General features: G+C 42.0%; 1 protein-coding gene across 1 annotated transcript; it reads left to right on the forward strand.

Annotated features, from left to right (window-relative positions):
* The first annotated feature begins 3,115 nt into the window (after positions 1-3,115).
* On the forward strand, positions 3,116-52,138 carry LOC141020357 (rho GTPase-activating protein 6-like). The gene is made up of 14 exons (XM_073495405.1): positions 3,116-3,363; positions 31,006-31,165; positions 35,354-35,425; positions 38,877-39,025; positions 39,279-39,407; positions 39,498-39,693; positions 39,818-39,873; positions 42,221-42,371; positions 42,492-42,640; positions 45,014-45,193; positions 46,862-46,953; positions 47,040-47,290; positions 47,773-47,856; positions 48,781-52,138. The coding sequence occupies exons 1-14, from the start codon at positions 3,322-3,324 to the stop codon at positions 49,359-49,361; spliced, it is 2,292 nt and encodes a 763-aa protein (XP_073351506.1). The 5' UTR covers positions 3,116-3,321; the 3' UTR covers positions 49,362-52,138.
* The last annotated feature ends 19,951 nt before the right edge of the window (positions 52,139-72,089 follow it).

Raw genomic sequence — 72,089 nt, forward strand, 5'->3', positions numbered from 1 at the left:
TGTTGAAGTAAATGAAGTTGTTGTGTTGTTCAGTTTTGTTTTAAATCTTCAGATAATGACTCAACGATGTGTCGTTTGCACCTCCTGTTTTCATCTTCTTCCCCATTCCAAACATACTCTAATTCAGGTGATTTGCCTGGAGATATGAGTGAGTGTCTACCTGTGGCTTTATCAACTGGGATATAAGCCAGCAAATACAATGAATAAACGCTCAAAAATAAAGCGAAGCACGACTCCACCTTCTGCCCCGATTTCGCTCGATTGACATACAACACCTCAGACGTTTGAGCAAACCTCATTTAGACGCGATCTGATAAGCAGCCAGCCTATCAAAGAGCTATTCTCTGCAAGAACAGGTTTGCTTCCAGCCGTAACTTTATAACACCGCAGGGTTTTGACGATACCTGTGTGAGACACACACCGCAGTCCAGAGCTGAGTCAGTCCTCAGTCTTACCGCAGTCCAGAGCTGAGTCAGTCCTCAGTCTTATCTCCAGATTTCAGAGTGTTCCTCTTAACTTCTCGGCATTCTTTGAATGGCTACGGCACCATCTGATAAGCAGGGAGGAATTCAGAGTCTCTCACTCATTAACTCACTCACTAATTCACACCTACTGGATATAAAATTAGAGAGAAGAATGTGGCTAGTTTGCGTCTTTCGCAATAAAACCACCCCTGCAGGAAAGCAAATGGTTTTCATTAACTCACACACTCTTTGACCACCATGTCCTTGATAAAACCGGGTTGTGCTCTGTTTGTTCTGCATGCTTCTGATTTCTTTTTATGGAGCTGGATACAAGTGGAGTCTTTTGACACAGATTGCCCAATGCTGGTTCCATCAAATATTGCGCAAACCCAGACAAGCCTCCTTTTCCTGTTTCTTCCAGTGGTGGACATGGTTGCCCCTTAAGAGCATACTTGCGAAGGGGGAACGCTCATAAATAAAAGTCCCCACCGATTTTTACAATGCAATAGCGATCACAGTTATCGTCCAGATCGTCCAAATTCCCTCTGCTGTGATTTATATGTGACCGGAATTGGGGCCTACAGCAGCTATTTGTCACAGCTGGAAGAAAAGTTGTATCTCCGAAATATATCAACTTTCCAGCGGCTAAGATAAATGGTTTTGTTTTGAGCTTGACCACGACGCATTTCTGCATATTTCAAGGAAGGATGGACGCAATGAATCTGCTCACAGGAGATCCAGATGAAAAAAACGTTTAACACTTTAAATCCCCCAAATATATCAGATTTTCTTGTCTTGATAGATACGACATACAACGTGAATCAGCCCAGAATGAAAAGGAATCTCTCTTTAGTTTATTTTGTCATTAATTTGTCTTTTTGAAATGATGACCAACGATGACTCCTCACTACTCTTAAAACAGCTCTAGTTCTTTTCTATAAACTATCCAAAAACTTCAATCTCCCTATATGGAGCTTCCCGAGTCAAACCTTATCTCCCGATGCTCCGTTTGTGGGTCACTCACATGAAAACATTTCGAACAGGCCTGGCTGCCGATAATCAAAAGCTTCTTCCTCCAAATACCATATGCTGATCTATGTAGTCAAAATGCACCAAATGCATTATACATGCACAAAAGTAGGGCTGAGGTGAACTAATGGGTTTGCTGCGTGTGAAGGAACATTGATGTGTCATGGCTTGTTGGCCACATTTCATGGTGCCTGAGAGGAGAAAATAAAATGCATTTGGATGATTATGAGGCACGTTAGGGTGGGGATTGTGAGTGTTTATCTAGCGTTCCATCTGAAGAGCTGAAATGATTAGCAGATAAATCAATGAATAGATTGATATTGAACCAGAAACTGTTCTGATAATGGATTAAGTGTTTAAGTGTATATTTTGAAAACAGATAATGCCAGGAACTACTGGTTTAAAGCCAGGAATGGAGGTTTTCTTAGTCTTCTGTTCTTGTAAATGAAAAAAGTCTGAAGCAATAGCCTACTTTTTCAATCACTAGTCAAAACCCAGAGATAATTAGTTTGTTATTATAGAAAACTATAAGAAAACCAGCCAATATTCATATTTTGGTACCAATTTAACCGAGTTAAAACTGAGTTTCCCCACGATAACGAGTTAAATTTCATTTGTTTTTCGAGGTCACCAGTAATTTATGTCACTACCATGGAACAAATGTTTTTTTCCCAGAGAACGCAGATCATTTTGTTGAAATCTTGAGAAAAATAACTTTGCTTATGTCATCATCAAGAGATAAGAAATGTTGTTTTTTCCAAGATAATGAGACAAAGAGAAAATGATTCCACGAGATTCACAAGAGTTGACCATGACACACACACACACACACACACACACACACACACACACACACACACACACTGCTCTGTGGGGTCGGGTTTTGGTAGTTTTAAAGCAAACCACATGAAGGTTTTATGAATTTAGCCATTAATAATGGGTACTCCTTGATGCACATACAGCATGGCACTGCTGTGCTCTTAAACATTATAAGCTTTAAGTAATAAGAGGGAACAATCTTTTCTTTTCTTGTGATAATGGATTAATCGGGATAGCAACACTTGTTATTCCGTGATAATGACATAAATAACTTGTGATCTTGAGAAAATGTAAATCAGATCTAAATAATCTTTATTTTTATTGTTGTAAATTTGTCAAATTAACAGATCAGCTCAGATTCAATCAGGATATGATGTATATGGGATAAAAAAACATTTTTAAAAGAAGAAGACACTGACTCAGACAGTCTCATCTCCTCGGGTCATTTGAAAAATGAAACTGAATATAATTTGTTCAAATTATAAATAAAAACACGTCCGTCTCAAGATAACTATCAGACTCGCAGTTACTGTCTTACTTTCTAATTGTTTAGAAATACGAAATAAAGCCGATATTATTTTGAAAATCTCAACCGGAAGCCTCGCACTCCAGCTCACTTGACAGTCCCCCCTCTCTGCTTCTACGCGCTCGGTTCAGCATCTGTCTTCAGCAGAGAGTCCGCGGAGCGCGCAGTATGGATCCGTTACGCATTACGCACTGTGGTGTCCTGTCTGGCACAGATGCTTCTCTGACACGCGCTTCTGACTCGCGTAAAGCCATGAACTGTTAAAAGCAGGCGACATAAAGTAGTCCAAGGTCTCTGTTTGTCTTTTATGTAGATAGAGGAGAGGAGGGAGACACAAGTGATTCGTGGAGACTTTTTTTTTTCTTCCTACGCTCCGCTCCGACGCACACACACACTTCTTCTGGACTTATTGTTTTCTGAACGGGATATCATCTGTTGCATCTGCATTTTGGGGTGTTTATATGTGGATACTCATTCGGGACCATGGGAGACTCCGTGTTCCTCGACAGGCAAAATTCCTATCTTGTAAGTACTGGGTTTACTGGCCCATAAATTAATTATAATGACTCGGAGGTTCACTGATAAGGCTTTGAGGGTTTACATCTTCTGTGGTCTGTTGAGCGTACGCGCGTGCAAGTATAGTGTGTGTGTGAGTGTGTGCATGTGTGTGCTTGTGTGGTGAACAGAGAGAGATGTTTATTTCCTGCATGACGATGACTTTAAGACAGTTTTGCATATAGAATCTGAAACTTCTGTCTCCCTGTAAATCTCACAGCATGCATTTAAAGTGCTTTTGCAGAATTTCTATTAATTTCATGCAGTCACAAGCTTTTTTTTACACTTCAATCTTGCATGAATTTTAAGATATGCAAGAAATAAATGGATATGACTTTAAGATTTTAGCAAAATCAAAGTATTTCCCTGTAAAAAGTCAGTGACTGAAACAGAAACCCGAGCTCAAAGGGGCCTCAACATGCAAAAAACTTCCTGTGATGGAACATTTTAAGTGACATGTGGCATATAGAGCACCGACGCATGCAGGCACACAAGACCACACATGTTTCCTGGTTTCAAGGGGAGACTTCAGCTCGGTATAGGCGCACAGAGCCGCAGCAGACTTCTCAGCCACAGGTGTTTTGTTTGACACTCTACACCTCGAAGCTCGCTGGCCAGATGAGGGCAAAACACACAGCTATGGGTCAAGGCCGCGAGGAACGATGACGGAATGAGAACCTCACCTTCAAAAACCAAACCCCTCAGCATTTTGGAGCTCACGTTTTACCCGTCTGACGATGATTAGAAAGCTTTTCCGGAGAAGCGACAGGTTGCCTGCAGAACAGGTTCATTCAAATGTGGGAACCGAGTAGTAGTAGTACTTTATCATCTCTCCTCCATCTGTCCCCTCTTCTCCTCCTCCCCAGTGGTGAGGAATCCTCAGCTCACTGCTCCAGCGGTCTGTCTCCTCTTTATGACTAATGTTTCTGTGGCTGAGAGCACTCGTAAAGCTACAAGCAATTGATTTGGAAAACAAAGGAATTTTCTTTGGCTCGGCCGATGGCGCGTTGCGGTCTGGGTTTGTGCTTTGGAGTGTGGCTGTGTGGTGTGAAAGCCGTCGCCACATGACCCACAGCGATGGCGTTTAAAATTCATCCAACGCAGGCTGATGAGGCGTCAGTGCTCGGGCCAAATTGTTCTTGATGTGGCACTCAACGTCAGTGCTTGTCATCTTTGGAGAGGAATGAAATTTGATGCATCTGGGCGCCTATTTGTTTATTCAGATTCTGGTCTACTAGATATAGCAGAGTGTAAATACTTAGAGCCTTTGGAATGGGTGAGTTGATTGGACTCAATCCCAAAACTGATAGGGCACCTTTCCAGCACAATGCTAAAAACCACAGTATGTCTGAAGACAATGGTGGTGAAAAATGCAGCAGATTCATGCTCACCTCTGTTATTGAACTTTTTTTGGTGGTGTCCCAAAGAATGAGATTGCGAATACAAGCATCTGAAATCCTTTGCTTGAACGCCTGGGCTCACCCTCAGGGTCAGGATGAAGAGCTCAGACATACAGAATGAGCAGAGTCAGCTGAGGTAGTGGAATCCGGCAGGTTGTGGTTCACGCTGGATGCCACCATGTGGAGGTATTCCAGTTGAGGGAGGATACCTGGGGCTAACCAAGAAAACAATAGAGGGATTATATGTCCTACATGGTTTGGGAATACCCCCAAGATCCCCCAAGAAGAGCTGGGGGAAGTGAGGAGGTACAAAGCCATGTGGGCTACTTTGCTTATAAGCAGCAGAAAATATCTGGCTGGAAAAAAATTATCGCAATTAATGCTTTCTTTTTGAAATCAATCAATCAATTGAGGGCGTTTTTCACTATTTTCCAGTGACAAGAAAGCTACTTGGATAGGTTTAGGCAAGAAAATGTCTTGGTCAGGTTTAGGCTAGAAATCTGCTAGGTTAGGTTGAGGCTAAAAGACTACTTGGTTAGGTTTAGGCTGGAAGTTTACTTGGTTGGTTTCAGGCTAGACATCTACTTGGTTAGGTTTAGGTTAGAAATCTACTTGGTTAGGTTTAGGTTAGAAATATACTTGGTTAGGTTTAGGTTAGAAATCTACTTGGTTAGGTTTAGTTTTAGCAAGTTTTGTTTAATTTTGGAGCTGTTTAATTTTTGCAATTTTTGCATAAAAAGATTACTTACCCAATCAACCAGTTATCCATATAGTTGCTGATTCTTTTTCTTTGATTGATTAATCAGCTAAACTTTCAGTTCTGTTTCAGATACCCAAGTTAGTGTTATGGCTAGTCAGCATTCTGGTGATTGTGGTAGGACAGCTCAAAGTGTTTCATTGGATCAAATGATTAAGCCTGGAATCAAAAATCTTGGTCTGTCAGTCTAAACAATGAAAACAAAAGACCTAGTCTGATGACATCATGAAGTAGCATAGGATCATGTGAGTTGTTGTCTTCACAGTTAAACAACTACCATTGCTGATGAAAATCTATCTGATCTGACTGATCTGAGGTAGAAATGCTCTCTCTTCCTCTTTCTCTGACATGTCATCTGATGCTTTAATTTTTTGTTATTTTAATGCAGAAATCTTACATATTATATCTTTTACTTGGAAGGGTAGGTGAGGATTTAATGCCATTTGCGTTGTCCCTGTCCTTTGATTCGGTATCTGATAAAACCATCATGCCTTTTCTCCATTTTGAACATATTTTCCTCTTTGGCCTTGAGACAGTGTCACATCTCTTTGATTTATCTGATTGTTTCTTATTTTCCCAGCCTGCCCTGTGCTTGAGGCCACACTGGAGTATGTGGGTGTGCTGGAGGCATACAAGCACGTCAAGCAAAGTCTCTGTTGATACTCTACATTTCATGAGCAAGCAGTAAAAATCTAGTAATCGCGTCTCGAGTGCGTACCGTGACTGTGCCAAGCTGTAAAATAAACTATAGTTTGCATTGGAAAATGTGTCTAAACAAAAGTCACGGATGGTAATCTACTTTGTGGAGGCTTTATATGGTAAGAAATTCATTCAGACAGCATCTATTAACTGTAAATATAAGAAAACTTTCCTCAGGAAACCTTAAACCACATCTTTATTGCAAAAAAGCAGCAGGTAAAGGCACAAGAGTTATGTCCTGACTGTGCATCATAATCAAACACTAGTGGACTTGCAGCCAGGCTTGCTCATTGCTGTCTCATAAATCCTCAACACTTAGTTGAGCTTGATGCAAGAATGCAGTTAAAATATGACAAAGAAGCGGTTCCAAAGCAAAATGCATTTGTGTTAATGGACGATTACGCCTCTTCAAGCCGCTCTCCTTCTGTAGATGATAAACAAACGCAGGCTTTTGTCATTCCTGCCAGGGCAGATAAATATTTCAGATTCTAGGTTACCAGGCTGGAGACACACAGGGATGGAGAAGATGGAGAGGGAGCCAGAACGCAAGTGGGATTGTTGTGTAACAGCACCTTGCGGTCGCCAGTGCGTAAACGTTTAATCCCCTCTCATTCCCAGCCTCGCACTCGTTCCAGTTGCAGTGACGTGTGATGTGTTCTACTCATGGCGTCAAGGCTTTGTACTAATGGAATACCATCAGGGATAACATGTAACAGTATGGACTGATCACTCAGCTCCTGTCTTTCAAGTCATATGTTTTCCAGCATTGCAGTCTGCAGGTTCACATGGTGTTGCGAGGATTACGAGAATGACACACATGCAGGATGATAAAAATGTCAAGAAGAACAAATCATTCCTTTTAAAATGGTTTATCAGGAACAAAGAAAACAAGGCAAATTCATGTTTTTTGGCTTTTGAACACAGACAGGCTCTTCTTTTTCATCTGCAACATGTCCACCAATCACTAGTGCTGACTTGCAGTCCTGCCCGTGCAGTTGTCTGTAAAGGAACGAGCATCTGCGGACGCAGAAATGCCAAACTTGTGGCTTAACAGATGTCAGTCTAAGACTATACTGAGGGTTTCTGTGGATGATTGGAACAGGCTACAAGAGAATGCACATATATTTATTAACTGGTTTTACAACACTGAGAATATCTTTGTTATTCAATGAAAGTATATAACTTTGACCTGATGATGGTGCAACCTCATGGTCATGCTTTGGGATCGCCAAAGTCATCATGATACATCATCTGGGAACCATGAATGTCTACTAAAGATTTTGTGCCAAACCACACCAGTTGTATTTTTTAAACACCAAAAAGCACAATAGACAACTCCAAGCTGGCAAAAGTCATCCGGATTCATCCTCTGGAGACCAGGACTTTCTGCAAAAAAATGGATGGCAACGTATTTTATAGTTGCTCGACCAGCAACGCCACACAGAGCGATGTTGGCGTGTGATATGAGCTGTGAATCTCTGAACCGAAGTTAGCCTAACTATTTGAATCAACCTCCTAATTCCCAATTGTTTGCTCAGCACAGAAGATTTATTTGGCTTTCGCAGACAAGCTTGTTAACTTGTTTATTCAGCGGCTTAACAAATCATGAATCCTCCATTGATTCTGCCAGGAAACGTACGTCCGCTACACAGGGAGATTGTCATCTGATACAAAAAGACACTAATCACACTTGACACTTTGCACAAGGTGGATTATATAACCTGCTCCTGTAAGGATTTGTCCTGTACAACTGAATATTCAGTGTCTCTATGGTATTATGTGCTGTGCTCATTCTGGAGGGCCTACTCTTAAATTTGCACCGAAAACATTGTCACTCCTGACCTGCATTGGTAAGAACAACTGTCTCACCATTACATCGTTGTTTTGTACCCGCTGATTAGTGTTCTCGCCTGGAGTTGAGTCGTGGGTCATGTGCACCGTGAAGTAATATGTCACGTAATGACAACAGAGACATGAATGAACAAGGACCTTTCAGAATACATGGGTTTGATGCGAGTGAGCTAATCCTGGTGACGAGCCAGCCGGCACAGAGGCCAATATTCAAATAAGGACCGTCTTTGTCTTGAAATCTTGTTCAACGTGGTCAACGTGCACATTTTAAAGTAGGTTATCAGTCAAATGCAGGGTTTATTTGAGAAGCCGGTGCTTCGTCCTTCTGCAGTTCAGTTTGGAGTATGACAAGAGCTTGATAATGATTTGCAATTGACTTTTTAATCAGCTCAGGCTACACTGGATTGATAGATGAGCCCGTGCTGTGGCTGACACTGAGTAGTAGTAATGCGGACAGAGAGCAACACAAAGGGAGTGTTGATGAAATGATTGATTACCCTCCACTATCATTTGTCTCATCTTTGACTGTGTCTCTGTTTGAGTCCGACCAAACAGAAAACGCTCTGTCTTCCAGGGACCCTTGTCAGGGTGCAGCTACCTGTTAAGACAAGCACCAAATTCCCCCACTTTTGTCTCCTATTGTCCTCCTCTTTGCTCTTGACATTTGACTTCGCTGTGCTCCGCTGTTTATTCGCAACTTCGAATGACCTCTTTTTCCCTCCTCCTCTAACTCCGTAGCTCCGAGAGCAAACATTTTATAACACACTGTCGCCTCCTCACCTGCTGATGTGTGACCTTGTTCTATTGCGGTAAGTGTGTTTGCTCTGCTCCCGTGCCACTCCCAGTACAAACAGCTCTGGCAGAAAAAGCCATGAAGGCTCCAGTCATGAGACAAATTGAAAAATGTGTTTTGCAGGCTTTGCAGGATAATTGGATGGATATACGTAACACTCGATCCCATTTCGAATTTTTACCCCTACCCCACATTTTTGAGTTCCCCGTTGCCCCTCAGAGCAGAGTTACCTCATGGCGCCCCTTTCTCACGAATGCCACATTTCAAGAACACATACAAATGTCCACTTAGAATGGAGGATGAACTGATTGCAATTTGGTGGTCAAAGGTCAGAGGTTAAGGTAACTGTGACCTCACAAAAAACAATTTTGGCCATAACTCAAGAATTCAAACAACAATTATGATTGTAATTTTACACAGATGTCTGTTAAATAAATAGAAAGGCAGTCACGTTCTGCCCATTATTCAATGCCATAGCTCAGGGACAGCAACTTGATTGGTGCACGGAGGCACACAACTGCAAGGCGGTGACTCCAGTTTTATGCTCGTTATAAAGACGAGGACCATAATACACTGAAACAACACAGAGTTTAAAGACTCCATTTGTAGGGCCATGTAAAGCCCTAACACTTCACCCTACCCATCTATCCCAACAAGAATTGGGATCCCCCCCATCCCCCTAGGTGTGAACGCAAAAAACAGAGGGGTAGGACTAAGTGTTAGGAGCAAGGGATGTATTGGGATTGGGCCTAAATCTTTATTGATTTTAAGTGTTATCCAAAAGAGAATGCCCATTGTTGGTGCTTGAGTGACTGAAATGAACAGCTGTGCTCATGCCTGTCTCTCTCTCTCTCTCTCTCTCTCTCTCTCTCTCTCTCTCTCTCTCTCTGTGTGTGTGTGTGTGTGTGTGTGGGAGGGTGGATGGCATCAACCATCCATGCGGCCTCTTAGTCATCAGCGGTTTATTTACATTGATCACAAGTTTTCCTAAGCACACTCTGACCCAGAGGGGGAACTACGCAGGAGTGGACATTTTGTTCGCAGGAGTGCAGCTACTAGGAATGCGCACAGATACTGAATTATTTCAGACATTTCTGCTTTCATTACCCGAGCCTTTCAGTCCAGTTTCGGGGGAAAATGCTCCTCTTTCCCTGCTGTCTTATGACCGCCCTGCTCGGGGCTTGATGACCTCTTCTCATGTATGTCATGTGTTATGACATTCCTCTGCATTCATTAACCTCACACTTGAAAGGATCCCCGCTCTGGTGTTGCATGTGTTGCACGGCAGGAAAAGAGAAAACCGCATCTTGGCGTTCCACAGCCGTCACTTCTGGCTCGTCATGACAACACCGTCCGTCCCTCGTTTTTCTTTCTAGACCCTGTCAGGGAAAGGCACTTGTTTTATTATCAACAGCGAAAGAGAAGTCCGCCCTCCCCAAGACTTGTCTTTTTATGGAGATGGTCGAAGGCTGAGGGGGGAAAACACAGCAGAGGAAGTGCAGAAGAGAAAGTTCTGGCGAGATCTGATCTACTGTTTGCCGGGGTAGATGCGCTACTAGGAGTCTTTCTGCAGGCCTGAACAAAAATATGTGCTGTAGGTGTTTTAAAAGGAGCTTGATTTACAGCTTTGCCCTGGTTTGGTCATTACTTCATCCAGAGGTGTTTCTTTTCTTGAGGGAAAGTTAAGAGAGTTGGTAAGTCGGTTCATGAAAAGGTTAGACATGCTTCTTGGCTGTTCGTGTAAAAGCCATGAGGGCATGATGTCAATCACCGTGTCGCTGTGTGAAGTGCAGAAGTATTACATCACGGTTTGAGAATCTTAAAGAACCATTACAGCACGTTCGCCCTGATTTGCAAGTGCTGCAGAATGGTGCAATGCACTGGATGCTGGACAGGACTAATCAAGTTTACCATCCCGGGTAATCTTCACACGCTGATGTTTGCACTCAGCCACACATGAGCGCACACATACACATGAGTCATGCACACAAAGCAGAGCTGGATGCTTAATAACGAGAACGGGTCGTGCTGTCCGGCAGAGACGTCTCTGCTCATGTTTTCAACACCTCAGACAGCTGCTGCTCTCTCGTCGACCTTAAAAACACAGCCGTGCCAAAACCAGCCAAAGCTGTTGAATCTCGTATACACTTCACGGCCTCGAGCGCTTTTGTATTTGCATCTCGCAGCAGTCTTAAGAGCGCTGCTCACGGATTTAAAGCTGCGGCGAAAACAATTACCCATACTCTTTACTGGAGGTCAGAAATTTCCAGGAAAGCTTTCGCAGAAGGTCAGCGAGTCAGGAACATCGGGTTTGCATCAGTGATCGTGTCTTTGGTGTGTCTCCGAAGGTCAAAGAGCATTGGGGGAAAGTGTGTCTGCGAGCGCTTTTCCTCTAACAAGGTGCATGTGTTTTTGTGCGCTCACGTATAAGTCCGTGCCACAAGCTGGAAGACCTTGAGTGGATGTCTGCGTATGAAATCAGGAAGAATTAATGAGACAGACGTGCAGTAGAGTGACCGAATTGTTATTCTTATGATAGAGATCCAGTTCAGGAGTACATTTGCTGATAAGAGCGAAAGTCCTTGGATCACATCTGAGTTTGCTGCTGTTCTACTAACTTCAGTAACTCAGTGCAGCTTTGTATTTAGGGATGCAAGAAGACATCGGTGCGTCCTCAGTATCAGGCTTGTAAAATGAGTGCCAGCATTGTCCTGAAATGAAGATTTCTGCAGACATGACAGGCTGAGAGGATGATGCTTTTCTTATGAGCATGTGACACAAACTGTCAACTAAGTAGATTCCTTATTTTGCAATATCAGCATGTGCAATTGACCAAAATTACTTATATAATATATACAATATCGTGCATCTGTAGTGACTTTCATTTGTTTTGCTTTCTTTGTATTGCAAAAGCAGCAGCTTCCATGAAGTTCTTCCAGTACAGCAGTGTGTGTAATCCATTTCTCGCCTATTTTTATCATATCCGCTACCCTCTGTTCCAACTCCACCTTTCCAACTTTTTAGCTTTAATCTCTGCTGTCTTCATTCACCGTGTCCTGATTCCCTTTGTCAGCATCGGGCGCACCGACTGGCCAAAGATCTGCAAAGCTGGCGATGCTAAAAACAAAAGCGTTAAACAAGTACAGTATTGCATATTTGAGCCACACAATCTGTTGAACAAGCTAATATAGATACTCAGATTGACAATGAGGTTGTCTTACTCCAAGAAAAACGAAACATGCTTATCCTTTGATATTGGATGACAGTAACTCTTAATGCACATCTTATCCTGCATTGCATTTTTGTCAATTCAGCCCTCGCTGCTGGAAGAACATTGCAGAACTCTCTGGACCAAACTGCCGAAGCAACACGGATCGTGCTATCATGACCGAAATGTGCGGCTTGGTGTGGGTAGTTTAGTTCATGAATAATGAAATGGCTCAGCAGTGGTGAATGTCAAGTATTTGTATGATTCATGACTACCCCCTGATGATCATCATTTCTGGATGGAAGTACATCTCAATCATTATTAGCATGACACATAGCAATCACAAGAAACTTTTATAGGAAAATAAGGGAAAATTGTCTCCCTTTGTCTCGGTGAAGCCAGTGTTTACTTCCTGGTTGTGTTGTATTGCTTCAGCATCTGATCTGATGGCACCGCCCGCCATTCACCTCCCTCTGCAATGAATGACGTGCGGTCTCTCTCAATGTGACAATGCGCAAAGCTGTGCACGAGGCGTGACCGTCTCGAGGCATGACCGTCTACTACGAGTGAGTGTGAGCAAGGAAGCCACAAGGTGAACAGCGGCGTGCCCGGCTTTAAATAAACCGCATCATTCTCAGTCAGCGTCACGATGGTAATGGCTGCCTGTCAGAGATTAGCTGATACGGTCGCCGGTGGCTCGTGCGTACGTGACCCGCCCGAAGGTGCTCGCTCTGATCATCATTAGCGAGCAGAAAGCAGTCGGACACGTGGAGACAGGTGGACTGATAGAATCAAGGCCAGAAAGATAGAGACAGATGATGACAGGCATGAAGCTGGAAGTCAAGTTTCCAGTCTGGTGACATCTCGAGAGGCTCGATGAAGGAAATATTCCGACTAAGAAGAGGAATAACACAGACGGTGCCAGGAATAACAGATTTCCGTGACACACTCTGCAGATACACAGTGTATGGTGCGTTGACGCGCCTGGTACGCACATGTTTGCACACAGGACGTTTTAAAAGTGTGCGCCCATGCGTTTAACCCGCAACTTGTGAGCCATGTGTGCAGAAGTGTGACCCCCAGAGTTCAAGGGGGCCTTCGAGTAAGACTGGATTAGCTGCTCTCAAGGCTGCCGCTGGAATGTGAGGATCAACGTGTCTGTTGTGGCGGTGCACGCGCGAACACACACATGCCCATTTCAACGTGGCACACACACTGTTTACCTTCCAGTCTATTAGAGTCTATTAATATTCCTCCTCTCCCCTCCGTTCTGTCTACTTTCTCTCTCGGCGTGTAATTGAATTTCATGAAACCAGCGCCGTTAGCAGAGGAAATAAGTGGCTATTTTTATCATTTACATCAGTGTACGTGTGCTTGGTGTGGATGTAAACGCAGATTTATAGGTGTTTGGGTCATTTATTCATTCTGCGAAGCTGCGGAGAGCAACGTTTTCATTAAAAGTGTGCTTTTTCTATCAATATTCGCAAAAAAAATGCATTTTGCTTCTTATAGCACCAAAATATGACGGAAAAAGAACAGAAATAAGCAAAAAAATGATCAAGGCTTAAATGATGGGAAATCCTCAGGGTGCATAATCACCGTGTGTGCTGGTAGACACTTGTTTATAGTCAAATGATGAGAGTATGTGAACAGGAAGTGGCTCTGCATGTGTGTATGCCGACTGATGGATGTGTGGATGAATAATTCCATCCATCAAGCAGTATTTGTGTTCACAGTTTTAGAATTATTATGATAATTTTTATTTTTATTTTACATATTTTATGATAATTTTAGAGTAGAGATACTGGAACACAGGTGATGCAATTGTCTTTGAATATAAGCTATGAAAGACAGCCATTGTGTGCACCCAGTCTCTCCCTGAAGGTATTGTGGTGATATTCTAGACAAACCAAAATCTCATTCTTGTGGTCAAGAAAGAACCGAACAAACAGGCTCGTAAAGGTAAAGAAGGGTTTTCAATTTCTTCCTAATCTCCCGACGATCTCTTGTGAAGGTCAGAGTTACGCTGGGTGACGAAACTCGACGGCGTAAATTTCCGGGAAACCAGTGTTCCACCCCCGTGTCAAAATCTTCACAAAGCTTCCTTTTATTTTGAAAATGTGTTTTCGGTTTTACGATCACGGCAGGCTCTATCTGTTTATCTATTATGTGAAACAGGTGGAGGAGAGAGAGCGGGAAATCGGCTGTGTCCTTTGTAAATAGTTCAGTGTTCCACGGTAACTCATAAACACTGCGTTGACTGATAGTTGGCATGTACGAGCAGCATTGTTCAAAGTAAGACTCCTGAGTGAAAACACTGACAGTCCCTGGAAAGGTGGTTTGTGTAAATTTCACTTTCTCCGTGCCAGGTTTTTTTAAAATTCGTGTAAGTGCAGCACCTAAAGAGAAAACGTCATATACACGTCCTCCTTTGCAGCTGTAATAATTCCTACAGCCACTAGAGGTTGCTGCCTTACATGAAACTGTAATATACTGTAGTTCAAATTAAGCTGCTTAAATAGGGCTGTGCAGAGCCTTAAAGTTAGGGAGTGTACTCAAATTATTAGGGGGAAAAGGTGAGGTAGGAAAATAGGTGATGTATTTTTTATTTTTTGCTAATGGGATGTTAGTCTGGTTGTTTTAATTAGTAGCTACAGCCTTTGTGTGTGAACTACATTTAAATGTTTAACCTATTATATAATGCATGTTCAGCACAACCCAGCCTGTTGCACCGATGGGTGAAGCAGCAGCCACAAACCTGCAAGCTAATGCATGCTAAGTCTAAGTTAGCTCATTCAGTAACAATGCTAACAACTGTTTATTTATTCACTCTTGGTTCATCAGAGAGAGCAGCTGCAATACAGAATACGAAAGGTTTTTTTAAAATAATTTTTTGTAATTGCTAATTTTCACTCCTAATGTGCTAACGTGGTTGTTCCGCTAACTATATTAGCTTAAAATGGGGGCTGAGTTGAGATATCAGTGTTGAGGGTGTTGCGGTTTTTCTAAGAGGAGGGTTAATGGACGAATGTTAATAATCCTGGGGTGAGTTTTGCTTCAAACCCTGCGTATGGTTTTCATACGGTCCCTAAAACATTCTCACATTCTCAGTTTTTGGCTGTAGCTGTCACTAAAGCGTCAGCAAAAGACTGTGAAAGACATTTTGGATAATTTTGTCGTCATCATGTTTCAGCGCTGGACTGTTTTTAAACCACTTTGTTTGGTTTAGTTTCCAGCTCTCACCGGTAATCCAACCGACAGCTCACAGTGAGAAACAGACTTTGTTTGACTTCTGATTGCTCTCGCGGAGCAGTGCCAGCGGAATGGTGATAAGTAGTTTACCATGCTAATTAAACACCCCATTAGCACCTATCAGCCTGTGTATAAATTGTTCTACACCTAGTCGTTATTGTTAACGCTCCAGCATTCAGCACTGGCATCCATTCATACGCGCACATGTTTCGGTCAGTTGAAGGTTGGTCGGTGTGTTTGGCAGGACGGCAGCAGCGGAGCGCTGTGTTCACTCTCTTTTCCGCTAGGAAATCAATAATAGAGCAGCTGACCCGACGCTGACCTGTGCTACACGTGCACAAATACATGCACACGAACACACACACACATGCAGTGTCACATCCACTGTCCAGGGAGAACAAAGCATCGCTTGGGCAGTGACGGGTGTGGCGTCGGTCTCCAGGAAGTTACACTTGGCTAAAACTTCCTGGACTGAAACGAGGCTGATGGTTTGAAACAGTAATTGAATTACTTTTGGAGTGTTTTCTCTTGTGTGCAGCGGTTTTATTGTTTTTGACTGGTTTGCATCACATTGTTATAGATTAAGTTCAGCTGAAAATAGTCAATTTATGGTGGTACAGTTTTATTTAAAGCTGGTTGTTTCTTTAGTTTTCACCACTTTTCATTGAAAAATCCCTGGATTTCCTAATGTCCTAGTGCTCTAAAACGCTAGGTTTCTTGTTGGAAGTTGAAAATAGCGAGCAAAATGTTATTTCTTACGATTGAAGATGCAAATTACGCAAAGTCCCTTTAAATATATGACGAAAATAAATGAAAGGCTTGCTCTACAAAGTGTATTTCTTTTGGTATTCTTCAAATTTTATATGATTTGTGTTTTTTAAATGTGATTGTTTTTTATATTTAAAAGAAACAGATAAAAAAAAGGCAGATACAGAAATTACTGATCATTTAAAGGTGCACTATGTAGTTTTGGTGAGGAAGTTTTAATCACAAAAGAAATATCTTCATTGGCTGATTTTGTATTCCGAAACAAACTAAATAAACAAACTCTCTTTGTTTTCGTGACTGAATAAACAAACTGACCTTAAAGCACAACACAATTTCATACTGTGTTACTTTGTTTATATGTGGTGGACCCTGCCACCTTTGTAGCTTCAAACTGTTTTCTGGGGACCTAATTTTCCTCTGAGAACAGCTTGCTCATTCAGATATGGAAAAAAATAATATTTCTGAGTTTATATTATTACCTCATTAATATTGCAAATATTAAAAGTTTAGCTTTCATTGAATTCTATTCAGTCTGATAGAAATGTTACGTTCCCTGTATCCAACAATGTCTCGTTCTGTGTGTAACATATATTTACACACGTTACACACTGTAATCAATATGCTACAGAGAAAACATTAACCAATGTTGAATTTTCTGCTTTAACAAGCATAATCTCTGATATTTTATTTGATTCTAACTTTACAGTGGAGATTGAGTAGAAACATGGAGGAACAGAAACACAGAGAGCTGTAAGATACATGACAAAAGTCTTTGGCAATGGTCGTGATGTGTATTTATAAGTATCAAGCATGAAGAAAGAGCTCTCTAGCTGTCCAGCCATCAGTAAGAGCCCCGGGGGCTGAAATCTGCAGCGTCTCAGCCTCGGTCATACATTCCAGTCCAGTCATGGAAGACTCTCAATCTCCATCGGAAGCTGCCGAGTCAGTCCAGACTCCACCTCCTCCTGCAGGACGAGCCCTGGGGCATGAAAAGGGGCCCTTTATGTTGTTTGGAGTCAAACGTAAAGTGGAACACATTGATCACATTGTCATGTGAAAACACAGGGACGAGGATTGAAAAACAGCAACAAGGAAGAGACAGTGAAGGCATCGTTGTCAAAACTCACAAGACAGAACTATTTTCACATCTTTCATGGTGGCTGTTCTGAGTAAAGTATCACATGTAAGGACTTTTAAAGTGTTCAAAACACAAACAATATTTTTTGTTTGCAATCTCCTCAACATATGTGCGACTGCATGCGTGGCTCATGCGCACACGTTGCATTCAAGTCGCCCCGTAATACGCTGCCATGTGTCTCGCAAAGTGACCACAGCTCTGCCTTAAACTCTGTCATCTTCACCATCAGCGTCGTCCGGATTCAGCAAAGTTATAATCCCTGCTCTTTAACTACCTCGCAGGATTAACTGGGAGGGGGGGACCCGGCACCCACGTGGAAAATAAAGAGTCTTATGGAGACTTTACTCTGATCCCGCTGTGTTAAATGGATACGGTGGAAGAAGCACAGAGAGGGGGGAAAAACAAGAGAATGTGCCGTACCTTTTCTTGGCTCGTGTTCTCGCCATTTGTGCGGAAAATAAACTATCCCCTAATAGGATCAACGTATAATCTTGCACACGTTTGCATCAATGGAACATAAAGACAGAGGTGTTAAGTAAATACACTTTGCGCTCTGATCTGCTGTAATGGAAGGTGTTTGGGATAAATGCAGAAAATGTGAGAAGACGATGAAAGTCCAATCCATCCAGTTTAAGAATGTGCTGATGAAATGGTTCAGGAGCCGCTCTTATCTTAAATGACAGTTGTAACCCCACTTCCTCAAACGATGCAAACACAACCCGCATGTGAAGTCTATTCCCTTTGGCCGTTTTCTGTGAGGAAATCTTCTTGAGCAAGGAGGAGGAGGCCCAGTCCACGGTTACAAAACCGTCCTTTAACTGAAATGCTCGCAGCCAGACTGTAAAATCAGGTTTGTTGTGGGATTTGACAGGCGGGGAAAAATGTCGAACGCTTGAGGGTCTTAAAAAGTCTTTAGAAGACAGCAGCTGTTACACAAGTAAAATAATAAATAAATAAATTCTTGTGTTTATTACAATCTTTGGGACGTCTCCTAAGAACACCAGGAACACTAATGCTAGTTGTTTGGTTGTGAAGCCGCACTACTTTAAGAAAAAAATCGCTTCCTGTCTTTTTTTTCAGGCGTCACATCTGTCATGTGTCGGTCTGGACAACAGGAAGTAACTGTTGTGTGTGTGCCCATGTACTTTTTAAATTGTTGCGTAAATGTTTAAAGGTGCAATATGTGAATTTTTAGTTTAAAATATTCAAAAATGAACTCAAAGTATCAACAGAATGTAAAGAAATAATAGTTGACATTATGTCAAAGACGACCATGTGCTGACTTGTAGAGATACTGTATCTACTGAAGATAGCATGCTAACCAGCTAGCCCCAGGCCTGAAAAATCGCTTCCTCCTAGCGGGCCAGCAGAGGTAGCACCAACACTCAACCGAAGTGAAGTCCAATTAGCTGCATGGCTAACTGAGCTAACAGTAGACAGTAGATACAGTCATGGATGTAGAAGCAGAATACAGTTAGCAGCAGTTAGCAGTTATTAGCAGTGATATGCTGCCCCTATTTGTTTGGAGTGTGAATTCAACAGGTGGCCAATTCTTACATACTGCACCTTTAAACTTTTGATTATCAAAAAGTTGGGGGCCACTAGAAAGGTGTTTGGCATGAGGAGGAAAGTTAAGCAGCCATGATAGTATGTTGGATTTTGTTCTTCACAGTAAGAGAAGGCGATCCTGGGCCGCATGAGTCGCATTCCCACTTTACATGTGAGGCCTGACGTGTTACAGCTTTTTGGCACAGATGCCAATTTTAATCTCTGGATCTATCTATTAAACATTCCAGGATTGATGGAGTGGTACAATATTTCCCTGGGAGTTGTTCCTGTGAAACGTGCATGTGTGTGCGTAAGATCCCGTTCTCACGGTGCCGACATAGTCGAGTGCTCAGACAGCGAAAACGTCCGATGGGAAAGTAATGCCCGCGGGGCTACTTACACAACCGTTTTGACTGATTGACAGATAAAGCGCGCACACACACACACACACAGATGTACTGTATATGTATTGAAGGTCTGCGTTAATGCAGGCATGCTGACTTCGACTGTTCGATTCCACATACTTATTTATATCCAGGTCAGTCTATTCTGCAGCTGCACATTTGTTGAGTCACTGTGAGCAGATGCAACTATTTTCACATCAGACATGTTTTGCTATTCTTTGGGGAAAACGGCAAATTGGATGAGAAAATACATGATTCAGCAAACTAACCACCGAGTCACAATCAGAGATGTGCCCACAAACTGAGATAAAGTGATGTGATTTGAGCTATAAATGAGGAAGCTGGAACTGACTGGTTTTGTCCAGGGAAAGAAGATAGATACGAACTCATTAATTCTTAAAGGTCACATGATGTTATGTTTCTTATAACACGATTATCTTTTGATTTCATATATAAATACCGTGATACTCTCAAAACCACGCCGCCCCAGCACTGCCATTGTTCTAAAAAAACACTGTCAGAGTGCGGAAAAAACGGTGGTCGGTGCCTGCTCAGGCCTGCGAGAGCTGACCAATCAGAGCAGACAGAGGAGGAGGGCCTTAAAGAGACAGGCACTGAAATGGAGTAAATAGAGGTGCTGAAGCAGTTAAAAGTATGATTTTTTTAACATCAAGGCATGTTTATTGATTAATAAACACCCTAAATAAAAATATGAACCTGTAAATGAGCATATGGACCTTTATATATTTATTTTGATTTAGTAAACGATTCCTTCGAGCCCTTTTTAAAGCAAAAATTGGCCATAATTCACTTTCCAGCTTCTCAAATGTCAATATTTCCTGTTTTTTTCCTGTGGTCTATTACAGTTAACTGAATTTACTCAGGTTTCCGAACTTTAAGTCAGACAAAAGAAGCGATTTCAATATGTTAAACCTGGCTCTGGAACAATAATGAAAATAAGGACAGTTGTGAGAGTCAATGGAGACTTTTATTGTTACAGATTTAAGTCATTTTCATCTGTCTCTTACTATTCAGTCCTGGCACTGAAGATCTTTTGGTACTTCGGGCCAGCTTTGTAGAAAATCAATGGCTTCCATCGGAGCACTGGGAACTGTTATGATTGTTCTAATGTTTTTTTACGCTAAATGTTACTGATGTGCCGCAAACCACACCTAAGGAGAGTAATTACACACAGCTGGGAAGCCACTGAGGGATCGTATTTTTGTCAGGGTGGGGTGGCATGAGTCTCTCCATCCAGACTCGGAAATTTGATATCGCATGAGTGAAATTGATGCATGAGCCACAGTCGTTACATCACTCTATAACGAGCTGCAGTTTCATTCTGGGGATGTTATTTCCTGATTGTCTGAAGCTGCTGCCAAGAAGCCTGAAATGCGGAATACCAGATACGTCTGCAATTTGTTAAAGTGAGATCAGCCTCTGAATTAAACACCCGCTGATGAAAAAGATGAATAAACCGATCTATAGCCATCATCACTCCGAGCGAGGCACTTTTTCCTGGCGAGTCATCCTTCCATTTCTTCAGCCGTAAAGTGTCTGTTGACTAAGATTGGTGCCCACCTCTGGTCGCTGAAAGACTGCGATTGTCATCTGCTCGGGTCTGCTTGGCAAGTGGTTGGGCTTACCGCTGAGTTGTGACCTTAATTTGAGCTTCAAATCACTCCGTAACACACATACTGTACTGTGTAGGCCTGGAGGAACTCACATAGACACACACACACACACACACACGCATGCTGGTCAAGGACTGAGCGGCGATTGCCTAGGCCGTCTCCACTGCTGCCATCAGGTCACAATCAGTTTGTCTCAGCTCGAGTGGAGCGCATTTTTTCCACTTATTTATGTTAAAACGCACATGATCCAACACACCAACTTGCACGCTCACACACACGACAATCACTATAAGAGCTCTACTCTCCATACAGGATTAGTAATGATTAACCAGCTTCATTAGCTCAGTTGGCGAGCGTGGTCAGCGAGAGAGGAGGAGAATTTATAGAGCTTGGTTTGTGTGTGTGTGTGTGTGTGTGTGTGTGTGTGTGTGTGTGTGTGTGTGTGTGTGTGTGTGAAACGAGATGCGATGCCAGAGGGCCACATATTGGCCGACGAGATAATTGCAGATTTGATTATTTTTATTTGTGTACGTTTTAATCGGCCTAGAGAATGACACTATGGTTTTCTTTAACACTAGTTGTCTGAGAGAAAAAAAAAAGAAATTATCTGTGGATTGCTTAAAGCTAAGCATTGAGTTGGAGGCTCACCAGCCCAAAAAGTTGGTGACCTGTTTGACGACTCAGGCATGACACTCAACAGTAACCTTCCTCTCTCCAGAACTGCATAATGCACCTCTGAATGGCATTTTTACAAACAGCAACAAATCCTACGTAGTACGCCTTTAATTATTCACTAACCGTATCTGAACAACCTGATGAAGATGAAAACACAACATGAATTGATGTTCAATTATATTGTCTTCCTGTTAAGCTGCTTATGTCCTCTAACAACTTCTACAAGACAGCTTGAAGGTTGCCCTGGGAGGCAAAACCCAGGGCGAAAAACCCCACAAAAACATTATTATTATACTGTATTTGTATAATATTTAAAGGGACATCAATATTTTTAGTAATGTAAAGCTCAGTGGCGGACACAGGATGTTTAAGGGGCAGGGGCGGACAAATAAAAAGGGCACCAGTTGTATCTGGGGGGGCAGTTCACTACTTATTTTTTCCCACCCTAGAGGGCACTTCGTCATGTTTTATCTTCCATAGGGGCATCCAGGAGCACACTTTTGCTGTGTTTTTTCAAACATGGTGGCAGCCCCCCACCCCTCCTGAGTCCACCACTGTCAAAGCTTGCCTTAATTTGATTAAGGAGCCAATAAGAGAGCAGCAAACTAACACTTAACCTGGGAGGGTCAGAAATGTGAATTGTGGAAAGCCCCTCACTCAAATTACAATCTTGGAGGAGATAAAGCTGGATGGAGATGAGAGGAATAAAACAGTAAAGTTATCCATTTTTTCATAGTCTGGCTCCTGGACCATCCCAAGATATTTGAAGGTTTCCAAACACGCCTTGCAAGCAAATGAATGGTTTGCAAGGCAAAGTAGGGGCGAGGAGCAATTAGTCGCATGTTCAACACAGCTGTGCTCTACTTTACTCCGGTTTCTCTTGATGGACGAGTGATCGTGAAGTCGAGGAATCGGCGAATCGGAAAGTTACGACGAAGAGGCAAGCGATAGAGTTGTATTTGAAAATGTTAGTCGCATGTGCACAGACTTTAAGTTTGCTCTCCAGCACAAACACAAACTCGAAATACTCGAGTCCACTGTTGCAAACAGGAGTTTAATATCTCTGACATAAACCAAGTCTGCCAACGACAGCTGACAGAGAAACACACTGACAGATTTTTGGATGTGATCTGTGGTCGGCCTGCCATCCACCATCCACACATTATCTCAACTTCTCCTACTATCAACTGTAGTGTTGATACAATACCTGATTTTCTTTGCTTTCGCAGCTTACGTAACCATTATGCAAGATCCTAAATCTTCCCAAATCTGTCTTTAAAATGTTTGAAGTCCGCCCCGAGGCTTTAGATGTGCCTGCCAATGATTGGGGGTAATATTTGGGGCACACACACTCGTAAGTTGCTCATTCTTGTGACGGAGCCAGGAAGGCCTCATTAAATGCAAAGGCAGACGAAAAACAACACGCAGTGAAAGCTGATACCCACACATGAATGCTTTGCGCTAATTTTCCAAGCGTGGATTTCCTCGCTGATTTACAGTGGCCCCCCCACAGACAGACAAAAAGTTATAAAGAGAATAATTTGAGTTCCTCTTAAGCAGTTTCACCTGAAAAAAACAAAAAGCTAAAAACACGATAGAATACTTCCATAGAAGTGCATACAAAGCTGTCAAATTCAGCGAGACCTCGTGAAGAATGTGCATCGTGGAGCATGTTTTTGAACTGCTCAGTGAATCAAAATCAAGTGTGGAAGTCCCCACAGAAGTTGTTTTGACAGTTCGGCTCGGCCAAGCTTTTGCATTTCGGTCCGTCTTAGAAAATAAGATAAACGATCACCACAGTGCGCTGAAGTAAACACCGCTTTTGTTGTCAGAATGTGATTCTTAGAGGAAAATGTGGGACAGATTGTCCTCCTCTGCATGATTATGCTCGCTGGAAAGGACAAAAAACTGGCTCACAGTTGTGTAAGTAATTTGTGAGTGAATGCTTGTGTTTTTTTCTTCCTCTACTGATTTTATGGACTTGTATTTTATTACAGCACGTTCTGCTTTTGGCCGGACGAATGCAGCTTATGTAATCATAATGTATATGCTGTTTGAATTTCCAAACACTTTGTACCTGTGCATGTTCATTTCACTGAATATACTTTGACTACCTTGGCTCGAAGACCGCAACTGATCCGAAATCTGTGTTTTTCATCCATTAAATGGAACACAAATGTGATTTTTTGAACTGAAATCTAACCCTTTGCGCATTCTGCATCAAGTCTTAATCACTGTTCACCTTAAAATTGGCTTCAAATGTCCAGAACAGTTTCCCTGAGCCTCACATTACATCTTCAGATATTTTAATTGACATTGATATGAAACATTTGAGGAGCTGAGAGCAACAAATGTTAGCTGGTACTAACTTTAAAAGGTGTTAGTCACTATTGCATTCATGTCAAAACAGCGCAGTTGTTCCAATCATCTGCCCCCTCAAGTGCTGGCCAACCTTACTTTGCTAACGTTAATGTCACTAACGCTAGCTACCTAATGTGAGGCGGTACCATTTTAAATGTAACATGTTGTTACATTTGTAGAAGTGTACTGTAATTTTACGTTTTTTCCCCCAAAAAACTGGCAACTAACAACTCTAGCTAATGCTAGGTAGTTAATGTTAATGTTGCTTATGCTAGCTAACATTAACTTCACTAACGCTAGCCAACTAACGCGAGCCAGTACCATTTTAAATGCAACGTCCTCTTACATTTGTAGAGCTGTACTGTGCTGTAAAACAGCCATTTTTACGTTTTTAAACAGGCAACTATCAAGACTCTTGATCGCTGACAAAACACAGATACCATGTGATACCGACGGCATTATATAATTGGCTGACAAGCCTTGTTAGAAGCTGGAACCTACTGTCAGAAACAAACATTGTAAAAAAAAAAGGTTTGTCTACATAATCAATATGATCTTTACTACATGACCTAATCCACTTAATCTACAACTAACTGCCCTTTTCTCTGCATTGGAATGGGCGGTATGATAATTGCTTTTAAACCCATAACAGGTAATTTTCCTCACAGAACACTCTGTTTGCATGACCTCCCATACTGGAGGTCTATAACCTCACATTTTACAGCCAATGATAAGCCTAATACCGTCAAATTACTTTCCTACTGGGGTTATGTAACTTGTGTGTGGATAACAGCGATCTATAATTTGGTGGTTAGTTTCCCCCTCAGGCGGTGTCAGGGACAACCCAAAACAGGTGGAGAAGCCAATTAATTGTTAGTGTGTGACAGATACATGTACAAACATATACATACACACACACACACACACACACACAGACCCACAGCACTGGCTGACAAGCGAGGGTGGTCAGTAATTACAAGCAGATGTGAACCATGAGGAGGTTTCAGGTCAGCGAAAGCAATCTATTACATGCATGCATGGAGCCAACCTGTAAAAGACAAAAAAGGAGGGGGAAGAAAGACGTGTTGAAAAATACTTGTGCATTCCTGTGGATCAGTGTTGTGGCACAGAAACTCTGCTCAAGGGTCATTTAAAGGCAGCTGCAACACGAAAAGAAGGAAAACAAACCCAAAGTACAATGGGAAGAATTTTGGAAAGCTCTTTAGTGTCTTTAATCACCGTGAGCGACCTTTTCCTGGGCCTCTGATACCTTCCTGCAGTATTAGTACACGTTTAAAGGTCCAATTCGTAAAAATGTAATTTAAAAAAGACTCCTTGGGATGCACAATCTGAACTCAAGGGACAGAGCTTTGGCATCGGAGGCATTCTGGTATCCATTTGTAGTCGGCTTGCTGTCAGTGGTTTAAACAATCACATTTGAGTGGGCTTTGGTGTCGTGCAGTCCATGTGGGGAGCAAACTTGCAAAGGCATTAGCCACAGTGCTGACGACAAACATACCTTTTGTTTAGCTTTTATTGCATTGCAATCGCACTAATTAGACTTGAAACGATGACCTGCACACGGGAGAGGAAGTCTCGGACCGGATATATCCACCAGAGGCTAAATGACGGAAAGGACAATTGCTGATGGGTTCCGACACTAAATACTGTATGATTTGACATGTATTCAAATCCTCTGGGTAAACAAGACTGAGTCTTCCTAGTAGTGCACGCTAACTGCCCTGTGAGGATCTCTACATGATGGTGCTAACATGCTCATGATAACAGTATCAACATGCTGAAGTTTTGCAGGTATAATGTTTACCAATGTGCACAATCATAGTTTAGGGTGTTTGCATGCTAACATTTGCAAATTAGCACTATACACAAAGTACAGGCGAGGCTGAAGCTTATTAGCTTTGCAGTTATATGGCCTCAACCATCATGTCAAGTCGTTAGGATTTATCCTCTGGGAACCATGAAGGTCGGCACAATATGTTACGCCAACCCATCAAGTAGATTCTGAAATATTTCACCGGATTAATGAACACTTTGGTATCCTGCTGACTTTTCATTTAGTGCCACCAGTGAGTCAAAGGAATCAGGATTCATCATCTGGAAACCATGAATGTCTACACAAAATTTGAGATATTTCAATCTTCAGATTGGTGGATAGACCAACATTGCCATCTTTAGAGCCACGCTGCTCTTAAGGTCAAAACTCATTAGTGGATTTACACCCTGTTGATTGCTCAAGCCAGTGGATTAAAAGCTTTATAACCCATGGAAGGAGGATTTTCTTCATTGTCTCTATTTACTGTTGTGCAGGGTTGTAATACGGATAAATCCAACAGCACTTGAAGGCAGCGTGTGTATGCATATGATTCTATCAGGCATGAGGTTAGCTGTAACTATGTCACGTTGCTCCAGGTCAATAATAGTCACACAGTATATGGAATATTGAGCGGGAAAACATCAACTGTGTTGTTTATTGTTGGCAGCAACATGGAATGGTGCTGTCAATAAGTCATCAACCACAGTAATGATTCAGAGAGGACGATCAACAAGTGTGCCACTGCCCGGGTGTGTGTGTTGCAGGTGCGTTACCATAGTAATATTTCTTTCACTTCCCCGAGCAATTTTGATTTTCTGTGTATGCGTTGCCAAGGAAACTGACATATTCTCTTTTTTCCCCCCGTGGCTTTTTTTTTTGCGCCATTTGTCCCTTTTGTCAGAAATAGAACAGAAACCACATGCAGCAGTGCACCGGATGACTGCGTGGTGCCGGTCCAGTCAGCAAAGTCACTGATGAGTCCGGTGTAACATCTGTCACAGAGCGACACATGATGAAGCCCGTGCAGGAAGGCTTTATATAACATTTAAAATCAGATTATAAGCAGATCATAACATTTAAACAGGCTATAATGTAGTTGTAATTAGGCTTTTATTAATGTAGTTTAACAACTATAACTCAGGTAACACTTTATAATAAGCATCATTAATACATTGTAAATGAATAGTTAGTTAAACACTCCAAACAAATATGAAATGCACTTTATGAACACACTTTCTTTTAATAGAGTAAAAAAAATAAGATTAAGTAAACAGCACACAAAACGCTGACAACAGGTACCAATAAACAATGAATGGATTATACGAATGTTTATAATGTATTATAGGCAATGGTGTGATAATGAGTTATGATGATTGTTATAAAGAAGCTTATATGATACGGGCTGAATGTGCACTACAACCCATTATAAGTAAGTTTGTAATGCGTTATAATGCATTATAGACATGGCCTTCATAGACATGCTACCAAATGGTTTATAAAACATTTATCAAGCAATTCATTATTGTAAAGTTGCAACTGATGTTTATAATACTGTGGAGTTCATGTATAAACATTAACATAACAATAAGTTAAGTTTAATTAACTATAAATTTAACATTTATTAATGATGGTTGCATGGGCTCCTTCTGTAATTGGATGTAGAAACATTAATGAAAGACTAAGAATATAAAATAAAATCTAAAATGTCCTAATATCTTCTTATAACGTATATAATATTGTAACTGCACGCTTAAATCTCTCTTTGCATGCTTTTACCACGTGTCTAATCTTTTTCTTTCTGTCCTCTTTGCTCCATACTGATTTATGTCTGCTGGTGCAAAATTGGATCAAGTGAAGCAAACTGGCAGAAAATATCATTTGTTAAACTGTGGATCATCTGATTAGATCTGCGCAGCCATTCCAGCAAACATCATCCGTGTCGGTGTAGGGGTGGGGTGGGGGGGTTCGATAGTTCTAAGAAGAAAACAGATGATGGCGGTTGTGTAAAGGCTTAGCAACCAGGCATATTTTGGAGACAAACATTAGGAGTTAAAGGATTGCGACAGTAGCTGCATGGCAGATTTGTCTCTATACAGGCTGTGCAAACAGTGTTGCGTCTCACTGAGCGGCGACGTCACACCGAGAGCGGCGATAATGAATGTTTTGGTTGTGCGTTCCAGAGGCGTTCGGCGTCACGGCGCGCCGCGGCTTCACATTTGTGAGATGAGCGGTCCATCCGAGCTGCGGACGGATTCGGTCCGGTAACATGTGATCTCATTAACCTGGATGGGCTTCACAATAACGTCGGTTATGATAATGTCATCCGTGTGCTTCTCAGCTCATTAACTCCACCGACACAGCCAAACAAATTAGCATTTACTGTAGCTGACCGTCATTATCTTCAGAGTGAGAAAATGAGCTCTTGATTAGATGACAAAAACAAGCATCTGGAGACTGAAACATCTAATCATGAACTCACAGTTACTCCTCACCATGTTTGCGTCTGCTGCTGTTCAGGCTCGTCTGATGTCCGATTAGGTAAACTTGGCTATCACCTCTAAACGCTTCAAGGCCAAAATGGATCCAAAGCAGTGCTTTTTTGCTCCATTAAGTGGAATGCTGATGTGGAAAAGGGCTTTATTTATAGCTAAAATCTGTAACTTTCCACAAATTCTGCATCATGTATTACATAACACAGTTAAGGAACTTGTGTGTCTCTCCCTCTCTGCAGAGGCTTCTTCTTCTTTTGTTTTTCTACTGTAGGGCAGGGCCGTAGCTAGCAGCGAGGACACTGAGGTCATGTTCCTGGTATTTTGTCTTGGGATCTGGGGGTTTTAGTAGCGTATGGGAAAGTTCTCTTTATTCAACACCTAAAAGAAATATATGGTGGGTGTTTTAAGGCTGATTTCAGTCTTTGAGACCAAAAAATAGGATTTGGACATTTCAATTAGCTGTTTCAAAGTTAATATATGTTGCAGCGACCATAAGCTATCAAGAAAAAGCATGTGCAACAGCTTTGGTTTGCACAGACCTTGTCTACATTATTAGCTAGAGGTAGCGAGCCATTAGCCGGAGCAATGAGACTGAATGGCGGTGCATGCAGACAGATAATCCACCCATGATAAATGCACAATCTTATCATCTTACTGCACTCAGCCGTGCCCGTGACAAAAATAATCTAACCTGAAATTAACATTCAGTGAAGAAATGTGTATATCAGACAGATAACCCAGTGCTTACAGATGTGCTGTGTGTTTTTTTTCCGACCCTCTCAAACAAACAAGACATCACGATTTAACAAGAATCTGCTCTGTCGAAAGTCAAACCGAGCGGGTCGGCTTTGCAGCGTCTCGGTTTGTGAATCTGAATGGCGTCCCTGCGGGTCATGCAGGCTTTCGGCTCATTGTTGCCAGAGTCCAGCGGTGATACCAGGATTTAGTCTGCCCCCTTCGCTCTTCTCTCAGCATTCCACGGGTTTCATAGGCTGACACTTGAGAAGTGGAGCTCATCCATCCTCATCAGAAACCCTGCTGGGCAGAACCAGCTCGGCGGAGTTGAGGCCCTCTTATTTTACTTTTCCAACTGTTTGTCTTTTCTTTTGCTGTGTGTATGTGTGTACGTTTGAGTGTGTATAGGCATGTGTGTGCGCCTCCTCAAGCTGTGTGTGAGGTCAAGCGGGAGGGAAAAGGGTTTCCTCAGCCAGCGATAAGGAATGGCATACACTGGCGCGCACATACAACAGCTGCGCTGGCTAAAAATGCTCTATTAAAAGGGGGCAACTTCTTTTCCGGCCGGACCTGTGACTCGTGACACATGCACACACACTCAGGTGGCTCTCCGGGTTGTCCTGTTTTCCCCATCCATGGCTGAATGATGGCTCTGTTGCTTCACTGCACTAAGTGGGGTCAAATAACAAGAGAGTTGACAGCGGGAGGAAGGACTTGCAAGAAAATATTGTTCATAGAGGCCCGATCGTGAAAAGGCAAAGCGAAGCTGTTGACATAAAGGCTTCAGCGTTTCTCGAGAAGGCTCGAGGAGGACGGAGGGAGAAGCAACGTGATGATTTTTTTTTTTTTTAAAGATATAAACTGTGATGCAAAACGGTTTCTCTGTGCTTGCAGCAGACCAAAAATCGAGACCAGAACATAAACACAGACACATTAGAGAGTACACTTGTAAGCTCTCTGTCTGGATAAGGCATTAGATAAATTGCAGCAGTGTCTCCTCTCCTTCTTTCTTAACCCTCTCCCTCTTCCTGACCTCTCCTCTCAGCAGACACAGGGAGAGGAATGCATGACCGGAGATTCGGATGACTCGAGCGTTCAAAGCCGGAGCGGTTCTCCGGGTCCCCGGCAAATTCATTACAATCCAGTTCCACCTTGATCACAGATTAACATCCAAAGCTGCAAATATAACCTGTCTGAGTCATGGCGCTCATTTTTCAGCCACAGACTGCTTCTTTCTGTACGCCGTAGTAACCACATCTCCTCCTCCACATATGCTATGCATTCTTAAGAATGGTTTATGTGTGGAAAGGCATATTGCAGATCCATCAGTGCAGAGCTGCTCCATGTCCCCACTTGCACCTGAAAGAGAAAGACAGTTTTTTTTTTTCTCCCCGTCTCGCTGTTTATCTGTGTGTGTGTATTTCATACATTTAGTTTGGCTTACGTTCCGCTGTTGTAAAAGTCACATCCTTGCACACATGTTGTACTTTTCCGACATTTCATTATGTTCTTTATTTTTTAGGATTGTTGGTCGGACTACATTTTATCTTATATAATCTGCTCCCAAGCTTATCGTCTATGAGAATCACATAAAAAAAGCATTTTCATCCTCATCTTTTATTACTCTTTTTTAGCTCAAGGCCTCACATGCATTAAAGGCCCATTCTGGTATTTTTAAACCCGGGATCTTTACATTATCTTTACATTAGTCTAAATGACTAATAGGTACAAAAGGTTGTGGAATTAGATCCATTAGAGCACCTCAGCTGGCAGTGATGAAATGGGCTGCCCTGGCTGCAGTGTAATCCTTGGGGGCAAGTTTCTGACAACATAATGGAAAGGGTCGCGACCAAAATAGGCCTTTCTGTGAAAGAGTAGAACTCTCAGACCCACCAGACTCCATTGAAAAAAATAGTAATTTTACCTCACAGAACACAGCAGTTGCTGGTCAAACTCCTGCCTCCATTGGAAGATGAAAAACATACATGACTGTTTGTGTATCCGCTTGTACAATCTGATGGTCTTACCATACTCTATGTGTTGTTCACTTTTGTCCACCCCAGGGTGATTTCACCTGGAGCAGCCTGTCGGGACGGAGCGTGCGTCTGATGCCGGTTGCCATCCAGAGCTTGTCGGAGCTGGAGAGGGCCAGGCTGCAGGAAGTGGCCTACACCCGTTTACACCAGGACTATGACCTGGGATGTCAGATAACCATGCCAAAAGGTGGGAGCAGCATGTGTGTGGTTGCATGCATATTGCAGACCTGAGTTAAACGCTGTTACATCATTTTTTGTTAGTTCCGGATGGGTGGGATTTACAGCTCCGGCATACTTTAAGACCCTGACATTTACGTGACTGTTAACTGTGGCGAAACACATCTGTGATCGGCTCCGGAACTGTTGCTTCCCATTTGATATTCTTAACCCAGGTTTGCTGTGTAAGCTTGTGCAGCTACTTTCAAGGGTCCCATAAAGAAAAGCCTCTGACCACATCCTCTTGTCATCCCTCAAGTGTCTTTAAGGGAAGTCATGTAGGGTCTATGTTTGGAGAAGTCGTGACAACACATGAGTTTAGATATAAACCGTACTTCACTTTGGGATCGGGTGCTTCCTGTTTGACTTGGTATTTGTTGACCCTCCTCCTCGTAATGACACGCGACTCCCTTTTCTGCGCAGCTGAGGCTGAGTGCAGTCACCCCACTCGTCACCATGCAGGCTCTATTAAAAGTGTTGCATGAGCAGGCTGTATCTGTATTTGTGGCCCTATTTGAAACCTAAACATCTGTATTTAGGTCTTGTAAACCAAACCATAAATTTGACAAATTAATCCAGATGTTACAGAAATAGGCAGGGCACTGTGGCTGGTGGACTTTGCGGTTTTGTGTCCCACTGGGCCTGCCCATGCTAAAAATGTCTACATCTGCATCATAGTTTATAGATGGAAAATAAAAATATACAAAATTCCGCTACTAAAGGAAACAAGTCTATTTCAACTTCTTTCTTTTTTTGTAGTGCATGATGCAAGAGATCAGACTATCAGAACATTTTTTTTGTAATACAGCCACCTTGTTCAAAAATAGAAGTCTTAAGCCAAACAGACTTTAGAAAGCTCCCTCCAGAGCCACACAAGGCGTTATACAACTGTTTTCACAGGCTGATGAGTTCTTGTCATGAAGTAGAGTTTATGTAAAATTGTAAAACCCCCAGGTTAGAGAAAACACAGTAAAACTATCAGCCAAACATCCTTTATAGATAAGTCTGTACATTTGATCTGCTGTTCTTGTGGTAGGTGTGCGTGCCCACAGTGTTCCTGTTCAAACGTTTTGGGGTGTGTTCCCCCAACGTTCAAATAACATGATTATCAGTAGCTTAGATAATGAACTAATATCTGTTTATGGCCTCTTGTCACAGGTTGATGTGAGCTGGGACGAGTTAGCCAAAAATGAATTTGTTAAAAAGGTGCAATAAGTAAGAATAGGCCACTTGTCAAATTCATACTCCGCACAGCATGTCACCAGAGAAACCACTAACTGCTTATAACTGTAGCTCCCGTTAGCTAGTTAGCTTAGTTAGCAGTGCAGCTAGCAGTCCTATTAGCTCACTCGATTCTGTCCGGACTGGGTTAGGGCTGGTTAGCATGCTATCTTCATGGTCTTCTTTGAGATAACATCGAACGTCACATTCTGTTGATCATTTTTGTTAATGTTTTGAATGTTTTAAACTAAAATTCCTACATATTGCACCTTTAAAGGCCTGAGAATGTTAAATTATCCAGTAATTCAGATTTAGAAAAAGACCAAGGATAAAAAGAAAGTCGAGAAAAAAAAACACTATTTAGTGTAGCAGATATCAACATTATCTGCTTTCCTGTCCTGTTAATCATCCCATGATCCCTCACATCTTTCTTTTGACCCCTTCAGGGGTCCTGACCCCTAGGTTGGGAACCACTGAACAGTTGGCTTGATTAAAAACCCATGTTACTGTCTCAACACAGACTCAGTTCTAGTGCTGTTGATTTGCAGATTTAATGCTGCGCTCTGTCCTTGCTCACACAGATGCACACTGTACAGCATATATTCACTGCACTGTATAGGCCGCCATAGCTGCAGTATAGTGCAGCCAGTGGATTATCCGGGGCCTTGCATTCCAGCTGAAGGTTAAACCTCTCCCCACCATGATTTAATACGTACTTGTCTGTGTTGCTTATGAATTCCAGAGCCCCTAACGGCCGCCATGTGCTTGCTAGAGAAATATTTCAACTCGTGTGTAAAGACCGTGTGTGTGTGTGTGTGCTATTTCAGCGCTGCTAATGTGGACTTTAAAAGCCCTGCTGTTTCTCATATTTAGCCGAGTGGCGGGGGTCATGTTTCTAGTGTTTTTGCAAGAACGAAAAAAAACGGATTAGAGAGAGATAGGGCAAAGAGAGATGGGATGAGGGTGCGAGGAGAAGACGAAGCCGAAAGGTTCTTCAGACAGTTTCACAACTGGTTGGGAGTTGTGGAAGTTCGGAGGTTCGGGGGATTTCCGTACGGCTTTGGGAGCCATCTCTCAAAAATCCAAACCATTTCCTATCTGAGCTTCTCCCCTCTCTCTCACTCTCTCCCTCTCCATCACAACATCTGCTTTCTCTCTCCCCTGTCACACCCCCTCCTCACTGTTTCCCACCTATTATTCCCTCATACACCCAAAGATTTCACATCTTGTCCTTCTAACTCCACTGCTCGGAGTCTTGAAAGGACACGCAGGTTTCTCACATATCACCACAGTCGTAATAAATTGATCATCAAAGAACAGCAGCATTGTTGAACTTGTTCAGATCTGTCTGAAATGCTTGGACACATCGGGGAAACTGAACCGGCTCCCTGACGTAACAGTCTGCCATCGAGAGTGTTGTGGGAGCTGGATGAAATTTCCTGAACACCGCAAGTGACTCACTTGATACAGCGGAGGGGGAACATCTGGGAGTTCAAACTGAGGTTGCTAAACCAGCAGATCAAGGCAAAAAGACTCTCTGAAATCTCAAACGATCTGATGTGCAAGAGAGCAGAGTGACCGGGGCGATGGCGTTACAAGTTGCTGAGGTTTCCAGAGCTGACATCCTGGCCGAGACTTAAAAGCCACGGTTTCCACATTTTCCTGATCATTAATCAGCACATTCAGGAGTCATCCATCATGTTGACAGCTGACAAAGTGGCTTTCCTCCTTTCAGAGCGATCCGGTCTAGAACCTGGATGTGAAGCCGTCACACACACACGCACGTATAAACAGACCTTTCAGGGCAACCAGTGTGATTGCTTGCAGGTTTTTCTTGCATATTTGGCAATTGTTGTACATCAAATATGTTGACCTGTTATATCTACGTACACCAGTCTTACAGCAGATGTTTACATTTCTGAATTTGTATTATTACCTTATTAATATAGTAAATATTACCTTTCTGAGTTAGAATTTCTTTACCAAAACTACACACTGCACCTTTAATTTATAGATGAATAAACTTAGTTACCAGTTATTTCAGTGTTAACAAACAAAATGGGTTATAAAATGTTTATTAAAAGGTGCAATATGTAAGAATGAGCCACCTAGAGAAACAAATAGAGGGTCAGCACACCATCAGAGTAACTGCTAACTGTAGCTGCTGTTAGCTAGTTAGCTCAGTTAGCTGTGCTGCTAGCAGTCCGGACTGGGAGCTTATGGATCGGGGGAGTATAATTGTTAACACTGCTAGCATGGGTGCTTTGGACCTTTATGTGCTGGGGCTAGCTGGATAGCATGCTAACTCAGTAGATATTTCTGTAACACAATACAAAACTGCTATTTTTCTTACATTGTTTTGATAATTTTAGATAATTTTTGAACGTGGAATTCATACATATTGCCCCTTTAAGCAAGTGTAATAGATTTTATAGATCAACTACACAGTATTTATGAACCATGTATGAGGTTTTATAATCATCAGTTTACAATAAACACTTGCTTAATTGCAGGATATTTAAAAAAAGGTCTTGAAAATTCATTGGCAACAATGTGTGGTAACCCTGGGCGACACTAAAAGGTTGAAATCCAAAATGTATTATTCATGGGAAAATGTTATGAATACCCATAAGCAGTACAATATTTCCCACTATCCAAACTAAGAACATCCATGACACATAACAGCCAGTGTGGATAAACAATATAAGCGATTTAACATGTTTTGACAGGTTTTTCGGACGACTAATACAATCGCTGACCCTGTCTGGCATTTCAGTTAAATGGATTTGAGTTCATAGATGGCTTTCCCCCTGTGGTTAATTCACGTCTGCATTCCTGACATAAGCTTATTAGATATAATAAGCCAGATAAGATAGAGCAGATATGGAAGCCATTTGTTTCAGATGATTTATTTTCTTGTTTTTTTTTCACCGCACAGATGGACAGAAGAGGAAAAAGTCGCTGAGGAGGAAGTTGGACTCTTTAGCAAAGGAGAAGAGTAAAGACAAAGGTACGCCAAGTTCTTTTGACACGCACTTCACAGAGTTTTCCTCTCTCTCTGTCTCTTTGTCTTTTCTTTCAGCCTCTCTTTGTCACGACTCGAACATCTTGCTCTCCAGCCTGTGAGACGCGGGGCCGGTCCGCCGTCCCCGCCCCTCGGGCAGGTGAACAGTGAGGTTATAAAAACACAGTTTCTGTTTACTGGGCTTTGACAGTTTATATTTGGCCTAAGTGAAGGGACTCCTTGTAAGGGGACCGGCTCTGAGAAGCAGCCACTCACTCTGCTGCACTAAGCAAAGCATATTTGGCAGAAAGAGAAAGGGATCTTAGTGAAAGGAGCTCGGTTGCAGAGAGGAGTCGGGCTTTTCTTGTCAGATTTGAGAGAGTGCTAATCCAAGGGTCCCGTTTACGATAAATATGCAACGTCAAAAATATGCACACCAGTTCAGATTTTTGCTTCGCCGGCAGTTTTCTCAAGTAACTGACTAATATGGTATAAATGAGTCAGTAATGGTAATTGGCATTAATGTGATACTTTGGGTTTAGGGGGATTTAGCAACTGCACTCCTGTAAAAAGAACGCCAAGGCAGAAGTTAATAGTCCGACCAGTTTATGACAACTTCATCATTCAAACTAACAGTGTTTTATGTATGTGAATAACAACGTATATACAGTATATGCATTGTGGGCATGCCACTGTACATGGAGCATCCATGTACAGTAGTTTCTGAAACAGTCCACTGTAAAAAAAAATTCTCAAAGTGAATAAATTCTAGTAGCATTTTGGGTTTTGAGTAGCCAAAGACAAGCCAAAGTACCATAATGTCACCAGCTAGCTTGCCTATGTTAGCACAGGCAGAAAACATTAGATTTTGATGTAAGAAAACAAAAAAGTGATAGCATATAGTGTTAAATAGGCTGGGTATGTGATCTAAAAGGGTTAAAAGGCATTTTTAATTTCATCTCAAGTTTAACGTGTGACTAATAAATTACTTTTTCAGAAAAAAAGGCGGGAAAAAGTAGCCTACACTACATCTTAAAAATGAAATCCATAACACATGACTGCCTTTTTTCAGTTTTGTTGCTTTAACCTTATGGTGGCTAATGTTAGCCAACGCTAGCAAACTTTAAATTGCTGTGCAACTTACTTTACCGAGTGACTTGGCTGACTTAATGACTCTTATTTGCTTGTGCTACTGTTGCACTACATTTTAGCATTTGCTGGTAGCCTAGCTTTTAATTGCTATTGGTCACCACAGTTGCTGCAGTTCAGCAAAAGGTCCATAGAATCGGCTCCAGAAGCAAGTTTGTAATGCTGCAGGATGCTTAACTGAGCTAGGCTGGGTTAAATAGAGTAACTTAAAGGAAAGTGAGCTAAGCTAAGTGTGCAAAACGTCAAAAACTCTGTCAGGTAGGAACCACAGCCAAAGACTTTTTAAAGTAGCTCATATTTTGGAGCAGTTCATTATTGAAATTGGACGTAAAGTCACTGCTATCTTTGTCAGCCTTTGGAATAATCATTATTTACTGCTCCGATAAGCACAAGAAACAGCTGCCAAGCCCTGAGGTTTATATTGGAATGATGATGGAGCTGCTACAGTATGTCACAGCTGCGTTGTCTGGAAATAATACACATGCTTTGGCCGATCAGAACCTGATATTGTCAGCGGCATCTGTGGCAACTGTGAGCATATTGTTAAGTTACATCAGACATCCGGATGACATTTAGACTATCATGAGGAAAACAAACTGTCTTATTCCCAGAGGAACATTCATTTTGGAACAAATACTTCCACTTCTATAAATTACGTAACATTAACCTCAGGTGTAGGTTCGGTTTTCCCTCCACGGCGAGCCTGGCTTCACCCCTCCAGAGCAGATGGCTGAGATGTAACTGCGGTCCAGCTTGCCAAATGGATTCTAAGTTTAATTTTCTCCCAGGGTCCCTGAATACCAGCCGCGCACTTCACTTTGAAGCAGGCTCAGCTTTTTTCTCTGCGAGAGAGAGAGAAACACAGAGGAAAGTTGCCTTCTTTTGATGCAGCCACAGCACTCTGAGCTGTTGTGACCAGACCGCAGTCAAACTATATTCGCGAATAAGGTTTAATGGCCGGTATAATCTGCTCTGAGTGGCTTATGGGTGACGTTCTACCTCTGATAATATCAAGCAAATTGTCAGTCAAAGCAAAGATTTACTAATTGGTCTCTGAAATACTTTCCGGCACTTTCGCTGTCCTCTCCTAGTCCTGCGTGGTGAACTTCACCCATCTGGGACTTTGTGCACGTTAAGACAAATGTTTCATGTTAGTTAGAACTTTCCCCGAGGCGGTGAGAGACTTTCTCCTTGGACTCAGATCACATCCAGCTTATATAAACACACTGCACGGTCATGAATAAGAAAAGGGCATGAGATGGCGCTGAAAACCGAGCGGCTGTTCCCGAGGCCTGGAAAATGGAGATTTATGAAAATCTGACATTGGCCTGATGAACGTGGTCTGACCGTGGACGCGGTAAGAAGCGCTGTGCATTATGTTGGCAAATCACTGCACAAATATGCAGATCCAGATTGTGTATCTGTGCAACGTTACGTAATCGGCGTTAACTCGGCGATGCTGTAGAGCAAATTCGTTGTGTCACAGTGTTAGTGGTCATGTTGTTCAGGAACCACAGCCCTCCGCTTGTGGTTGTGGAATGCATTTCGCTTTCTCTCCCTCTGTTTTCCTTCGCCTCCTCTCCACACACACACGAACACACACACACACACACACTCCCGAACAGCTGGACTGTTTTTTCTCAGCTGTTGGCTCGGCCTTTGGGATTCAGTATAATGGAATATATAGCCTGCGATGGCCCAGTATGACATCATTTTTCTCTGAAGCGAGCCCCGCGCATATCTCCAACAAGTCTACGCTTTGCTTCACTAATAGAATACGTGTCTTTGCAGCTTCTTGCCAAAGCAAACTCCGTTCAGCCTCTCCAAAAAGACAGAAAATGGAACAAAGGGATAAGAGCAAGATAGAAAACATGCTAGCTGAACATATGCGTCAGTTGCAGAGCAGCTTCTAAAAATGACCTACATGACATTACTTGTGGGAAAGATTCATCAGAGTTGTGTGTTATTTCGGTCAAAGCCGCTATAATTATTGGTGTTCATTGCCAGGTTCCTGCCAGCTTTCCTCCTGTGATGTCTTATTTTGGAAAACAGATGTAGCACTGCAGAAGTGCTAGAAGAGCTTTAACTGACATGGTAAACATGTGTTTTTCGGCTTTTATCGCAAACCTCCAGCAGAAGTAATAAAGAGCTTCATTGGACATGTGTTAGGTGTTGGTGTTTAAAGTTCACAGATGCTGAGAGCTATTTTTGGGAGTTGCTAATAGAGCTTTCTTTTCTCTTCCTTCATTTAGAATAAAGTTTTATTCAACCTTCTCATTCCTCTGCCTTCATCTCCATTTTTACCCAGAATGCATACCCCAGGCCTTCAGCATACCGCTCTCCCAGGTCATCGGCAACGACCGAACGCACCGGCAGCGTCAGGACGGCTATCGTCAGGACCACATGCAGCGCGAGGAGCACAAGGACTCCTCCGACCTCGTCTCGTCCATTTTACAGGTCGGTCAGTTCATCCGGCGATTAAATGACAATATTCAATAGGCCATATTCACACGGCGGCCATTTTCCTCTGACATGCTCAGCGTGGGAACTTCAAATGTTGGGATTATGTTGTATGTTGTTCTATATTGCGAGTTGTATCCATAATCAGTAGATTAATCCATAATGAAAATAATCATTAGTTGCAGCCCTAAATTCTGTAGCATAAGTTGTCTGATTCTGACATATCTAACTTTTTTCATCTGTCCTGCAGTTCGCCACTAAGCGGCCGTCCAATAAGGAGTTATCCAGCAGCAACTCCTCTCTGAGCTCCACATCAGAGACAGCCAACGAGTCAACGTCACCCAACACGCCCGAGGCGGCACCACGAGCACGCAGGAGGGTAAGGCAAAATAACAGAACTGATTCCACTCTGAGCTACAGATTGACGTCAAGGTGTTTGAATTTGAATGAAACCATTACTGACCTCCAGGGAGGCATGTCAGTGGACTCCATCACCGACCTGGACGACAACCAGTCCCGCCTGCTGGAGGCGCTGCAGCTCTCTCTGCCGGCCGAGACGCCGAGCAAAAAGGAGAAGCACCGGGACAAGAGGCTGAGCCTCAATCCCATCTACCGTCAGGTGCCCCGGGTGGTCGACAGCTGCTGTCAGCACATCGAGAAATACGGTGAGCAGCTACTTTACCGCTGCGGCCAGCGTATATGTTCATCCAGTAGTTCTTTTATCTGTTACAGTGACAGCTGGTAGACAGCTCCTTTAATACTTTGAGTGTTTTTCCTTTTCCCTATCAGGTTTGCAGACCGTGGGGATCTTCAGAGTGGGGAGCTCCAAGAAGAGAGTCAGACAGGTGGGTGTCCCTGAATGTCTCCTTACTTGGAGTCTTGCAAGCACCATATCATGTTTCCTACCAACACATCAGTGGCTCATTTTATGCAGAAAGCTAAATGTTTTTGTGAAAAATGCTATTCACACGTTCTTTTCTCAACGGCACAAACAAAACCTCCTTTCTCAAAACAGATTGTGTGATCAGCAACACAGTGCACCGGAATGTTGTCGTCCCCGGTGCCAAAGTTCCTCCTGTTTCATTTGCCATTATATTTTCGTAAACAACCGTTCATCTGAAGAGCCTAGCACAGGTTCAGAAACATACGTCTTGAATTTCTGAAGAGACACATACAAAGTGATCCAACAGAGCTGCTCCTGATGCCGTATTTGTTATTCGAGCAAATATATTCTCACCAGCTCAGTACTCAACATTTTGCAGTAAGTTATTCTACTTACTCCTACACCTTTCATCATCTATTGACTACAGCGAAAACACAGCGAAAGAATACGTAAATGAGGGTCAAGCTTCATGGGTCGGTCAGTGTGGGCAGCATCAGTATTCACATAATCTTTTCATTGCATGTTTTTATAACACTGACTTCAAACTGTAGCTGTCACACTGAACTAAAGACACTTACTGCTTATAAAACGGCTACATGTGATTGTATGATCACATTGCATGTACACTCTTTAGTAATAAATCAGAGTGGCACATTGCAGAAGATCCTGAGGGACGAGGCTCTATCAGTCAAGATCTGTGTGCCGAATGAATTTATTTTCCCAAGACAGACCTTCAGGTACAATTTGTTTTAAACTGAATCATTATTTAACCATCCTGGAGTCCAGGGGGCCTCTTTAAAGGTCCCATATTGTGGAAAAGAGATGTCAATGTCTGTTTTTATCATAAAGCAGGTCCAGGTGCTATATAAATACTGTCAGTATCAAAATGCTCAATCCACAGACAAATGATGGGGTTATGATGTCACAAATATACAGTTACCGCCCTCAGTCACGCCCCCAAGCACAGCTGGTGTTGCAGAAACACAGTTGTCTGCTCAGGCCTGTGAGAACTGCCCAATCAGAGCAGACTGGACTTTTCAGAAAGTATGAGACAAAGTTTTTTTTGAAAGTTTTTTTTTTTTTTACATTTAAGCACTTTAAACACTTTCTAGTTGAAAACAAACAAAACTCCGGCCCTCGCAGATGACTAGTGTAGGAGTGTAAGAATAAAATTATGAGCCTGAAAATGTGCATAACATTGGACATTTAAGAGCTCCAAAAATAAATAAACTAAACGTTGTTTTGTTTTTTATGACTTTTACAGATTTATTTTGTGATTTTGCACATTTGAATAAACATGATTTTGAATACATTACGTTTCAGAATTCTGCTGCAGAAAGCTACGCATTACTTCTTTTAGGCGTCTCAACACCCCAGACGGCGTTATGATAAAGTTAAGATCATTGTTTTTATGCACATCTTAGTATAGAAGCAAACACAATAGAGGAAATCATGTTTATTTCATTTTTTGTTCTCATTTGAACTCACTAACTCTGCAACAGCATTCATTAAAAGGTTCTTCCGGTTATGAAAAACTGTGTTCGTTTGCTCTTACCTCATTGGAGAAATGTCAGTAAAGTGTGCTTCATGGGACAACAGTCCTGACAAATGACTACTTCTTTTCAATCAAAATGGTCCAATCTTGATGAAAGTGGTTAAATATTTTCATTGTGATCTTTAAATCTAATCACTGTGTCTTTTGATAGACTATTCTGTAGCTTTCTGTCTGCAGCAGACCAACATTTAAAGAACAGGAGGCAAATAGAAGAGATTAAATAGACCAAATTACTTGTTAAAAGTGGCTCCAATAAATAAAATAATTTATTAGTAAGGTGTTAATTGTAGTTAAATGGACCACTCTACGTCTGTGTGTGTTTATGTGTCTCCTCTTTATTATAAACTCACTAAATGAAATGGCCTGTATTCACACATCTGTATATGATGTGCCGCAAATGTAAATAGCCATTCTGCATTCTCTACCAGTCTGTGTTGATACAACCCAATGTCAACATTTATGCATTTGCCACCATTTGTAATCTGAAAACTGAAAAGTGAATACGCCGCGCAGATAGAGAGTGTATTGTGGATATACAGCAGTCTGATTCTCTGGAAGTCACCCAAAGGTCAGATCGTAAAGATTAAAATGCACACTGGTAAAACTAGTTTCTACCAGGTCACTCACAGGACCAACAGGAAGTGAGTGTGTGTGGGTGTGTGCACTTCTAAGAAAATGTCCATTGTTGAATGCAGAGGATGTTTCTGAATCCCCCTCTTCCTCTCTTTCTCTTTTCTTTGCGTCCCTCCTTCAGCTCCGTGAGGAGTTTGACCGCGGCGTTGACGTCCAGCTGGACGAGGAGCACAGCATTCACGACGTGGCTGCTCTGCTGAAGGAGTTCCTCAGGGACATGCCCGACCCTCTTCTAACCAAGGAGCTCTACACGGCCTTCATCAACACCACATGTAGGCTTCATCTTCCCTTTCTTCCCCTGACTTCCATCTTCTGTATTGCTTTTCTTCCTTCTGTTTCTCTTCTCTCCATTTTATTCTTTCTCACCATATCCATCCCGACCTGTGTTGCAGTGTTGGATTCAGATGAGCAGCAGAGTGTCACTCAACTACTGGTCTACCTGCTCCCAGCATGCAACAGTGATACTCTCCACCGCCTCTTGGAGTTTCTGTCCACCGTGACCGACCACGCCAACGACCGGCAGGACAAAGACGGGCACGAGGTGAGCGCCAGTTTTGATTTACAGGAAAAAAATCCTCCATTAAAAATCCTTGGCTTAAAGGTCCAGTGTGTAGGATTTAGTGTCATCTAGTGGTGAAGTTGCAGATTTCTGTTTCCCTGTAGATAAAAAAGGCTCATTCTAAGGTAAACAAAACAATTCATTCCTACACACTGGACCTTTAAGTCGCAAAAAACTAAAATCAGAGGAAAATCCTTGTCCAAAACATCCAGATGCAGTTGTTTTTCGGCTCGTGCAAACACGTGCTTATATGGAGCACTTAGCAGCATTTTCTTTGCCCTGTGTTTCCACCTCATTGGGAGGAAATTACCAAAGAAGTGATAGGAATCAGTTTGTGTTGCTGGTATGAACACACATTTCTCTGTGCCGGCAGGCTTGAAACTGCACAAGTGGTCCGTGCAGGTGCTGGTGAAGACTACTGCATATGTGAAAAGAGTGTGACACCAAAGGGAGCAAAATAAAAGTTGGGGACCAGACAATCTTTTTTTTGATTGGCTACATCCTGCCCGTTCAGTAATGATACAATTGAAGTATGTAAACCTAGGACCCCCACATAAAAGTATGAACCTGAAAATTAGTACAATATGACCTCTTTAAATTTCCTACAGTTACGTGCCAATCTGAGCCTGCTTTCTTTGATGTTCAGTAGAATCCAACTAACTGAATTGTTGGTTAATGCTGCATTCCTCAACTCAAAAAACAGCGACAAATTTCTGGGCTCCTACAAGAAAAAGTACCATTGAACGCCACTCGAAAACCAAAATCACCACCTTTAAACTCAAATTCATCTGCCCCGACTTCACCAGGGACAAGTTTTAGGTTAACTTTTGATGTTGTGTGCCCGGAACGTTTAAAAGGTCAGAAGTTGGAAATTTCATGGACATTGACTGGAACACCGTATTAGAAACTGGGATGGTAGTCATGAGGGGAGTAGAGGTCGGAATAGAGGATCACATCATGATCAGTGATTCCGAATGGTTTAATGATATTCCCTCTACTTTTCCAGTCCCACACCCCTTTTTGATTTAGTTACCATGGACTCATCCAGTGTGTGTGTGTGTGTGTGTGTGTCAGCAGTGAAAGTTTATTTTAGTGACTCTGCAAATGTGTAATCTCACCATTATGTGTGCGTATGTGTGAGGAAAAAAAAGTGTGTTTTGGCTGGTTTGAGCACAGATGGAAGTGTGTTTTTGTTGTCTCGTGTGTATACATGTGAATCGTCTCCAACACTGACGTGTGCGCGCGTTTTTTTTCCCCTTCACGACTCCAGTATCTGTATCTGAGATCGTGACAGGAAGTCTGAGCGTTTCACACATCAATACTTTCAGCCGTTTGTGGCTCCCGTCGTCCCCTTTGGGACTGGGAGTGGAGAGGGAGGAAACTGGGATAGAATCAGAAAAATGAATTTATCTCTAAAAAAAGCTGTCCGAGCTCTGAGGGGATGGCTGCTAATTGTGTCACAGGATGCACATCATCACCCAACCCTGGTAGAAACAGATTCAGGCGTCATACACTCCAACACCTTCGGTGTTAACAAACCCTATGTGAGAAAATGACAAAAACAGGGAGGGGAGATGTGGCAAGAGAGACACAATGTTGGAGGGAGAGGCGAGAAAATCAACATGGAGGATGACGGAGGAGACGTTAATGGGAACTGGAGAGAAGACGAGTCAGGAGGGAGCAGAGGAAATGTCTGCGAGGAGCGTGTAAATGCGCCAAAACATTATGATGTCATTTCTACAGTGCTTTTCAGGACTTTTGAAAAATATTCTCCCCATTAGGGAAGAACACAGTTGTGTGAATAAAACTTTAAAACATCACCTCTTCTGCGAACATTGCTGCCTGAGCCACGTCTGATTTTAATCAGCAATGGTTGTTGTTTTGAAGACAACAACTCCCATGATCCCACGCTACTTATGTCTTTTGTGTTGTTTTGATAGAAAGACCCCTTAATTCTCTCCATTCCTTTTCTGTGGTTGTCAATGTTAGTCCGTCAGTTGGTCCACCGCTTTGGCCAAGACTGAAATATCGCAACAGCTATTAGATTGCCATGAGATTTCGTACGGACATTCGTACGGGATGAATTCTACTGGCTTTGATGATCCCCTGACTTTTCATCTCGCACCACCAGCGGGACAAAGTTTTCACTAATTTGCGAAATATCTCAGCATCTACTTGATGGATTGGCACAAAATGTTATAGAGACATGAGTCCCAATGACTTCGGTGATCCTCTGACTTGTTCTTTAGCACATTTGTGGTTTTGATTAAAACATCTCCAAATCTATTGGATGGATTTCTGTGAGCTGTACTTTTGTGTTTCTGAATCCAAAACTGTCTGTTTCTCCAAACACAGATCACAGGGAACAAGATGACGTCTCTGAACCTCGCCACCATCTTCGGCCCCAACCTGCTCCACAAGCAGAAGAGCTCAGACAAGGAGTTCAGCGTCCAGAGCTCGGCCAGGGCCGAGGAGAGCACCGCCGTCATCGCCGTGCTGCAGAGGATGATCGCCAGCTACCAGACCCTCTTCATGGTCAGTCATTCAGCATGTGTCTTTCCCTCTTTCATCCTTTCACTCTCCCACTAAACACACACACAGTCTCACATTCAATCATGCACTATTTCCCTCTCACATTCTTGTGTAGGCTTAAGGTAAGACAATCCCTCCTGGCTTAGCAGACAATGGTTGTGTCTTTGTTAATGCTAACAGAGGAAGGTGAGAGAAAACAAAGAGAGTGCAAGATGACAGATGGATCTGTGTTTGGTCAAAGTTGTATCGGAATTCTTGTCAGTAGATATAAAAAATAAAGTCATATTTCGCAAGTTAGCCGACAATAACATCAGGAACTTTTCACCGAGATTCTTGAACTTGTTCTTTCCAAAATAAAAGCAGAAAATCGAAGCATGAAATCCTTCATGTGGTGTCAGAAGAGGTCATGATTTCACACGGATTAGTGCCTCATCAGTTGCTTTTGTTCCTCTGTTCCTCAAACAGTGCAGACAGGCAGTTCAGGTCATTTCGGGTCCGAAACCTTAAACCGTGATGTTTTGTAATCTGCCACTGCTGTTCCGCTGAGGCTTACATTCCTGCAGTAAGCCAATGAAGAGCTATTAATCACACGTAGTGAATTGGTACTGACTTGCTCAGTCTTGGTGAGTAAAAACAGATTCGTACGGAGCTCCATGAATGACATCTGAAAGTTGTTTCGTAACATGCTTAGATCTGAATCTGGCAACCTTTACTAATGGGGCATCTGGGTATGAGAATTATTGGTGGAGAGTGGGTGTTTGGGCTTTATAATCCACATAATGAGCATAAAATTCTGATAATTACCTGGAGATTAGATCAAGTAGTGTTCTGGAAATGGCAGACATTCAACTGTCTTATTGTTTCTTGAACAAGCAGTAAACCGCTTATTTTTGAGTGAGGATGAATAAGAAGGTAGAGCTGAAAAGATGTTTGATGTATTGTCATTGTCAGCCAGTCCTCACCATGAAAATGGCCGTTCGGTTGGTTGTGTCAGCAGCCTATTGCAAACCATATTTACGTTTATTGTTAGGTCGCGAACTCTAGTGGATGTGCTAATTATGACGGGAGCGAAGGAGGAAGTCTGGTGACCGAGTATAAAGAGTGAGGAAGTCCGCATATGGTGGAAGGTTGGGGTTGATGGACAATTCAAACCCAGGTTCTCTCAGGAGACCTCTGTTTGTTCGTGTTCCGCATGAAACCAAATGTCAGTGTAGCGATTGTAGATTCACGTAACACATTTAAACAAAATCAGGCATGTAACATAACTTAGTGTGCTCATTTTAAGTCAAACCATAATCTTTTCCTAAACCTAACCAAGTAGTTTTAGTGCCCGAACCTAACCTAACCAAACCAAGTACATTTACCCAAGTACTGTCCTTAGTACAACTTTGAGGTACTTGTACTTTACTTGAGCATTTCAATTTTCTGCTACGTTATACTTCCACTCCACTACATGACTTTTGGGTACTTTATACGACAATGGTGACAGTGAAGGTCCGGTACAACGGTCACTGGTACTCTCTAATGGTCATATAGGCTATGTTGTTTTGGTAGTCATCAGCAAACAACCCATCTAATTTCAAAGGCATTTCTTTTTCGATACCTTAAATAGAAAAAAATCCTCATTATTAACTCAAACCATACTTTGTTAATAGTTATCATGTTTTTTAGGTGCCCCCTGATCTGCAAAATGAGGTTCTGATGAGTCTGTTGGAGACAGATCCAGATGTGGTGGACTACCTCCTGAGGAGAAAAGCATCACAGTGAGTTACACGACTTGTTCACATGCATAAGGTCAGCCGTTTGTCCTTTTTTTTTAATCCTCATTTTCATCTGTAATCACCCACAGGAGTCCAGACCTGCTACAGACAGAGGAGCCCTTCACTCTGAGCGAGCGCCGTTCCTCCAGCGACTCCAACAAGGCGTCCAGCGGTGAGGTGTCCCCATATGACAACAACTCCCCGGTCCTGAGCGAGAGGAGAGGAGAACCAGGAAGCCCGGGCAGCGAGCAGCTCTTCCGTGTCCCAGAACAGTACAGTCTGGTGGGGCAGGTGGCCGGCTGGAGTAGAGAGTCTGGAGCTGACACTTGGGGTTCCAAAGGTGAACCTATGACATGATTCTCTGGCCTCTTTTCCACCAAATTAGCTGCGGTTCTTGAAATGTTTGTCTTCAAGATTTTTTGAACCTTGGTTTCCACCAGTTTTGAGTTAGGTTGTACCGCAAGTCAAGGAAAACCTACTCCATTTGGTTCCAACTGGGAACCAATTTTGTTTCGGGTTCCATAGTTATATTGGATGAAATTGCTCCGAATGGTTCAAAATAAGGTGCATGAACTGGAATGAAGCCGGTTCCATGTTGGTGGAAAAGGGGTCTCAATGACAGATAGTTAGATTTTTACTTACTGTATCCATACAACATCAATTTCTCTCATTTTTGGCTTTTGATTTTCAACGTTGGTGGATTTAAAAGTGATACAGAAGAGGAAGAATTATGAAGAAGCGCGTTTGTTCATATTCTGTGATGTTTCTTTCATGTGTAACTGAGTTTGGAGAGGAATCTGACCCCTGTTTTGCTCCCTTCAGACGCTGTATCAGAGGAGCATACTAACATTTGGGGGACGTGGCACAGCACTCTGAAACCAACACTCAACGACCAACCATACGCAGGTAAACAGTTTTCTATCACTCCAGGCAGTCTGCACCTTTGTTCCCAGTGGTTAATGAGCCGGAGCAGTAAGAGCTTAACACCTGCTGCTGGTTATTAACTATGAGGGCAGAACAGAAACCTGAGGGACACTCAAAATCAAGGACTAGCTTCAGTAACCACCTCAGTTTCTGCCTGTTTTTTTTAATTAAATTTGAGCCACCTAATTAGGAGCTGATTTACACGTGTGATGCCAGGTGAATGCATTCAATTAATTAACAAGCTGAGAGGACAGAAAATGATCAGTACTTTATCACAGGATGCAACAGCTGCAATAGTTCAGTGATCATGCAACTTTAATCTTTTCATTGAAGATGCAACAAGACCTGCCAAAATATGTTTTGGAGCATTTCTTTGAACATTTTTCTGTCAATCCCTAATCTCTATAAAGAAATCTATATAGAAAAGAAGAATCTGTCGGCAAGGGACAAGATTTTGGTGTCAGAAGTGTTCTGGTTTCCATTTGTAGTCCTTTTGTAGCAGTGTTGACCAATCACATTGGAGCAGACCTTGGCCAAAATGGAATCTTGGAACCCAACGACGATCTCAACTCCTGGTCCATCCTCGCCTCTCAAGTTGCTACTTGATGTCACCCAGTGGCTAAGCTGCATTGTGGGTAATGAAGGCGCCATGTTTTGAAAAAGAAGAAGAATGAGCTGAATATGTGATCTCTGGTTCTGCTGTATCAATTTTGATCATTTGTGTGCAGTGCTAGACCAGTGGACTGCTTTTCAAAACATTGTGCCTACATTACCCACAATGCAACTTAGCCACTGAATGACATCACTGGGGTCAATTTATCAGATGACATGCAGAGCCAAAAAATGGTGGCATTGGTGGAGTTACCCTTTAAATTTGACTGATGTAGTTGACGTTCTGTTTTCCAGGTTCCCAAGGCAACATGTCAGAAGGAAGCTCCCGCAGCTCACAGGAAGGTCTTGATGGACTCCACGCCGATGGCAGGCAGCAGGCAACGCTCCAACGGACCCAAACGGCGCCTGGCATCACCGAGTGCAGGCCCCACCCGCCGGTCACCAGGGTGTGTACCAGCTCTCATGTGGAGAGCGGACAGCCACGCCTCAACATCAAGCCCTCTTTGATGTCAAACCTCAACAGCACGCAAGGTCTCCATCGGGCAAGTGGACTTAACCCGAACTCCAGGCCTCAAGGCGGGGCGAACACTGGTGACGGTGGCTCTGCTGCGCTCAACGACGGCCACAGCCCTCCACCGTATAGTGCTCACCATCGACTGGCTAGTTCCCAAAGTTCACCTCAGCTCGCGACGGCTCAGCGGCCCCCTCTGCAGCACGGGAGGCTGAGTGCGGTGCAGAGTAACTCGGCCTCGACGACGGACGGCGGGATGGTGCCACATAGCCCGGAGTGGCAGGACTGGCAGAGGGACCGGTGGCAGATCTGGCAGCTGCTGTCCTCGGACAATGCCGACGCACTGCCTGAAACTCTGGTGTGATCTCAGACCATGGACTCCAGCAGAGATTCTGCAATGGCGTGATCAAACCCCCTCCAATGACAATCACTCCTTACCCCTACCTTCAAGTTTCTCATGCCTTTCATCCTCTCATCTGTACTTTCTCCTGCATCTTAGCGCCCTGGCGTTGTTGTTTACGTGCGCAGCTGCTGCCTTATGCAGACTTTTACATCCAAGAGCCACTAGTATTTCCTGTTTAGTACGGATGTTAAAAAGTTGCTTTTGTTCCTTGCTCATTTTTTGCCCACAAGAAATACCTCAAAAAACCCTATCCTTTCAACACTCTTCAGAATGTTACCATGACTAATCTCAATGGAGAACAATAGGAAAGCATTTGTTCCTTTCGTTTGTTATATTTTCATTTCATCATTTTTAATTTTTTAAGACTTTTTCAGCATACAGACACTAAGATGTACGTATTAGTAACTGCTGCTAAGTGTAGAGTTTGTGTGTGTGCGTACTGGTAATGTAGTTCAGCCACATCTGTCGAAAAAAAGATCAAATGTTGAGTTACGTTTCAATATCAAAGTATGTATGGCTGTATATATACAAACTGTTGAGAAACATACATAACCAATATATATGTAAATTGACATGTAAAGTATATAATTTGCCAATCTACTCAAAGTAAGTCGGCCCTTTAACTGGCAGTCTAAATGGTGGTGTTTGTCGGACTGCTGTTCTCGTCTTTAATATTGAATGTAAAATTCTTCACTTACGGCAAAATGCTTCGACCTAATTATAAAAGCACTCGGCTGTAAGTTTGCTTACATGTGCTCTCGCCACCTGCTGCAGCGCAGGAACAGTGTGCCAAAGTCTCTTTCTTTTACTTCAAGGTATTTATCTTACAGTCACTTCATCCAGTTTCAGTTTCTAAAAAAGACAGCTTGGATAGAGCGTGATAGCTTGGAATTTCAGCATAGCAGTACAAGAATAAGGAGGCTCATTCTGATTTTAACCCCAGGATGGTTTATATTTTGGACTATTTCATGATGACACTTACACAAATTAAGATAAAGGAAGATTGAGACGTAGTTATAAGTATTGAAATGTCCAAAATGGTTTTAAATTGGTTTAAAACAATGCATAAAACAAGGAAGAGTTCACCCAAAAATTTAATTCAGTGATCGGTGCACAAGCTTGAGGGTGTAAGTAACAGCTTTTCAAACCACCTTAGGTTGTCTCTGGGCTTTTAGAGACTTCTATCACGCTGGAGGAGCTGTGTGAAGCCATTTTGTGTTTATTTTCAGTGGGTTTTTTTAAGTTTTTAAACAAGTCCCCATCTATTTTAGTTGTTTAGCAGAACGCTGCAATGCTGTTCTACTGTGAAGCTCCAGAAGTGTTTCATGGACTACATCAGCACGGAAGTGAGCAGATTAAGACTGAATTTTCATTTTCGGGTGAACCTTTCCTTTAAGGTTGACAATATGCCAAATATCATTCAACTCCTACTCTTGTGTAATCATGTCTGGAGGCCAGAGGTGAAGAATTTTGAGAATCTGGAAAACAGTGTCACATGTTTAAATGTATTGTAATTGGATGCATAAAATGTTTTCTCATATCACAAGTCCTGTGCATTACATCTCCTGAGATGTTAAAAATCGAGAATCATCTGAACGTATCATTTGATCTAAATCTGGTTGCAACAGAACAAAATACAGTCAATACACTACAGTCTGGAACTTCATTTCCCATGTTTGAAGTTCAGATTCACAGTATGAATTAAAGTATGCACTTAGCTAAGATCATTACCTGATCCATGGTTCATGACAACACAATAAAATATAACACAGTCACATGTATGACCTCTCACACAAGACTGAATACTCCCAATGTCTGACTCATTCCCTGTCTAATAGGCTTGATGAATTTTCTAGTAATCATTAAAATTCCTAAAAAAAATTGATTATTCTACTGAGGTGCTGGAAAAAAGTTTGTTCGTATATTTTCTCATTTCAACTCCAGTGTTGTAGCTGTTCAGGCGAAGGAAGGGAAAAAACAACCCTTTTTGAACACAACCTGTCCAAATCCTCTCAAATGTCAGTCAAGTGGGTATTTGCTGGCAAATATTTCACATTTTCTCAAGTTATGGTGTAATATTTGCTCGTTTGCAGCCTCTTCAATCTGTCCATGTGTAATTTCCTTTCATTTGTTTTGTCACTTGTGGGGGATTTTGAGAAGGGAGCCTCACAAGTGCAAGAAGTGGAAGGATCCTGGTAAGGGGTTGTGGCGCCATCTATTGTCAGACCATGTGCATTGTGCATGTTGCTGCCTGCCACAGTTCACTGTTTGATCTATCTGTGCTCAGTTTAGAAACCAGTCAGCTTGTGATTATAAGCACCTTTTTGTGAAAAATGCGTGAGGAAAAATAAAACGTGCCATAGGTGTTGCTCTTAAAAGCTCCTTCTCCATGCATTGCTCAATGTTCATATTTTGTTAAATTCTTTTGTATTACCTTGTTTTCTGTTGAGTGTTGTAATATATAAATACAATATAACGATTTTTATTCAAAGGGGGGAAAGAAGAAACACAGGAGAGAGAATAATCCTAACGGTCCTAGCTTTGTCTCCCCAAAAAACGAGATCCTGTTCGTCTTGTTGACGTCACTATGAAACTAAGAGAAACTTAGTGTTCTGGTGTTTGTTGTTGATATTTGTGGTGGGGTTTACTGGGTCCAAGTTGTAATGGAATGTCTGGTAATTGCTTTTGTACTGCGTGTCATCAATATGCTACAATGGAATTAAATATGATAAAGTTTACACCTGCTTCCTCAGTGCTTTGGACAAAATTCATTGAACCAGTTTGGATAAAGCAGTACAGTATGTCACAATATAATAGATGATTGCACACTATTAGATACTTTATTGTAATAAGTTTCATGAATAATAAAGTATAGTTTGACATGCACTACACATACTGCTAGACATTTTGACTGGTGCAGGCAGTGAAGGCAGATTCTAAGGTTACCAGGGTGCTTTGTGCAGGGAAATAACAAGCTTGTAGCCAGTTAGCTTATGGTGTGACCCATTGTACTCTAAAAACGACCTTCCGACATGGAAAAGTGCAATGGAATCGCCATCCAAGGTCAAAATCCAAGTCAGAACGATCCGCCTAGCCCTTGCTCGCTGACATATTCACGGAAGACATCACAGCAGTATGGCGGAGCACATGATGAACAATTACTTTTAACTTCATCAATTTTTACTTTTACGTCATTTTCATTTTTATTTAGTTGATCTGTGCTCAATAGAAGAAGAGTTTGTGTGCCCTCGGCTGTTAAATCAGCTGCTACAGTTGCCTGTGAAGCTCACAGAGCACAGCGAGCGTCCATGTTTTTTCCGAGCAAATGCACTGGAGCGATTTTAGATTGGAAATAGGAAATAACGACTCAGAAAATTCCAACTTTTGACCTGCAATTGAACGCATCATTAGCATAATGACTGAAAGCCAGGTGAAGCAGCTAGTTCTTAGATATAATAATGTTTGCTTAAAAGTCAACCTACTAGCACCTCTAAAGCTCACCAATGAACATGTTATACTGAGTTTGGGAAGTCGCTCCAAACAACATAAAACATATTTACTTGGAATCTCAAATCTCACAAATGCCTTTTCAATAATAATGGGAAAAAAAAGAATCTTCAGTTATAATGAAACTTATATTTCTTCCCTTTACCTCCCTCCAAAGTCTCACAAATAAAATGAAATGGAAATAAAAAAAAATGTTAATAAAGGGGCTCTGGGGAAGATAAATCAAAGAAACATGCAGGCGCCAGGCTATGATTCCCACGAAGCATGGCCCCTCCTAGTGCATTTTTTGATAGTCAATCAAACAGGGTGCATAATACTCAAAATCCCCCTCAGTCAGAAAGAACAAAAGACAGCAAAGAAAGTTCAACAACGCCTAAACAGACCAGAGTTACTGGCTTAAGCCTTCACAAAAGGGCGCCAACACACTGAGGATTTAAATGCCCCAAGCTGTTCTCAGTCATTAATTAGGAGCCAGTCTCTACTCAACAGGTGCAACAGGTGATCTTAATATACTCCAATTAATCCAGAGGGACTTCGACATTCAGCTAAAATGAAAAGATAGCAAGCACCAGATAATAGGACTGCAGCACTGCAACCAAGGAAGCCAAAAACAGGAACGGTCATTACATCACTGAATCTCACTAAAACTTGACATATCTACATTGTATGACCTCTGGTGAAGAAATGCCTCCATGAAATGAAAGACCACACTTCAGAGAGAGGGTTAACTTCCCATTTTACACCTTTGTGGACTCCTGTTAGTTATTTCCTGCCCCTGAGCCTTGCAGGAAAGCCATGGTGGAACTACCAACACGACCAATGTTAATAGTCCCACAATACTGTACTATATGTAGGCCCGATCATGATGTGTTGCCATGTGGGGTGTGTGACAGTACACTATAATCAGATATCCTGACATCCTGCCACCAAGCTGTCCATCAGCTGTCACACACTGTTCAAACTCACTCAGATCACATGCCTGTCGCACCCTGAAGCACACTCCCTGCATTATTTATACACTTATTACTCGCAGACATACGTGTTGATGTGGATGTGTGCTTAATAATGACTGTTCACCATATTCAAAAAAAAAGATACCACAGCTGTTAGCTGGGTTAGTTACAGTAATGGTGCTTTTTATCTCATAAAGGAAGTGTCAGTGTCGATTATCTTCAGCCGGCAGAACAAGTGCCAATCATTTCCACTGCAGGAGCTCACTTTCTGTTTTTTTAAATGAGCAGCGTGTTCAGTTCTTTCACACACTACATATCAAAGGTCCAAAGTTCGGTACTTTTTAAGATCCCGAGGAGACGTGAATTACCACAAGTCCTGGGTGTGTCTGCCTGCAGTAGTTCAGGGATAGCTGGGAGACTTTTTGACAGTGGGTGGCCCCGCCATTGTTGTTTATGTGGTGTGTGGTCATGGTGTGTCATCATTTCCTTAGTGGTCCACTGAAGGAATGAGGAGGTAAGGAGGTAATCCAAACTAAAGGGGTTACACAAACTCGTACATTTCAAAGAGCTGTTAGTAACACTTGAAAACAGAAGATATAGTCCACTGGTTCTGTTTGTGTGTCTTGCATCAATTATTTTGGCAGCCTTTAGCTTCAATAAGAGATCTAAGCGACATATAGAGACTGCTGATAATTAGGAGGGAGGAGATGACGTCACGGTCCTGACCGTTCTGTCTTCTTATATATGTGTTGTGAGCCATGCTCCCAGTGCTTCATCAGTTTGTACTTTATTTTATTTTTGTATGTTATTATTTCCTGGATCTGCCCCAGCCTGCTTTTTGTGTTTTTTACCGCCTGCCTTTTTGTTTCTTGCATTTTGTTTTTGGGACTTTTTGGATGACAGCTTACTTTATTAAAGCTCACCGTTTGTTCTGTTACCTGCCTGCCTTTCTGTGTTTTTGCATTTGGGTCCTATTTTCATAACTGTGACACACGAAGGCTCTCCTATGAGCCAGCAGAACAGTGACAAAAGCGACATGAGGGACTCTAATATTCCACTAATAATCTGAATAATAGCCCAATCTGAATAAAAATGCCTCTTGTAACCACCTAAATTGGAAGAGACTCATCTGATCCGGCCTGATCTGAATGAATTTTCAATCAGCTTCAGGAGAGGTTGTGAACATAAATGTTTAGTCTTATCGTTTCTCTCTGGTTGGAATAAATACATTTTTTCTGCACATGGCTTGATGTGTTTTAAAAGATGAACGAAGCCGGGATCTACCGAACCCGAAATGCAACTATTGCTCCCAGGACGTGTATATGGATGGAGCGAATGAATGAATGAATAAATTAATAAATCAATTACATTTTCTCAATAAAGTTGGACAAAAACACGTCTTATTCTTTTTATTCTGGTGGATCCACTTTGCACACGTCAAAAAAGTTCAATTCTGATTAAATGCTTTGGATGATGCAAACGCACATCTTACCTAATCACTTCATTTACCGTCAACATAATGTTTGAATCTCCAATCAGAATGATTTCAATCAGATTGAAGGGATTCTGCCCATGTTACCACCTATCAAGAGCGATATGTCACTCTCCTGCCTCTGGGCTGTGATGCGAAGACGACAGACAAAGAAAAAAAACTGCGAGTCACTCGACTGTAAATGTCAAAGCGAGGCGCGAGACGGCAGTTTCAAAGTCTCACCCTCGAAAACTTGACTTGAAGGGGGAGTAGAGGTTGAGCTGGAGTGCGTGAACCCCTTTATTACACCTGAAAAATACATGACTGCGTGTGAAGTGGCGCGAAGAATGGAGTCGATAGTTCTGGTGAGCAGTGGGGAAGTGTCAGACGGTCAGATGAGTCATCTCTTAAGAGGCAGAAAAGTGTTTGCAGGGCTCGGGCCGGTCAACAAGTCTGAGAGATTTTGTTTACTACAGAGAAGATGTTGTGTGCCTATTCTGTTGCCTTTTCTATGGAAATCAAAACACCAAATATTCCAAAAGACCTCCAAAAATTGCAAACCACGGCCTCATGCAACTGTTACGGTGGTCTGTGGTCACTATTAACTCTATTAATGTTTGTGGTTTCTTCATTTTCTTGATTATTTTTCATTCCTCGACAAGCTTCCCATAATTAAATGTGTCAGTAATGCTGAGAAAAAAGCATTTTACAGCCCTGAAGTGTTTAGTGTAACGTCACATTTCCACCACTAGAGGTCGGCCAAGAGCCTTGCATAGCTTTTTGAAAGCAGACACAGATTTTGAGATGCTTTATTTCTGAAATGAACTCCCTTTTTCTCTTTCTTCATTGCACACAGCTGATAAGGAATGAATTACCCAAATCTAGTTACAGAAGGTGTCATGTCGGGGCTATAACCGAGGAATAAGTGTTGTAATGTTAATGTTTTGTGATGGAGGGAAAAAGAGATGAAGATGTCATTGCTTTTGGTTTTTAATTCTCCTTAGAGCCGCCTGATGGCACATTAAATCACCTTACACACCTCCAGAGAAGTGAAATTAACTGCGAGCGCGCCATTATGGACACATTGGAAGAGGTAATGGATGAGCGTTCGGGCATCTAACTCCTGAGCGTGTGACTGACAGATGGGAGCGAGCTAATAATTGAAATAGAGATAATGTGCGGCACGGACACTTTGCTTTCTCTCATTCCTCGTAATGCACTCGGGGGGGAATAATGAGAGGAAAGTCGATTTAACCATTCTCTCACTCGCAGCTTATCAGAGTGCCGATCAACGCTGACCAAGTCTGGAAACTTTGGGAAAGTAATTAGAATCTTTTCACGCGTCTTTTCGATCCGCCGGAGCGACCCGAGGACCTTTCATTAGTCAGATTTGTCTCCTCTTTTTGTCAGATCTTCCCTCTCCTGCTGCATTTTGGTGGGAAACACTCTCTCGTTCGAGCGTCCGCCGCTTACAAACACCAATTAAAAGCTGCATTTTGTGACGTTGTGAAATGAGCATGTCATGTTCTGCTCAAAGAGGTTCCGTGGCAGTTTGTTTCAGATACCGCACTCTTTTTTTCTTTTGTGCCCCCTTTTGCATCGGGTTTCTGGAAGGCAGCCGAATTTTAAATAGAATTTTGCCGACCATGACAACAAAACAAAGCTGCTTTATTTCAGCGGCTAATGACTTGGCCCGGAGTAACGTTATCCAGTTGGCCAAGCAAGAAGACGATTTGCCAGAAAAATACACATGCATGAACTCATCTACACAGAGACACTTGTAACTGATAAGAACTCAGTCCCCACTCCTAGATGAGACTTAAGAACGCATGTCGGCAAACAACATGTAGATATCCGATTGTTTTATCTCATTTTGAAGGAGGCGTGTGAGGCAGCGCGCGTTTTAGTCCCCCGATGCTTTTTTTCTTCTGCCCACACATGCCGAAGCACACAGTCAACACTCCTGAAAGGAATTTGTACCCACAAGGTCCTCATTAGCAGGCACAGTCGGTTCGTTCTCGTCATGCGGTCCAAACACTGGGCCCGAGGATGAAAATGTGAGGAAGCGGGAAGGATCTCTGACCTGAATTAACCCATCTGTAAATCATTGTTGAATACAATCACATCGCTGCCTGAGAAAATGTAAAAGATCATCACACAGCTACGGTACATCCTCTATCATGCATGGAGAGACGACAACCAACAGAGGGCTCAACAGCCTCCACTCAGGCTGCAGTCTCCTGTAAACTCAACACAAGATGAAAGATGCTCCCTGTTTCAGACGACTGTGGGAAGATTCCTTTTATTCAAGTATTTGTAGCTCATTAGAAAGATTAGAAGAACATCCTATCACAGTGTTAAAGGTCAGGACTGCTGTTCTTAAAGGGCAACTCCACCACTTTTACACTTTTAGGATCTTAGGAGGCACTACTGCATACGTGAAATAAGTAGTATAAAGTCTTTCGTGGCTTCGGAGGAAGCTGACTGTAATCTGTGTTGCATTGTGGGTAATGTAGGCGCCATATTTTGAAAAGCAGTCCCCTGTCCTCCCCTCATTATGGATTGTTTGAAAACAAATTATTAAAATTGATGCAGCAGACCAAGAGATATCGCTTTTTCCTCCAATGCATTTGTCTTCATACATTACCCACAATGCAACTTGATTTATAATAAAATAAATATATGTTTTTTCACACATATAGTAGTACTCCCCGAGACCTGTAAACACACTTTAATGTGTAAAATCTGCGGTGTTACCCTTTAAAGGAAAAAAGACGAGCCAACAATGTGTTCGTCCGTCCCACAGTGCTTTCACTGGCAACATATATTTATATATATATTCATATATTTTTAAATGGGGCATAAACATATTGTTTCATTGTAAAACGAGGGCTCATAATTTGTATTTACATAAGCAGGAAGGACAACAATGAAGCCTCAGAGCACAGATGAGTCAGCCACATGGCCAATACTTGTTATAGGTCAAGTTCATTGTTGGTTATGTTGCTTGATCTGCTCATCATTTTCTACTTTGCCTGCACCCTGACTTTCAAACAAATTTCATGAAGTCCTGTAATCTACTGTAGCTTCTGAGATAAGGACTTAAAGGGGCACTACGCAGTTTTGAAGAAATTAAAACTTAGAATTTGAATATTTAGAATTTTTATGAGGTAACGATACAAACTCAGAAATATACATTTTTTTACCCCATAATTACATGGAAGGAAAATAAGGTCCAAGAAAACTTCAAGCAAGAAAGGTGGCAGGGTCCACCACATATAAACAAAGTAAAACAGTATGAAATTGTGTTGTCCTTTAAGATCAGTTTGTTTATTCAGTTTATTCCGTCATGAAAACAAAGAGTTTGTTTATTTAGTATGTTTAGGCATCAAAAAATCCTTCAATGATTATTAAAATTTCTTCCCCAAAACTACACAGTGCCTCAGTGGTGGAATGCAATGAATGTCACCTAAAGATTACAGGCTGTGTGGACACAGAAACCCCTAAAAATGAGGAGAATTTTCCCCAAAATTGAATATTTCCTGCTTGTACTCCTTGTATCAAACAAAAAAAATGCTGCTGAAGATCAGAAGAAAGGCTTTAAAAACCACTAAACTATGATCTAATGACGGTAACATTTAAATGTTTTTCCAAAGAGCAGATGAGTCAAGATGACTGGGCTGACAAATGCCAAATAACTTGAAAAAAACCCAACAACAACTGTTCCACATGGACTTTGGCTAATCTTCACACAAGACCTGTGTACAGTGAGGTAACTGTAGAAAAGCTTTATTCTTACCAGTGTGTGTTCATTATCATCATGTGTGACTGCTGTAGCCACGTGACAGGAGGACACTGTCCAACCAACCATGACATATGCTGATCTGCCCTCAGGAGCGGAAATACGTGTTCGCACACACACATCCGACACCCACACACACAGCCTTTTGTCAGCAGCTTAGTTTCGTAGAAAATAATGGGCCAATCCATTGACCACATGGCCCAGTTCCATTAGAGAACACCGACAGATAAACTGTCACAGTTAATCTGTTGTTTCCATCCATCTGGGTTTCCATCAAGGTTGTGCTTGGTCTTGTGTGTTCACACTAGAACATTCTGCATCTGAGCAGTACAGAGCTGGAAAAACAGATTCGGCGCTGCTTCATCCACTGAAACGTTGACCCCCCTCACACACATTAAAAAGAAAACAGCCTCAAGACATTTTCATCGCTCAGAGATTCTGATCTCACTACAGAGATGTTGCCAACAGACCTCTCAGTGCTCGCAGATCCACTGTTCCAGGTCATTTAAATATACCAGGCACAGGTGCAATCAATGAGCACTCAGCAGAAAGAGGAGGCACAACTGCTGTAAGTGGATCTAAGTGGACAAACAGAGGACAAAAAGACAAAGATTAAATAAATGAAAACATCGCGGTTATGGAAAACCATGATTAAGGTGAGGAAAAAGAAATGACATTATTTTTTATACAAATCTAAAGTTGATCGCTACAGCAAATCATTGATCAGTGTCAAGGGCATTGATCTGCCAAGCCAGTGACCACTGTTCAAGACTGTGTTTCAACATTTGTAAATGTGTTTTTTGGCGACAAAAACAGATATTTTAGATAAGATGTATGTATTTAAATGTATAAGATGTATGGCTTAGCGTGATCTTTTCCTGACCCTAACCAAGGGGTTTTTGTGCCTAAGCTTAACCAGCCTTATGCAAAGTGTTACAACAATAAAACTGAACCTAAAGAAATATATATAAGTAAAATGAAAGAAATGTTATGTTTCATCCTATCCATAGTTTGTTGATACGTAGAGTGCCAACATTTATTTTGGTGATTAGGCTGTTTGATGCTACAGTCTAGTAGCTTAACATGGCTAATGTTAGCTAACGTTAAATACATCTCTGTAGCCTTTTGCTGATTTTATGACTTTTGACATTGGAAATGGTAGTTTGATGATAGTTAAAGTTGTATAGTCTCAATTTAATGTATGCATAATGTTAGAAATCATTTTTCTTGTGATTACAGTAAAAAAAAATGTAATTAATTGCAACATTAATTAAAAAAAAACATAATTAGGACAAGGCACATGTCCCTCAGTGCAATCTAAAGCAATGATTGGAAACTGTTGTTTGCTCCAGTGAAAAACTACACGATGTTGAGTGGCCTTCGGCACACAGCACATGTAACACCTCTATACACAACACACGAGCATATGTAGAGACTACATTTGGCCATATGTGAAGGACATCACACTGACACTGCTGTCCTTGAAGACTGTAATTTCACTCTGTATCCTGTACATGTGTGTGCCTGGGGATTTATACTGTATGTATGTGTGCGTGTGGGAGCCAGAAAGTGAGACATCTTTGTTAGTCATTCATAAATGTGTGTGAATAAATCATAGTAGCTGAATAAAACATCTGATTCATAAATTGCAGATGAAGAGTTCACTTGTGGGGCTGTTTAATTAGACAGCAAAGTCAGCAGAGTTTAATATGTGTAGGGTTGCAGATGAGCACCATCATTTATAAGCCTTAAATATTACTAGCTTCAGCATCTGTGTGCATGTTTTATGGAGGTACATTTGGACTAACAGCTCATCAAAAGTAAGCTCGGATTTTCTTCTAGTTTACTGGCGCCACTGTTGCATGCTGTCACGTTTTTCCCACGGCACTTGAAGGCAACAAGATGCAACATTATGCTGCTGCATGCTGATGTTAGCAAAAGTGACACTGCTCGCAGTGGGCTTTCTATATATAGTAAATGAATTGATGTGCATGTGATTGCATCAACTTCTGCATCCTTTTAAGCCATTTTTTTGGTAATTTCCGAAAAAAATATCGCCGGGCTGTTTGGAGCACCCAATCTCCAAAAGGACCTTTTTTTTTGAAAATGTCTGTGAACTGAGCATCTGAGTGCGCTTTCAACGGATGAGCTTTCCAAGTGTGGATGCCAGCTGGATTTTTTCTGTCGAATCCTCTGCTGTGCTGTGTGCAGGGCTGTGATAGTGAGAAGATCCCGTCTGCAGCAAGCCTCTGGCACATCATCACAGCTGACCGTTTGGCTTTGATTTCGCATTGTGTCCCGCGATGCCGCTGTCCAAACAGATCTCAGCAGAGGTCACTTCACCTCTCCGACACCTGATGGCTTTTTGTGCTAAGAGGAAGCAGGGACTGGTGTCATGTTGATGCAACAGTATCACTGCTTCCTCTTGGTTTTCCCTTTGGTCGCACTGGGAGAGCTTGATTTCTCATGGGTGATACCTGTTCATAACCCCGGAAACTTTGCAAGACATTCGGCAGAAACTCATCGACTTACGCAGGTGTTGCTCTCGCTGTTGTGGGCTTGCAATGACATACTTTGCGAGGCCGAGCAGAGGGGAACAATCTTAAACTCTAAATTCCTCTTTGAGGTGAGACAGCGAGGAAGAAACAAAGGGCATGAAAGAGAAGGAGGAGGAACATTGATGCCTCAGCAGGCTCGCAGTGAAAGGTTCCCTCATGTCGTTTCATCCTTCTCTGTTCTCCCCTTGTCCTTGTCAGCGCAGCACACTCATCAGTATCTCACATCTTCAAAATCGGTGGTTTTGTCAGCATCTTTCGAAAGTGGTGACACTAAAGGACCCTTACAAGAATGAGTCATACTAGAGTTTTCTCATCTCGTACCTGTGTGATTGAGATTTGGTTAAGTTTAAACAACAAAAAGTAGGACTTTGGAAAATCTGGTCTCTGTTACTCAACCGCAGGTACTTTTTCTTCTTCCTCTTCAAAAAGAAAACAACTTTCAGAGGAATTGCTCTAATGCTTCATCTGCAAATTGTATTGCTTGTTGCTGTTAAGTGCCTGCTCAGGCCTGTGAGAAATGACCAATCAGAGCAGACTGGGCTTTCCAGGAGGGGGCCTTCAAGAGACAGGTGCTAAAACTGAGTGTTCAGACAGATGGTGAATAGAGTCTTCTGCAGCAATGGACAAAATGAGAAAAATTATGTTTTTATTGGTTAATATGGTAATAATTATTAACTAACACTTATTTGGTAAGAAAATGAGTGTTAGGTTACTGTTAATGAATCCCACTTGTCACATAATTTCCCTTAAATATTATAAAAACAGCTTTCTCCTCATAGAAATGGATAATTATGGATGTTAACATCTTTATCATTTATATACAAATATTTGTTGGAGCCTTAACTAACCCCTATTGAATGTTGACCAGAGATGTTTGTTATCAGTTCCTCAATGTTTATTATTGTATTAATAGCATCTTTATAAACGTGAACACCATTAGCAAATGATTACTAGATACATTAATAAACTGTAACTGTTAGTTATCTTATGTTATTTAATGTACCCATATATACCAATACTAGTTACAAGCCGGTTCAAGTCCCACTCGGACCAAAAAAAGTATGATGTGGACTTGTAATGGAGAATACTAGTTCACACATCCTGGGCATTGCCGAGGTGCCCTTGAGCAAGGCAACGACCCCTAACACTGCTCGTTGGGCGCCGTTGCAGATGGCTGCCCATTCACTAGTTCTCCTCTATACACTGTGTGTGTGTGGGTGTGCATGCGTGTGTAATGTGAGTGATAAAAAGAATTTCCCCTTGTGGGATTAAAAACAGTATAATAAAAAATAAATTAAAACTTTTACTGTATTGACAAACATCAATAGCATCTTTATAAATATTAAATAAAGTAAAAATACATACCTTAAATAACATGAACAGCATTAGTATCTATAAAGTGAGGTGTGAGGGTGTATATGTGTGTCCGACTGAACCAATTTGAGAGCGAGACTTTCAAACAGAAATGAGCTCCTAACTCCTGCTGGGCCTCACTTTAACAAAAATCAAAGATAAGGTTAAATTAAGCAACAGACTTGAGGACTAAAAATCCATCCTGACACATCTTTGAATTTACAAAACCCTCCTCTGGTCTCTCTCTTTATGTCTTTTAAAGTCACTTTGGGCGTTGCGATTGACATCCCCTGCCCTCATTCACTTATAATCAATGCGCAATCAGCTACGCATCTAATTCAGAGGCTATTTAGTGGCCACGTTTAGTGATGGTCTGGAGCAGAGATAATACACTGATTGAAGCTGAGTTATCCTCATCTCCTCAGTTTGGAACCTTGGCACGCACACGTTATTTAAAGTCCGTGCCTAATTATACGTTATGAAAAGACATTAGGGGAAACCTTCTTAAAGCCATGAAGCATTAAATGTCAAGTTCATTAAAAATCTGCTGCCAGTATTTGAGCCATTTTGTAATAACGGAGTTACGCTTATTGGATCCCCAAAGTTAGATTTAATGATGATTGGAGTACTCCTAAAAATAGATCTGTATTACTGATTTTGGATGGATATTAAATTTATGTTTTTTCACCATCTGCGAGTAAAATCACTGGAATCCCCATAGATGGAAACGGGTTTAGTTAAAAGTCCCAAGAAATTTTGTTTGCTGCACTTATTGATATTCGCTCAAACCGAGGGGTTTCTGGCAGGACTCGACTGTGAGATATGAGTCAGCGATGCATTATTCAACATGGTTAACATCATTAGGGATGGTAGGAGGCGACTCAAAGCACCACAGAGATTGGAGGACGGAGGGGCAGATGTTTTGAAAGGTTTTCTTATCTGAAGTTTAGTTTGGGAAAGTTGAATTCCCCTGTGTGTCTGAGTCAGAGAGGAGTGAATGAGTGAGGGATGAATAATGCAGGTCAGGAATCTATTGTTTGGTGAAGGCCCACTGCAGCCCAGAGCACAGCACAGGAGACTTTGTGAAATATTGATTCACCACTTAAAGGTTGTTGTGTGGATGCAGCCTGGGCTTGTAGAATGCGAACGGAGATTTTCATGTTCTTTTCTCGATCGACTAATAATCCTGAAGACATAGAGTAAACACTTTACGTTAGGTAAGCAAACCTCGAGTCTGATGTTGAACAAAGGCTCCTCAACACTTCAAAACAAGACATAGAGCCTATAAGTCTGGACGGAGAAATTGGGAATATTAAACGTTAGAGATTGAACAAATTTGATACTTAATGTAAGGCCACTTAACAGCATCTGTGCTCCATTTAAACTGGATCAGATTTACAGGTGGCCTTTTCTTACATATAACACCTTTAATGGCACAGAAGCCTGGAGGTGAAGGAAACTGTTGAGCACCATGCTAATAAAACCCAATGTTGAAGTTAGCAATCATCAAAACTGACAATTGACAAACTCCACCTGCTTTTAAAGAGCACAAAAGGTCCTTTATTTCAAGACATGTTTTCATAACTTGACAGAATGGCTGCATATTATCAACTAAACATATGTGGAACTATGTATTTGGAAGTCTGTGTATAAATTGGGTGGACAAAATATTAGAAACACCTCTCTATAATGCAACGCAAATCAACAGCATGACACACTCCAATGTGGCCATAAAGTTGAGCTTGACAATTAATTCCAACTTACTACAGAATAAAAGTTCTTGGAGAAAACTAGTAAGTGGACCCTGGTTTGAGAATCCAAACAGTTCAACAAAAACATTTGAACATATTGTATTATACTACATTAGTTTTGAGCTAGCTGTGGCCATAGTGGCTTAAAACTGCATTCCCTTTAATGGCCAGCAGGGCTACACTGGTTGCAAAAAGAAGTCAGACTGTATGTAAGCTTATGTGAAAACATACCTACTTCTCACTTTATTACCTCAGGGAACAATTTCCTAATAAGTTCATGGTCATAATCGCTAATTTCAAGTCTTTTTTAACATAGAATGATGTTCATTTAGTATATTATGGTCCAATTTAGAGTAAAATAGACGATTAAGCAGAGTATGCTATCATGGCAACTGTTGATCAGGATAGAGGCATAGCAATGCATTCTCATGGCAGCTCCACCCTCTTGTCCAAATATACGCTCTAATAAAATATTTTTAACAATGCCATATTATGTATCTGCATCAAAATGTGAAATATCGCACCTCTAACTACTACAAAAGGAAATGTCCAAGCAGAGAGGCTACAAGCCCTGAGTGAAGCACCTGTCGGCCTGAATTCACATGGATTTGTGCCTTGCTCGAGCAGTTGTGTGTGACAAAACAGTCCCCTCTTGCAGTTTGAAGATGGACTTCCCCCTGCTGGGTGAGCCAACAGCCGAGCTTTTCCCATGGGTGAGCGCGAACGTCAAGTGGCCCAGAACTCTCCGGGAGCAGCAGAGGAAGGCCAAGGGGACGAGTGGTATGGAAATGACAGATGACAGGGCAGGAGTGGAGGGAAAATGTGTGAAGGCAGGGAGAGGAGAGTGGAGAGGATGTGATAGGTGGGGGGGGGGAGGTTAAAAAGGAGGAATGAAAGGACATGAGGTGAAGAGAGGAGAAGTGATAGCAGTGCTATAATTATAGGATATGAGAACCTGGCTGTCACTTCCGCTCCTCTCTTAGAATGACACTACCTCGCTCCGCTACACCTCCTCCCTCCAGAGACTCTTCTCCTCTTTCAGGATGCTTTTCAGTAGCCTCATTGTAGTGATTCTCTCAGGATATAGTTGCACATTACACTCCTTCTGATGCTTCTCCTCTCCCTTCATCTTCTTAGTCTGCAACGATGGAAAACTTAACATATTCTGCTTTGATTGCACTGCAAATTTTTTCGGAAACAGCAATTTCATAATGCTAACAAGCATAAAGAGACGCTGATAACAAATCCACATTTGCTGCACCAAAAAAAAAAAAAAAAAAAAAAAAGCGTATGGCTCATGCTTATCGCCGCTGCGCTCCTCTATTTCTGCAACTCGATACTTTCCTCCTCCGTGTCATCCTCCGACACGTCCGCCAATTCCCCTATCAGAATAATCGTTCGCAATAACATCCACAATTAACATTTCAGCACATGCTGCTGAATTCACGGCTGGTTTGCAGGGGAAGTGTCTGCTTTGGCTTTTCTTCGGTGAGGGGAAACTTACTGACATTTTCATTGTCCCAAAGCCAGCAGGCCTCGTGTTTATGAAGCCTGAGGAAATTGCGCAAAAATGCACATGCCTGCTGTAAAAAATTTGACTGTGTGGGAATGTATTGAACTGATTCATACATACGGTGTATTATGAGCATGGTTCCATTTTTACAACAGGAAATGAGTCTGACAGAAAAGCACAGAGATGCCCACGCCATACACAGTGGGCATATTAATGTTTCATTGGCGGGCTGTGTGTCGTCTGTTCTCTACTTTTTCCGCCTTCTTTTCTCCGTCTTCTCCAACCTCCGCTTTTTCTTTAATTTTCCCTTTTCTCCACTCTCTCACTGAAGAAAAGAAAAGGATTCCTCATGAATTACTTAACTGTGAGGCATAGAAGCCACAGAAGCTTGTAATCTCCAATAGAGCTTTTTTGGTTATGGCACGTCTAACTTTACATGGGGTTTTCCCCTCTGGGATATGATCTCTTATATGATCCTTGCAGTTATTTTTAGCCGCTATAGTGCTGCGGCTATATAGGCGGCAAAGGCAGTCATCAAGTCTGTCAATCAAACACTTGGGTCCATGGGGAAATATTTCAACAGCTATTGGATGTACTGTCTTTCACTAAGCTTAACCTTGTTTGAGTAACCTGACCTTAACCACATCTTAACAACAGTCTATTTGTCAGAACCACAACCAGAACCTGGTTTTGGACATTGAAAAATGTCTTTTATCACAATCTGGGGTTTGCAAAATGGTCCAATATCAACGTTTTTCTTGCCATATCGTCTGGTGGTAGCAACGGTGGAGCCTAAGACCATCTGAATCCAGACCTTTGAATCCGTCCACTCCATCTAGCTGACTGTATCATCTAGCATTGGTGCATGAAACAGCAGTTTCCCGTCTGAAAAGGCAGACAATCCAATAAAATCCATGGAGGGGAATAATGATTAGCCAATCAGCACCGCAGGACCACTAACGCCATTATCAAGGCTGTGCGCTGGAACCAAGAAGTGGCGATAGTGACGACAGCTACGGACGAGATAGATGCTGCTTTTACATGGACACCACGTTTTGCTCCACTTCATTTTTAAAACCAGTATGTTGACATGGCCACGCGTCAGTGTCAACCTAAATTAGGTTGTCTTCTGGCACATACATTGGTCTCTAGTGATTGGTTAGGGAATATCGATTCAGAGTGAGTGGTGGCAATGCAAGACTGAAGACGAAAACAGAGTAACGAGTTGATAATTCAGTGTGTTACCAGGCAACTGAGGTTTACAAAGGTGAGCCGACTGACAATGCATAGTTGAACCCGACAGTTGAATAAATTATGTCTTTAACTGGCCACTACTGGCCGAACTTTCCCATTTTTTCCCTTCTTTTCAATCCAATTATAATTTTTCCTCTAGGGTTGAGCATGACAGCCTCATAAGGAAACTAGAGTGGCTGTAGTCTTGTTGTAAAACGTGTAATAGTTTGCAGAGTTGCACCTGCGCATTTAATTTTAATTTGACCCCTTTTTGATCTTCTCTGGGAGGCTTTCTTGTCTGTTATTGGAATCCAAATCCTCTGCAAAGACACAAACTAAGAAGACGAAAGGCTTTGGAATTGATGTTTCTCATAAATGTAGGACTGCATTTTCCCATAAATGCACTTATTGCGCACCTGTGCCGCTTTTTGTTTAAAGAGCAGGAATGAGGACTTTAGAGCTTTTGGCAGAGGATTTGCAAGGACAAGGTCAGCTAATGTGAAGATGAAACTCTGCAGCTACAGAAGCGCAACTGCAGTCAAGTTGTTTATCACCTGCATTGTAAAACAGCAATCTTCTTTTTGGCAACTAATGACCCGGGGAGGATTTTTAGCGAGATGACTAATGGCTGCTGATCTCCTAGGCCAGGTCGTTATTTGTTTACAGCGATTTTACAAATGTCCCAGAATTAATGTCTTGACATTAAAATTGTATGTGCGGCACCATAACAGTTACGATTTATGTGAACAGCTCTGTCTGCGCAAATGAGACACGACTAGCCGGAGTGAGCGTCTGCATTTTAACAGCGCCGAGGCTGAGGAGTAAATCGACTGTAAATTCAGCTGAAAGGACTTTAAAGTCGTCCTCGAATGCAGCCTGTGGCTTGATCTAACCTTTCCTTTATTTTCCAGAAGCATCCAACCTCGCACCTCTTCTTGTATTCTCTTTTACAGCTTTATAAAGAAGACCAGCATGGCCTTGGATTGGAAGTCTCAAAGGACCCTGCAAGATACAGTTTTGCCTGCATTCACACATGAATTACACAGCTTAGTTTAAATCTAATGGAGGATGGAGTAGTTTTTATAGGCTTTTTAAATATTTCGTGCCAGATTCCAGAGGACGATTTAAGGATGTTGTCCTGCCTTATCAAAACCTAGTTTGCTAAATACACGTTCAGCCGAGGTACTTTTCTCTTTGCACAATGTTGTTTTGGAAAAACCCAGCTTGTAATACCTTAAGAGCATTACAAGAACACTGCTGCATTATTTATCCCCTTATGCATCAAAGCAAAAGCCGTATGATCAATGTTAAATAAAATCATACTCCCTTACTTTCTCATTTCTGCCTGAAGTAGTCCAGTTAAAATTCCCCACGTCCTCAGTGAGTGGAAATATCCAGTGTGTGGTTACGGCGGGGCGTGTCGGCCCACATCTGTGGTCTTTCGCCGAGTCAGAAAATTACTGCATCAGCATCCAGTCCTTTCCAGCTCCCTGCCAAGAGTGCAACTGTCTTATTGTTTTCACTGTGACCGAGGTCATACGATGCTGTAGGTTTGAATATGTCAAACATTCGGTTTGTCAATCTCTGATGGAAATCCAAAGCGATCATTCAGTCGGCTCTCTAGCGGGTAATCCTACCATTGTAAGTCACATCTGTCAACAATTTGTGTCCAACGTGCTTTTTCCCAGGCCCTCAGTTTGCAGTGTCATTCAGTATCTGTTTAACATTTTAACAATGAGTGAGAAACTGTCCTCGTGGAGTCCCGCAGAGTGCAATCTCATGCAAATGTGTATGTTCAAGCTTTTACTTGGCTAAATTATACATGCTGAGAAAAACCATCTTGGATAGGATTACACTGAAAGTTTTCCTGTTGTTGATCGTGCTTAATGACTCTGACTACTGAGGTAACATTACAGACTCAGACTGCATATTTTTGCTGCGCACTTTGAGTTCTGAAACAAAACATCAGACCATAATTAGGCGCCAGCCCTGAATGCATTAGAACTGTTTTCAAATAAACCCATTTTGACAGCCTTGGGGAAACAAGACTTAGAGTCTACAGCCATGCTAGCTGCTCTGCGAGGCTGTTAGCACAGCACTGCTTTTAGGTAAATGCTAACATTAGCATATTTACATGCTTAAAGCAGGCCCCCAGGCAGGGTTAGGATTAAATGGGTTTAAAAATGTTTTGAGCATTACAATCCCCGGGAAATGATATGTTTAACATCAGATTTGATGCATTCCATCAATTACATTGAGAAAGTCAAGAAGAGGTGGTCAGTTAAAACCTCAAGTTAGCAGGCTCAGCTGGCAGAAGTCTCTAGTGCTCACGGCCTGTTTGCCCAACAATGCGGAACATCCAGGTAATTTTTATACCCGGGAAGTTGACCTTGTTTAGCTTCTTGCGCCACTGAGCAGCCAATTCTTATAACAGATCCATGGCTTACAATGACAAAGCTAACATAGATATTGTTTAACATGTTTACCATCTAAGTTTAGCATTTAACATGCTAAAATCTACTATACAGCAGTAAACACAAAGTGCTAATGTGTGTAATGTTTTTTGGCCATTTGGTTTTAATAAAAGGATAAATAAAAGTGTTGATCCTGTGATGATGCTAAGACTGCAAGAATGTCTGTGCCAAATTCCATAGCCATCCTATAAGTACCTGTCTCTTTAAGGCCCTCCTCCCGAAATGCCCAGTCTGCTCTGATTGGTCAGCTCTCACAGGCCTGAGCAGGCACCACCCACCGTGTTTCCAGATGAATTCTGCTGGTGTTTTTGCAACGACGTCCGTGCTGAGGACATTGCTGGGGGCGGTGACTGTATAGTTGTGACATCATGACATTACTGAAGTCCTGACGGCTCGTTTATTGAGGGCACGTTTTCTGAATACAGGCTTTGTGCATTTCTTCATGGACTGAACATTTAGATACTTTTACACAGTTTATACAGCACCCAAACCAAAAAAAACATGGTAATTTACTTTCTAAAACACGGGACCTTTAACTTGTGTGCTACCTCTACCAAATATGCTGGTATCTGTTCTAGATTCACGACTAAGAGACAGAGTGCTGCCAAAAACGTACATGTCCGAGATGAAGCGATATTCTCCTCATGTTTAAGACTCTACATGTGTTGACAGAAGATGACTACTGGAAAGTTGGAGCATGTGAAGATTGTTTGGCTTTAGACTTGCCAGAAAACTGCTTAAGATAGCCACAGGCTCCTGGAAATGCAGTGGAAAAAGTGACTAACATGGTGTGTGTGTTTGTGTGTGTGTGTGTGTGTGTGTGACAGAGAGTCCAAAGAACCAAAGATCTGAATCCCATATTAGGATCATTCCCAGGAAAGGATTATGTCCTCATGAGAATTGAAGTCCGGTCAGATTTTACCTTTCACTTGTTCCGTAATTTGTTTCTTTCATGGATTGGTTTTCTAATGCAGGGTTGGAGAGATACTTTGCATGTTTCTCGCTGTGGGTCCATATGCCTCGGAGCAGTAGAACACCATGTTACTCTGCTGGTTAGTTCAAAAAGCAGATGTTTTGCCTCTTTACGGACAGATCCAAACATCATTTTCACATTTCCTTCAGTTGTGCATCGACTTCAAACAGCCTGCAGCTGCCAGCCTGTGTCCTGTGGCATGTAGACATGCGAAGGTGCCCTTGTATGTGTGTGTGTCAGCTTCATCAGGGTTGGAAAAAGCATATTGTGCAGGTCCTGCATGCCCGGAGAGAGTGCCACATATTTGGGTGCGCCATCTGCCAAAGACATTTCCATATCAGTGGCAACAGCACGAAATATAAGCTCATTAAATCAACACTTGCGAGAGGATTTTCAGCAAAACTTTCTGGCGGAACTAATTTTAGGACAGGTTTGCATAAATTGCCCCTTGAATGACCCACCAGGGGTGTTTTACACATATTTTGAGGTATTTCAAAGGATTTAGAAATCAGCTGCTCAGAGCTGATGTGTGAATGTTGAGTTCAAGAAAGGTATGTTTGGAGCATTTTGACTACAGTTTGACTACATTCGGCAATTTGGAAGCAAACAGCCATTTAAAGGTAGAGAGTAACACTTTATAAGGATGCTCAACTAATGCATGCAACTAATGCAACTTGGCACATATAAATGAATCTATAAAGTGACTTTAGATTAACACTCCTTAACTGATGATCTGATTAAATGTGAACTAATCACACAGTCCTAGTAATGTGATCAAAGCAACAGGAACTCATGATACATCCTGCACTTATTCATGCATTATGTCAGCATGAGTCATGCATTAGTTGAACATGTAGAGAAGCCGTTTCAAAGCATCACAAGTCAAATCTCAAGGTGTTTGAATGCTAACGTTAGCTAACTGGTTAGCAAATATGTTGTTTTATCTTAAAATATGGCTGTATGTCCCTTCTGATTTCCACTAGCCGACATCTCTTCAGTTGCTGATCAATTGGGAAGTGGTAAAATGATAACAATTAGTCTTGCAACCTTATGATTTGCAACCTGAATCACAGCAATAGCGCATTTGAACTCCCCACCCTG

Source organism: Pagrus major, chromosome 24, assembly GCF_040436345.1.
Source record: "Pagrus major chromosome 24, Pma_NU_1.0".
NCBI lineage: Eukaryota > Metazoa > Chordata > Actinopteri > Spariformes > Sparidae > Pagrus > Pagrus major.

What these genes read in the sequence shown, in the direction of transcription:
- LOC141020357 (XM_073495405.1), top strand. Translation starts at nt 3,322, where the DNA reads ATGGGAGACTCCGTGTTCCTCGACAGGCAAAATTCCTATCTT. An exon ending in GCTACCAGACCCTCTTCATG is followed by an intron (nt 45,194 to 46,861) that starts GTCAGTCATTCA and finishes CATGTTTTTTAG; the next exon opens with GTGCCCCCTGATCTGCAAAA. An exon ending in CTGAGGAGAAAAGCATCACA is followed by an intron (nt 46,954 to 47,039) that starts GTGAGTTACACG and finishes AATCACCCACAG; the next exon opens with GAGTCCAGACCTGCTACAGA.